At 46.2% G+C, this 72,089-nt stretch overlaps 2 long non-coding RNA genes across 2 annotated transcripts; both read right to left on the reverse strand.

Moving 5' to 3' along the window:
• Positions 1–15,324: 15,324 nt before the first annotated feature.
• Positions 15,325–21,046, reverse strand: LOC119143637. Its single transcript, XR_005102759.1, has 3 exons — positions 20,804–21,046; positions 19,427–19,513; positions 15,325–16,921 (listed from the first exon to the last, which is right to left on the reverse strand). It is a non-coding gene; the product is annotated as an uncharacterized LOC119143637 (long non-coding RNA).
• Positions 21,047–27,202: 6,156 nt separating this feature from the next.
• LOC119142661 lies at positions 27,203–38,338 on the reverse strand. The gene is made up of 3 exons (XR_005102383.1): positions 38,170–38,338; positions 29,700–29,940; positions 27,203–27,286 (listed from the first exon to the last, which is right to left on the reverse strand). It is a non-coding gene; the product is annotated as an uncharacterized LOC119142661 (long non-coding RNA).
• Positions 38,339–72,089: the final 33,751 nt, after the last annotated feature.

Here is a 72,089-nt window from a genome sequence, read left to right on the forward strand (position 1 = left end):
CAGGTAACTGCAAGGCATCTTCACTCCCATTGTTAAAGGCTGTATTTATCATGATCTGTGGCAAGTTCAGAAAGACATCCCCATACAAGATGGATACTTACAGCTGGATTGCCTTTACGTTACCAAGTTTCAGCAAACGCGCTGATGTGTAAAGGCACCCAGTAGCTGACTGGTTGTCAACGTACTGTTTAGGCAGTGCTGCTGTTTCCTCCCAGTTACCAGTTGCACATTTGCTTCATAGGGTTTTCACTGCTTGTATGACCGCTAAAACTATATATTCAGGGTAATGAGCTTTCTGCTGGTTTTGAAATGCTATTTAAATGCTGATTTCAGAAGTACTGTTTGTAACCTCTGTTAGGTCGGCAGAGAAAGCACAATTTCCAAGAGGTTTATATCAGTGGAAATCTATGGAGCTTTGTTGAAGCACTGCATGCAGAGCAAAAATTTGCCACCCATTTGACTAGGTAACCACAAACCACTGCCCTAGCTAAAAAATAACCTGCACCACAATAAACTGACAGACACACAAATGTATCTCGGTTAAATGTGAATCCTAAGTCCATTTAAGGTTCTTTTTTTCTTGTTTCCCATCATTGCCCTTTGGAGAAAATTTTCCACAGCCAGTTTGTATTCAACCCAACTCAAGAGTACTTCTGCAAATGGTGTTTGCTACTCAGTAAGCCTGCTCCTGCATGGTGGTGGGGGAAATGGATGATTCTTTGCTTCTGGTTTTCTAAAAAGCCAAGGTCCATAGCCAGGTCTGTGGCTGGGTTGCGGGATGACATCATGTAAGTCAATCCATCTTTCTCTGCTTCAGATTCTCACCAGCTTAGAAACCAGCTGACAAAAACACTTGAAAATTTCTGTAATTGAATTCAAAATAATTGAAAATCCTTGAAACAGCTGGGTCTTATTTCTGTAAGAAGAAACATAGCCCTGTGTATATGCAAGGTGAAGCGCTGCAGGTCCTGCCCCGGCTCTGACACTGCCTTCCTCCATGGCACACATCACCGCTCCACCTTCATCTCCTGCTCTGGGGTGGCACTCGCCGTGTGCTTGGTGTTTAGGCCTGAGGCACCTCCTACCAGGATATTGTGCTAAATCCTGCTGACTACCGTGTAAGAAAGGCTCAGAGTCACAGAAAGGTTGAGGTCAGAAGGGACTTCTGGAGGTCATCTGGTCTACCCGCCCTGCTCAAGCAGGGCCACCTACAGCTGGTGGCCCAGGTCCATGGCCAGATGGCTTTTCAGTACCTCCAGGGATGGAGACTCCACCACCTCTCTGGGCAACCTGTGCCAGGGCTCGGTCACCCTCACAGGAAAAAGTGTTTCCTGATGTTCGGAGGGAACCTCTTGTGCCCGTCACCTCTGGTCCTGTGATGGGACACCATGAAAAGACCCTGGCTCCGTTCTCTTTGCTCCCTCCCTTCAGGCATTTGTACACATTGATGAGATCCCCTGAGCCTTCTCTTCTCCGGGCTGAACAGTCCCGGCTCGCTCAGCCTTTCCTCGCAGGAGAGGTGCTCCAGCACCTTCATTATTTTTGTGGCCCTTTGCTGGACTTTCTCCAGTGCCTCCATCTCTCTCTTGTGCTGGGGAGCCTGGAGCTGGATGAACATCTATGAATAACGGAGAAAAAGCCATAATAATCATAAAAGATGAAATAACTTCCTTTTGAGTTAGAGACTTCAGGATTCTACTGGTTAGTTTACCAAGGAGAAAGTTCAGGGTGAAGCTAGATCAGCATTTTCAGGGACCATGACAGGAAACACAACATTACTGAAGTGCTTGCCAATTTGTCAGACAAAAGCGTAACAAGACCAAATGACCCAGTTTGAAAGGGGACAGAAGAGAAATGAGGAGCAGTGCCATTATTTTGTTTAGTTTAACAATGCCAGCAATTAGCTGCTGGAAAATTTACAAAGTGTTCTGGTTGATTCACTGTAGCTGGTGATTATATCAAGATCTGATTTTTTGTCTTCTTTGAAGTCTTGTTCCAGTTTATATAAAAAGTCCTAGGGCCTGTGTCAGGCAGTAAGTCAGACGAAGTGATCACAACACTCCCTTCTGGCTCCATCATCTATTCTTTTATATGAGATGACCTGCACTGTTCTGATGATTAGGCAATTAACATTTCAAAATACCTAAAATTCAGCAGTGCTGAATGCCTTGAGTTAGTCTGTGGCTGAATCTCAGAACAAAACTCTAAACACAAAACCATCACTGTACCTGTCTCTAAAACAAAGCAGAAACAAGACAAAGAAGAATTTGGCAGCTTAAATGACAGCTTGGTGTATCCAGCCTATCTCACTTGTGTGCTAATCAGCAGCAGTACACGTATGCCGAACACAGGCTGATAAATCTCCATACTGCTGACCATGATCAAGCCTGGCAAGCAGGTTTGATTATAAGAAACCGAAGAGTCTCTAAAGGAAAAGTCTTATGGGGTTCTTTATCTTAGCACAACTGCTTAGAGTGAAGAGGTTTCCATTTATTCTGGAGAGGATTCCTTTAAAAAACATTCTTTGAATATAGCTAGGAGCTGGAATAAATTGACTAGCAGAGGTCAAGTTGCTGCAGCTACAATGTGTTTGGCTTCTAGAGACAGTCTACCAGACACACCAAGCAAGAGCAACTTTTCTGAAATAGCCTTGATAATAGGTTTCTGAGGGAGACGTCCTCTTGAAAGCAAAGTGTTCTGATGCCATTTACCAAGGTACGCCACAGAAGGACAGGAAGGCGTTAGAAAAGAAAACACAGCATATGTTAATCATCTGCAATTCAATCACTTTTCTGTACAGCTAGGAAATGAATAATTTTGTGTAATGTTAAGCACAAGGCTGTGACTCTTTGTAGACAGTCCTTGAACTGAAACAATAAAGAAAGCAGCGTGCTGTTTATCGTTCTATTACAGCCCTTGTGAGAGCCAAAATAAGGTTTAGGAAAGTTCATGTCTAATTCTCAGACCTGGCTGCTATCAAGAGATCGAGGACCCTGAAGAATTTCCCTACTGGTGAGTCACCTTTAGTACCTTAGTGTTATTTACCAGATCAGACTGACTGTCCAGCCCAGACCCAGAGCCCCAGCGCCGTGGGAAGGTTTGGATGGCACACAACTGTGGATGGAGACCTGCTCATCATGAATATGCCGCCTAAGCTGATACCAACATAAGCAGTTTCAGAGAGAACATGGATTTATTTTGCAAACATGGGGTATAACGTTCCGAAAGCCCATGTATAAAGTCTGTGCCTTTCCCACTGCAGTGTGACAGAAAGAAGTGGGAGCCAAACGTCTGCTCCTGCTTGCAGCCCATCTCCTCACACTCACAGCTGATACAGATACACGCTCCTGTGGCTGCTCAGGAACCGTGGCCTCTGGAGATTTCAAAGTGAGTCAGGATACTTTGGAAACTCGTGAACAGATTTTTTTTTGTTTGTTTACTTTGGTGCATCTCACCATTCACCATGGGCAGTGGCACAGGTACAAATGAGCAGTGCCAAGGACAGCTCTCACCTCGCTTAGAAATGGTTCCTCCACAGCTCCACACCCAGCAGCACAGGCCAGCAGCGAGCTCATTCCCCCCTCAGCCACTCGCAGAAGCCCCTGCTCTTCATTTCTTCAGCAAAAACACAGATCCATACTGAAGATTACTTGGGCCCTAAATACATCAAGGTAAGACGTGCAGTGCCTCAGCAGGACCAGCTCATCCCCAACTCAGCCAAGGCTGCAGCTGAATCCCGATGATGACAGGCATTATTTTAGCTCATTTACTACAGCTGACTGACTTTAAAAATTACATAACAGGGTGAGAAAAGATCCTGGAACTAAAATTTAAACTGTGTTTGTTTATAAGCCGAGGAAATGGCAGAATTACTTACTGTGTTCCAAAAGCCCTGCTAATCAGCACACAGACAGCTATGTCTGAGTCCTTTCACCTCACACACATCATCAACTCTTCTCTCTCTTGCTCTTGGCATCACTTGTTTTGCCTGCTGCGTTATACCTGCTGGAAGTTTTTAAAAGGAAAGATTGAAAAAAGTTGAAATCGGAGGAAAAAAAGTTTCCCTGCTATAACATGTTCAGTCAATAGAAGAAAGTCAGGCAGTGAGTGAAGCTCACGTGCACATACCTCCTAAAAATGTAAACAGAATAGGCTCTTAGTATGGCAGAAATTAGTGAGTCTGCATATGAATGCAGTTTTGGGAGCAGCCCAGTGTGGGTGCACACACAGACACCAGCTGAAGAGTATCAGCTGTGCCTGCCTGAGCTCCCAGAGTGTGGCTGCCCCTCGGTGCACCGGCACCATGCGGGTGCCCCAGCACAGCATCCCTCCCAGCAGGGCATCCCTCCCAGGAGGGAACCTGCATGTGCTGGAGAACCCCCACTTCCATGCAAACAGGAGGAATGCCCTGACAGGGGGAAGGATACAGTAGTAGGGACATATGGGCAAAGTACGCCAGGTAGGCAGGAGCACATCATCAGAGCAGGAGCTGCGGGGTGGCAGCTCAGCAGAGCATGGGCTGGGGCTCACGCCGCTCACAAGCAGGGCATGAGTCCATGATGCCTGGCTGGCACGAGAAAGGTGCACATGATACAAAGGTATATAAGCACAGTGACATAGTTTTTCCTCTTTTCAACTTATGCCAGACTCCTGCACGCACTGTTGTGCACCACTGGCCTGAAGGCAAACGCAGAGCAAGTGGGCACAGCACAGGGGAGCACCACGAGTGGTCGAGAAAACGTCCCCCCCGACGGCAGGCTGCCGGCTCGGTCAGCTGGGGCTGCTTCCCCAGCAGAGGAGAACCCGTGGTGGCAGGAGGGGTGGATGACATCAGACTTCACGTTCATGAAGGCAGCAAAGAGAAAGGGAACAGTCTGTTCTCTGTGTCCGCAGTAGATCAGACAACATGAAATGGATTTAAATCACGGAAGGAAAATAGCTAGATAAGCAATTGGAAAACTCTGAGAGGAAGTTTTTAAGACAAACACCCCTGAAGTATGTCCCATCCTGGGGCTGGCTACAGTATATTTCAGCAATTGCAACAGTCAGAAAGCACAGACAACATAAAACGCACATACATACACACAGCATATACAAATAGATGTAGGTATATGATAGGTGTGTAAAGCGTCAACAGCTGTCTGAAAAAGGCACTTAGCCTAAAATCTCAATTGCAGCATTATTTTTGTGAGGGCCAAAGGTCAACTTTACAAGGTACAAAGGTCATTCAGCTGAATGTGGCTCATTTTCAGGGGGAATGGCATGCAAAACTCTTCTCACTTAAAATCTCACACCCTCTCTCCCTCTGATTTTCCTTTTCCCCTCTAACAGGTTTTGCCTATGAACACTGAAAGTGTAGAGACAGTACCTAATATAACCTGAGGTGCACATGCTGCTACTAGATACAGGTAGATGAGGGTGTCAGTACATTTGCAGAAAGCTTGTCACACGTTAGGGAACAGAGGTGTCACACCAGGCCCTTCACTCCGTTTCTGTGTGGAACGCTGGCTCACATCCAGTTCAGACAGAGTAGCTGAAAGTCATTTCTCTCTGATGTTGTTTAAAAGCCTAAATGCAATGAAATACTAGTCCGAGTCCATTTCACAGTGAGCAAAAAGTGTCAAAAAGCTGCCATCAGAGCTGGATCTAATTGGCAGCCCCATCAGGGGAGTGAGGAGGCGGAGGGGCAGCCGCAGTACCCTGCCCTGCGGTACTTGTCACAAAACTTCCTGCAGCAGTGGCTCCAGCTGCTGGGGCACGGGACTGCGTTTGCTCCCCCCCTCCAGTATGGTTAGCCAGAGGTTAACCAGACATTTCACCGAGACGTTCTGCCTCTTTCTCCCCCCTTGGCTTTTGCTGCCAACGAAGTGTGGCCACTGTATGAAAAATCACACCATGGATCTATATTCTCAACTGATTGTATGTAACTTCAAATGCTTGACCCCATGCCAGACTCACGGCCGTGCTGGCCTCAAGTCTGCCATGGCTGCATTTCAACATATTTATCCTTTTCACTATATACAGAGGCATACGACTCAATTGAGCACAGAGTTACAGGGTCAAAGAGCATCAATTCTGCAGCTGAAGCCTTGCCTCCCAAGTCGCTCCCTATTTGCAGTGAAACGAGCACAAAATCAAACCCAAAGCCCTGGAAGACTGGCTTGATAACATAACCATAAAATCAGATTATTCTAGCCCAACCAGGCTTGCTCAAGAGCTTTGTGTGAATTTTTGGCATACATAACCCTGGAGAATTCAGGTCAGGCTAGCCCAAAGGCACAGCCCCGTGGCCCAGCTGCCAGCCCGGGGAGGGGGCTTTGGGCAGCTGCTGCGCCACAGAGTGCCACTGGGAAGGTGGGCACATCCCGCTGGGTGCCAGCAGGTAAGCATCTCACTGTTCTCTCTTTCTTTCCAGGCTTTGCTTTGCAGAATTACCCATTCCAGGCTTTTCAGATTGCAAATCTGTTTAAAAAAAAAGTGCTCGGATACAAGACTGACAAGGGAGGATGATTAGGTACCACCAGCAGCTAGAGAAGGCATTACTTTATTTCCAGTGGTTATTTACAGCTCTCCATTACTGTAACTGCCTGGTATATCTGTGCTAAAACAAGTGGTGCTCTTTCTCTTCAAGAGCTTACAGGAAGAAACAGCTTATTTGACAGCATCCATCATTAGAAGGTTTCTGGAGCCTTCCCAGGAGTAGTAACAAAAAAATTACAACAGGCTCATTTTCTTCACTAATTTTCCACCCAAGGCATTCAGAAGTATTCTTCTGCTGGTCTGCACCGCTGAGTTTATTTCCTCATCCCCCTTTCCTCTTCCCTCTCTTCCCTGTCCCCTTCACTTATTTATATTTCCTCACCTCCTTTATATTTTTTTCCTCTTTTTCTCCTCCTGCTCTGTAATTCATTGTGATCTGCAGGGAAACTAAGTCAAAGCAGTAAATTTTATGTTTCAACCTGAGCACAAGATTTGCCGCTCTCAGCTCCTCTGAAAATGAGTTTGAAAAGTTCGGTCTTGCTGCCCAAACTGTCCTGTGCATGAGAAGAAGTTTAAAGCAGAACAGCAGCACGAGGTGGCCAAGAGCAAACATCAGAGGCAGCTCCTGGGCTCCAACGCTGGCTCACCCACCACCCCGAGCGGGGAGAGGACACCGCGTTTGGTATAGACAAAGTTTATGTGTAGCGTTTGGCCAAATAAAACCCCCAGACCTTCCACACTGTCAAACATACCCTTTGACACATCCTTTCCCTGCGAAAAGACACACCGCACTGACGGGGCCACTCTGGCAAGGGAAAGGGTGGCAAGCTTGGCCAAGAACGTGCTCGGGGAGGTTTGCCCAGGAAGGGTCTGGGCGGCCACTGCAGACACCCATCTCCTTAAAGGAGATGTCAAACCTCCCGTCAAAGAGGGGAAACAGCGGTGGGCCACTTCATAGGCAAGCCCAGGCCAAAAGCAGGAGGGTGGCTGGACAGGGACAAGACCAGACAGATAGCTCCTGGGCAGCTCAGGAACAGAAATGAATCCTCAAATCCCGCTCGGACAGTTGTGGGTCAACACATTTCAGTAAGTACTCTTCGTACAGATAATTAACAAACTACACAAAAGTCAAACACAGGCTTTCTGTAAATTCTGTTACTATCCTATGCAATGCCATCAATACTCTGCACTGTACATTAAGTTCTGCACAAAAAGGGGGAAATAATATAGGCTGCCCTCAGATTCCTCCTGATTCCCCCTCGGTTTTCTGTAGTACACTATTAGAAAATAATGTCCCTTTTTGCCATGTAAAGGAATTCTTATTTTGCTTTTCTAGTTCTTTGGCATTACTGCAGACAGCAATGACTGCTGATGTGCAATACAGCAGCTGGTTCCAAAACTCTGATTTCTCTGTTTACATCCCTGACTTTAAAGTCCCACAGCAACTGAAAAAAACAATACAATAGCCAACTAAGTTGCCGTACTGAAATCTTCCACATAATCCTATTTATACAGAAAAGCTTCTCTTACAGCATTTTTCAAAGTTCCTTCCCAGCTGCTAATATTTCAATAAAATACCTTTATTATCATGGAGTGTGATGGGAATTAGACCTGGAACTTCCCTAACTGCAGGTTAGCAGGGTGCAATAAATATGCCAGTAAGAACTTTTACAGCTCAGCTCTTTTTTACTATTCCTTTCCCTTTCAAAATGTTTCGGTTAATTTCAAGTCATGCACCTGCTTTGATTACCCATTTTACTGATTCTATTTTCTTCACCCCAGCCAGAGTGGAGGCCTGCTTTGCTTTACGCTCCTCCTCAGCGACATTGCTTCCATCAAGAATGCTTTAAGAGGTGAGCACTTTCCTTGGCAGCAAAGCAGCAAACCATGACATGTCTCACACCGAAAGCTGCCTCAAAAATAAATAAATAAAAGAACTCACCTCATATTTTATCCAACATCTTCTGAGTCTCATCAGAGGAAATTAAAAAAGAAATTGGCTTCTTGAGAGGGTAGATCAGACACCGTAAGGAACAGCTGCAATTTGTGTTTCTGAGAAATGAAAATTGAAAAGCAGACTAAAGTGGATATTGGGTGATTTATAAACCACCTTTCTCCATTCTTTCTGAGCGCCAGTACATTTGGTAGATCATTGATAGAACTCTCTTTAACATATGATTTTCAAAATGAAATTAAACAGGCAACTCCCTACCCTGCTGCTTTCCCACCTCATGCAGCACCCAAGGGTGTTCGGAGGACCCTGCAGCACCTGTTTGCACAGTGACAGCCGCGGGCCCTGCAAACGTGCTCTGCAAACCTTGCAGCCCCGCTGCGGTGCAACAGCTGCAGCTATTAGTGCTGCTTGTGCCAAACGCCTGAGAGCCTTCACGAGCTTGTCCGAACGCACAAGGCTCGTTCATGAGCAAAAATATTAAATGTTACTCCTTGACATTTTGTTGTTTTAGTAATCTAACCCCTTGGAAACTATATCAAGATCTATAAAGCCATTCAGCTCTTAATCGTAGCAGATATGAATCACTGTGTCAGTTAGCACTAGGTGCATAAATCGCTGGCAATGTGGATTTATGGCACCGGGATGTAATTCACCAGTATCAGCTCTTAAATTTGATTAGAAATATGGGATTTGAGAAGAACAGACCTGCATTGCTGGTTGCAATTTGAGTTGTGACCTTAATGAAAAAGTCGGGGACCGGGACTCACAATCTGCCAATGTGCTTAAGTAACAGTTTCATGTTCACCCTGCCCAGATTAATTGCTTCTCTAATCTGTGAACGCTGACACACATGCACAGCTCTGCACACTAATAGGGAGGATGGCAGCCGAGGCTCTATCAAGTTTCATTATATCCTGCATGCTTAATTGTCTTCATCACTGGAAACCATCATTTTACCTAACAGTTTAAATACAGCAGAAACGCCATAGTCACATTTAAGTATCAGAGACTTGTATAAGCAAACAGAAATGGTTTTAAGAGGAACAAATGTAACATAGCCGCACGGATCTGGTTGCCTGATGCAGGTAGAAGGTTTTTCTACTCATCCTCTGTGTCTGTAGCCAAAGCAGGGTCAGAATCTGTGACAAAAAGTTTTTTGATTCATTCAGCTTAGCCTGGTGACAACAGCACACTGGGTCAAGTGCGCTGTAGCTGACTGTAATTGCAGATATTAATGAAGCTTTGAAAGGGATTCAAAAATTACTCTAAATGCCCACGCTGGCCAGAAACTCATTTTGTTCTCATATAAACATGCCAGATCATCCAAAAAATAATTCAGCTACTCAGGTCAAGACGCACAGATAACACTCGAGCTCTTTTATAGTTTATACCCATGCCAGGCTTCTCTCTCCTTGGCTCATTATCTTGTTCCCCCCCCCTCATTTGACAGGGGACCCTACTGAATATCAGAGCATAGCACCCACACGCTGATGCTGCCACACTCGCTGTTACAACACTCGGTGTGCAGAAGCACACTACAGCTAGTAGTGCTGGGGGGGCAATAACTGTTCCCCACTGAAGCCCTTGAAACTGAGGCATTTGGTCCCAGCCTTGGAGACACACCAGCCTTGGATACCCTCCCCTCACAACCCTCCTGAGTGGTTGGGTTTTGCCTGTTGGAGATCTACAGGGTGTTAAAGCAGAGGAGCCTTTGCCTCCCCCCAAGCACCCCTCCACTCTGCTGCTGCCCGTGGCCATGCTCTGATCACTGGCCTCGGTGACCCCGTGGCTCCCAGCCTTCTGCCCAAGTCCCCTTTCAAGATGCTGCATTTCTGGATGAAAGAGGTAAACCCAGCACTCACAGACCATCCCAACAGCAGGTGCTGAGGGGTCTGGGCTAAACTGCAGCTCCTGGAGGACACCTCATGGGCTTAAAGCGTCTCTTTAACCTGCCAGAATATCCTTGTGGGCTTCGTCATTGGAGCAGCAGCCCAGCTCCCACAAGGAGGGGGAATGGAGGGGCAGCCTGGACTTGGGAATCTTCTCCCACTCTGGCTCTGCCAGCCACCAGCTACACACATACGAACCGCAGAAACTTACACCACCTAAAATCTTTCTTCAAGTCAAGAGGGCTTCTAGCAGAGCCCCAAAATTCCGCTTGTCAGCAGGAAAGTGTGTCCTTTTCTAAAGAAGCCATGGGAGGTGCTCAGCAAATGCTCTGCAGAAAGTCCCCGAGGCACCGTGGTGCCATGTCAGCCATCTGCCGCCTCTTCCTGGCGCCAGCCCTTCTCTGCGCAAGGAGCTGAGAATGGAGCTGTTCTCCTTCTCCCCGCTGTTAGACAAACTTCGAAGCACCCGACCGATACTAGTCTATCAGCCTTACAGTTATTTAAAGAGAGTCTGTCAGTTTATTATTAATAGCAGCAATTACATTATAGCAGCTAAAAGACACAAGTGAGATTGGGAACGTACTGCAGGCAGGGTTAGAGATCTGCTCAGGCTTGCTCTGTGCTAGAAGAGGCTTCCAAGTGTGATTATATGGGCAAACCCTTCTAGCCGAGACCCCCGATACATCTTCCCAGGGTGTGTGGCGTAGATAGGAGCTCGCTCTGCCAGCTGCCCATCCATAAGCCGAACGGCCGCAGCGGCAGACTGCAGCTAGGACACCCTGCCCCCAGCAGTATCTCTTGCCTCAGGTTTAGCGAGGCACTCATCTATCCACGTCACTTCTGGCCATTGCAGAGCTGAGGCAGAGCACGCTGACATTCGCTTTTGGCACATAGAGTCCCTCACTCCCACAGGAAAAAAACACCACTTCCCAAAAAGAATATAGACAACCAGCAGAACACCGCACTTTTTTTTGCTCATATAGCTGCATCTAAACTGGGGCTTTACATCAGCGCAAAAGCATTATTAAAACAGCTCATCTAACCAACGTTATTTCACCGTCAGCAACTCCAAATGTAGGTCTGAGCCACTGGCAGAGCACCAGCTTCCTAAACAGGCACTAAAGAGTTCATGCTTTAAACGCTTTCTCAGAGAAGGGAAACTGAGGCAGAAAGCAATTGAAAGCCTCTCCCAAGGTCTTGCAATACATTTATGCAAAGCATGACCCCACACCTGCATTTCAGTCCGTGGCACAGATGCCACGGAGGTAGCAATTTAATAAGCTACCAGCCCCATCTGTTCATTATTGTCTCAACTGGAGATTGCCGTCCCAAAGCTGAGCCACATTAATTGATTATATGAATGCTTCTGTTTTGCCCCAATGCAAAAGCAGTCAATTTAATTTAAAACCTTGTTGGAGGAGATTTCAATTTGCTGGATGACTTTATGCCGAAGCAGACAAGGAGCATCACACAAGTTTCATAACCAGCTCCCACTACGTCTGACAGAGCGCATCTGTCCACCTCCTACCTTTCTGGCAATTTTTAAATCAAAATGAATAAAAAAGGAAATAAGCAAAAAGGAGACTTTTCTTGTGGTGCTACCCAGAGCTTTGAGCATAACAGAATCCCAGCTAGCAGAATTTCCCAAATCTAATAGCATTTGTTCAGTCAGAAGTTTTCCCTGTTCTGAAGTTTCCCTGGTTTGCTTTCCAGCAGCATGTATTTTCGCTTTCCCTCCATATTTTAGTCTGGGTAAAGAAAACAGAACACAGTTCGTATTTTTGTTACGACTACCAGCACCAGGCAGCAGAGTTAGGGTCACAGAAGCTGGGAGGGGCAGGGGGGGGTATGCCACATCCACTCTTTTTGACATTTTAAGTCATGAAAATTCCACTAGTGGTGTGAGAGGCTGCTGGATTTTTCTCTCTTACCCTTTTCTTTCATTTTTATTAGTGGCTGGATTTTGATTTCGTTATACCTGACAAAGACCAGCTGCCTCCACAAGTAACTGCGTTATCATCAGAGGCAGCCACAAATGAAAGCGCTACGTATGTCAGAGGATTGCAACATTTACTGCTTCTTTTTTTTTTTCTATAAACTGCATGAGAAACCAATCCACCTTCTAGTGCTAAAGTAATAGACTTGCAAGTCTTCCCTGTGAGCTTTGCTCCCAGTGGAAAACCTACCTCCGTCAAACGATCCACTTGCCCTCCAAAACCACCATTTCTCTCTGCTGTCCAGAAAACCAAGATCCCTTTTCACACATCAGCTCTGGGCACTAAAGAAAGAGTGTTTTTTCAGTTAAAAGCCAGTGTTGTTTTTTAGCTCTTTGTCCTAGCAGTTATAGTCCTGCTTTGTTTACATTGGGGATATTTTTCTTTTATTCTTGGGAAAAGTGAGCAAAAAAGATCCAAACTCCCTCCCACAAACAAAAAGACAGGAGCACAGACACTTAAGGGGCTTTGCTCAACCGCAGTGACATTACTGAGAAGTGCAACAGTAAATAAAGCAAGCAGATGTTTGCAGGCAGCTGAACAAGGTGGTTTGAAGGTACCCAAATTACTGCAAACAGCCCATTTCTCTTTCTCTTCCACCTTCTACCCTGTCACTTGACCATAATGACACTCATGCTGTTCATCACACTCTCTCCCCATCAATTTTCATTGCCCTCCACAGCTTCTTTATCACTTTTGTTGCCAAACCTACACCTACCTTTAGTTCAGATGTTTACCACAAATCCTGGCAATAGACAACTAATCCGTGAAGAATGGAAATAAATTGCCTAGTTTTAAGAGGCACTAGGCGATAATGTATTTTTTCATATCCACAGATATAGCTAAATATCTTCGCATCTCTGTTGGAGAACTGACACTGCACTAATGCCCTTCCCCTGACTGTTGGTCTGTCCCCTCTGTGCTATTTTAAGAAGCGAACACGTTCTGGTGCAGTAAATAAGGACCAAACCACCACGTGACTTAAAACAGTCACCAGCAAAGAAGAATTTCCAGCCATTCCCTTTGCACAGGCCCTGCAGGCTGTTTTCCTACAAACTGCCATTAAAAAAAAAAAAAAAAAGGTTTGATTTTAACTCCAAGCTCTGCTAAAAGGCATTGAATGCTCCTGGGTTTAATGCTCATGAACAGAACTATTATCATTTTCAAAGATTAAAAAAGATTTTTAGCTTCCAGAAAAAGAAATGTCAAAACCATTGCCTCCTTTTTCTTACAATTTTGTGGTGGGGCTTTTTGGTTGGTTCTTTTTTTTATTATTTTCTTTTTTACACTGATGTAACAGCATTGACTTTAGTGGGATGTGAGGTTTACTCTGGTGCAAATAATAGAGAAAAATCAATCTCTTCCTGCAGATACATCTGTTCCTCAAGCCGAAACGTGTGACCAGGAGCAGGCTCCAGCACAGAACACCCTGCGAGCCACATACCCTTTCACCACGGCGCCGCAGCAGAGCCAGGCTGGTGGCTCGTTCCCAGCCCTGCTTCACCTACCCAGACTGAGAAAATAAACCCTAGGTCCACACCCTGTGGAAAACAGGATGGGTGAGGAGAAAGTCTGGCCTCACGAGAGGCTGCCAGATCCATGCTTAGCTGACAGACCCAGGAAATGTCAGCTCTCTTTCCCACTAGCTGAAATTCTGGATGTTTTGGGGCAAAACGTCTGTTTTGGTTAACAGCCCCACAGCCCTGCTGTCCTCATCATCAGCAAGGCATGGTGCTGTTCCCCGTACTCTGGACCACACAGTCCTGAGCTGGCAGTGCAGCCTCAGCTGGCAATAAGGAGACAAATCTCTGTCTGCTGACAAACCTGAAGAAGCACAGCCCAAGAAACTCTCGGAGGCCAAATAAAAAGCTTTTTAAAAAAATATTTCAGCCACCATTTACTTTGCTTGGAGGGGGGCAGGGAAGAAAGGGAAGAAGGGAGGGGAGTGCTCAGCTCATTTTCCGGCACTATGATCTCCTAGAACATGGAAAAACAAACTCTGAAAGATGCACCAGCTGAAGGACGGGGAGCAGCAGGCACAGTGTGCACAGAGATCCCTTCTTCTGCTCCTCACTGACCAGAGTGAAGGGGTAAGGCAACCCCTGGCTGCTGGGGACCTCCCCCCTTCTTGCCATGTTCCTAGCGGGGCAGGAGCCCTGCCAGAGCCATGGCCATGTCCCTCACAGCTTTCCTAGCCCCTGTCCCACAGCACGACCAGCGCCACCAACCTCTGCGAAGCGAGGGGCAGTCGCGCCAGGCCATCGCTGCTGCCCCAGAGGCGTGTGACAGAGCCTCAGCCAGGACAAGCAGGCTTGCCACATCCGGAACCACGAGGGAACGCAGCCTTGGAAGCAGGCACTGCAGTTGCCATTGCCACCCCGAGGCCACCTCACGGGCAGGGGCTGAGGCACACTGGCAGCCAGCCACGCACAGCCAGCGTGTTTAAGAAGATGCATACATTTGCACTGCTTACATTCGCTACTTGCTAAATTTGCACATTTAGCAAGTAGCCCAGCACTGCTGCTGCAACCCCCCAGGTGTTATTGGCAGGTCAGCACCTGGCTTGCTACCACTCCCCTCCACCCAGGCAAGGACGCAGCGAGGCTGTGCCCCACATGGTCACCACCATCTCAGATCACGATGACCTGCAAGTATAAACCGAGGCTGCCGCTGTTACCACGGTGATGTACATGGGGTCTCTCCCTCCCTGCTTCCCTTCCTACCTGAAAATGTTATTTAATGTTATTTCCCTTCATTGCAGTTCCTTAGGCACACCTATGATACAGGGTTTGGGAAAAGTTAAAAAAAAAAAAAAGACAAGATGTCAAATCAGGAAAACAAGAACAGAAGATGGAATGGAAATAGTCAGGCATTAGTAGGCTGTGATGCACAAATGGAAAACATATCCATTATTGGGAAATGGTGTTTAATATTTGCAATTTGCATTTACACTTGAGAGTTCCAAATGGAAACATCGTTCAGCCTCTTAGAGGTACTGTCTCTCGCCATCATTCCTGCTCGCTCCCCATACTGCTTTCATACTGAGTTCAGCAGCCTCCAGCACACACCACGATACTTGCCCTGAGCACAGGGTGCTGCCAAGCCAAGCCCCTGCACCCCCACCCGGTTACCCAGTCTCGAGGGGACCCCCAGCCTTGCAAACCTCCCAGAGGAGAGGGCCACAGTGGATCAGTGGCACCCAGCGGCCATCTCAGAGCCTGTTCAGGACAGCCAGGGAGGTCACCTTCCATCACACTCTCCATCTTGCTCGGGTAAACATTACATTTTAGGCATCCCACAGCTTTTACGTTCCTGGTGGCACAGGTTAGCAGCCACCCCGTTGCCTCCACACAAGCCTCTGCTTTCTGCTTCATTATCAGGTGCCTGCCTGATTTAGAGATTGCCTGGTGCCAGCTGCATCTTTAATGCAGTCACTGGTGGTGAAATGTGATGCCACAAGCACTGGATTGCAGCATCCCTGAAGGAACTGGGGTGATAAAGGGAGAAGACCACTTGTATTTACACGCAGATGTCTTCATAATCATCAGGGCCAGCAAAGGAGAGAATCATAGAATCATTTAGGTTGAAAAAGACATTTGAGATCATCAAGTCCAGCCATTAACCCAGGACTGCCAAGTCCATCACTAAACCATGTCACTAAGCATTAGAATTAAGAAGAATTAGGCAGGAAAATAGAATTAGCATTATTTGGATGCTAATGTGTTTTGGATGCTAACTGGAAGAAACGTGATGCTTTTAAAGCGAGTGCGTGTGGTGCTTCCTGGAAAAGGATGTTGCACGCTGACACAGCGCTGGAGCAAAGCAAGCAAAGCAAGCTGAGGAGAGGCTCAGGCTTCGGAGGGGGGAATACAGGTAGAGAGAACATTGCTTTCTGCACAAAGACTTTCATTTCGAGGAGAAGTGAGGAAAATGGGAAGTATCTCAACAGACCAAGGTGAATGAATTTTGTTTATTCCAGAGAGGGCTGAAACTCGAGGCTCCACAGAGCAGGTCTGCAAGAGCTTCTTCCCTCCCCGCAGACCTCATGGAAGGGACACCAGCCTGGGGAGCTGTGCCCAAACTGCATTTTCTGCCACCTACCCTTTCCCCTTCCACCTCTTGCCTTCACCCTTCACAGCAGGACACCCACAAGACAGAGGTGATGACTTCACGCTGTCAGGCACCTGCTACTGTCACACAGGCACCACTAAGAGGCATTCCCACTGGCATATTTTTTTAATCCACATCCAAGCAGTGTCCATCATTCACAGCTCTCTGCTTCCTCCCTCACACCCCTCGCCAGCTCTCGCAGCGCTGCCGCTGCTGATCACAGGATCTTTGCTTTTGAAGGCAGCCTGGGGTGGGCTACCTCCTTCGAGCTCTCAGGGAATACAAAATAATGACATAGGTTTTTTACTTTTGTGAACAGGAACCACTCAAAAGACACAGTGCTCCTGGCAGCTCCTGGAGAAATGATGCCCCAGTGACAGGCTTCTTTTCTTCTTTATGAAGCCTGGGCTCCTCCTGATGCCCATCTATGGTCCTTAGCATCATTAGGAGCTGTTTACAGCCATTGCAGGGACGGCAAGCTCCAGGCTTTCGGTCTGCAGAAGAAACACAACTTTGCATTGAGCACTATCTTCTGTTCAGGCTGTGCAATTTGATTACAGAAAATAATAAAGATACTATCTGATGGAGAAAAATTTTCCAGGAGTGTGGAGGTGCTTTTGAACAGCAGCTTCATGATCCCTAGCCTCAGGGCTGCCACAGCACTAGCTAGAGGCAGTAGCTTTCAGAGGACCACCTAGCATTAGACTCTAGGCTAAATATTTAGACGTAGCTGTGCTAACAGTTATGTTTACACATTTCTCTACATAGCCAGTGGCATGCAGGGTTTAGGGGTTCTGCTGCCTTCTTTCCTGTCCTGCTGTGAACTCCCTGTGCTACTTGAGAAGGCCGGTTTATTTGCATGGAGCTTATTTTCTTTTAGAGGTGGAAATAGTACCTTTCTGCCTCACAGACACTGATGTGGCAGCTGTGAAGCTGCTGGTTAGAAAGTGCCGTAGCAGTAATAAACTACCATTACCAGGTTCACAGACACTCTAGGAGTCCTTATCTACAGCCTCCCAGCCTAATTTTGCCTTTTGATTTGTACAATTGATTGCTGAACTGTCCAACCTGAAACGGCCTAAAGGCAGCTGGTTTGCAGCAAGAGGCATTTCTCGTCCCTCCCCCTGCTGAAACCAAAGGTGCTGCACAGAATCATAGGTGCTCAGCACTGCCCACGGGCAGCAGCATCCTCCCGCAGCCACAGGTCACTTGGGAAGCCGAAACCTTTTTCTGGTCATCTGAGCAACCCCCTTCAACCACGTCCCCCTGGCCCCGCTGTTTGCAGCCCCAGGAGCTCTGCCGTAAGGGGCACCTGAGGTGCACTGCACTGGGGGCAGGGGCTGTGCAGGATGAGCACCCTGCTTCCCTCGCACACCCAGCGAGTGCACAGCACAGCCTGGCAGGGCTTTGCCACGGGGGAAAACACAGCCCAACGTGGAAAAGTGCAGCCAGTCAGCTGGGCACCACGGTGTCCCCTTGTGCTGCCAGCCCCGCTCCCCTCCCTGCCACTTCCAGGTGAAGGCCCCGGTGCAGAGCCAGGTTCGGGGTGCCCAGCCCCTGGGCAGAGGATGCCCAGGCCCCCCGGCATCCAGGGCAGGATTTGCACACCGCCGGAGCAGGGCTCTTCCTGGCACTTTGGTGGGAAAGTGGCGAGGGAGGGAGGAAAGGGAGAGGGGAAAGAAGCAGGGGCTAGGAGGGAAAGGCGAGCAGGGAGAAGCTGCGGAGAGCAAGGTGGAGGCAGGCATGGGCTGCACCATCACCCAGCAGCAGCACCCGCCCCAGCCCAGAGGCAGGGGTCTCCAGCCCCCCCGGGGGCCCCCAGCACTCCCAAGCCATGGCAGCCCCTTCCAAGACACTGGGGGAGCTGCGAGTTCCTAATAACCTTTTAAGGGAGGAAAAAAATAACCAAAGAAACAAAGAAACCACCCAGAAAACAAAACAACCCAACAAATCCAGCCCTGGCACAGGTCCCGTGCAGCCCTTGGGGAAGCTTGTGGCACGCCATGTGTGCGACGGCTCTGGGGGAAGGACACACGTGTGCCACCCTTCACAGCATGTGGGCCTTCTGGGGGAAGGACACACGCGTGTCACCCTTCTTACTGCGCCAGGCCTCACAGCGCGGTATTGTCACTGGAGGCGAAGGAGAAATCAAGCCTTACCAGTGGAAACCCAGCACCTGTAGATGCACCCACTAAAAGAAACATTTTCAGATTCATGTACCTGTTTTTCAAAAGGCTGAGAATAAATCTGTCTTTTTTGCAAGATAAGAAACATTTCACATTTCGTTTCAAAGAGACAAAGTTTAATAGTTCTGTACAACAAGGGCAATGTTTCAATCAGAGCCCCAGTAATAGATGCTCTATGCTGAATAGTCTTATGTAGCAATGACAATATAATCAATTGATGGATGAGTTAAAATCTTTCAGGACTCACTCAAAACCCACTCTATATAGCAGCATAAGCATGTCCATTTTCCAGATAGGCTGCATCCATCAGTAATACCAAGGGAAGGGATAGGGAAAGGCTTCTGAAATGATGAAAGATATTTTGAATGTATCAAGCTTTGCTTTGCTTTTCTACTGTGCTTAATCTTTCCCACCCAATCCAGTACAGGCATTTGCCTTACAGAAGTATTTTGTGATATGGAGAAATTACGTAGGAAGAAACAGGAGTATGGGAATTAGATTATACCCATAGCCCAGATCCATCTGGAACTGGCTGGTTTATGAAGCCAGAAGAGATCATACAATTTCCTTACCTTCCTGCTATGATCTTTCCAACTTATCTTAAAATTCTTTGTCGCACTTGAAACCCATCCAGGACTGGAAATGAGAGGGCTATACTAACACAGAGACTATCTATTCTGGCTAAAAACAGAAGTCATTCATTCTAGCAGTACCCTGATACGTTTGGCAGGCTTGTAAATTTGGGAATTAGACAATACAAGCTCTGAACCTCATTTTTTTCCATATCAAATTAAACATCTGAGTTTTACCCACCACTGCCCAGTGCTGTAGTTCGCTTCATAATTGCCTCTTCCTAATGAGCTGAAGCTCTGCACATCTTGTCATTTGTATGGGTTTGTGCTGTGGATACAAGGATTAGCAAGTATTTAGGATTCATATCTCATCTGAAACATGAATAACTTACTGCGTGTCCTCTACCAGTGGGACAGTTAAGCCAAGTGCCGTGCGCTGGTGCCCTGTGGGCTCCCATCACCAGGGGAGGTCTGGAGAACAAGCAGGTTTTACCACTTGACCATAAAATCATTGTATCTAGAGCTGGCGAAGAGGACTGAGGTGAACCCCAGAGTTTAGGAGGCTACACCATGAAAAGTCCCCAGCACTGCATGCTGAGGGAGGGACCAGTGTGGAGTTGGGATGTCCCTGGAGGCAGCAGGAAGCCTCCCATGTCCAGTGGGAGCAGCCCCTCCTGTGCTCTCTCCCCTCAGATGTTATGGCAGGAGCGAGGAAAACTCCCTGTTGAGCTTCCGTCAACTTCATCCAGCTTGAAAGTTAGCTGCAACACCCCCACAAAACCTCCAGCTGGGAGAGTGATACAAGAAGAGAGATGACTGCTCAAAGGGGCTAAGCCTTCAGCCACCAGCGCTCTCCCACACATTCAAACTCCCTTCTCCCCACTTATTTTCTCATTCCTCTCCCAAGCACCATGACAAGCCAGCTCTCTGTTCTTAGTGCTTTGGTTACACCCTCACAGCACTTGAACTGCTGAGCCCTCCCAACAAAATCAGGATAATGAATAATGTTCATCATCTGCTTCGGTGTATCTGTTTCCGCCCCCTGGACTTGCAACATAACTGGTGAGGCACAAGCCCCAGCAGCTGAATGAATCCCACACCACCAGGGTGGACAGGCACAGCAGTGTGCCCTGGCAGCCTCCTCAAACCCTGCAGCCTGCTTCTCCAAGCTCAAGGCTCCTCTTCCCAGCTGGCAACTTGCCGTGGAGGACCCGGCCCCACTTCAAAAGCAAGATGGCAAGGGAGCCCTGAGGTACTGGGGTGTCCAGCACAGCAAAAAGGGATGCCCCCCCTCCTTGGTCCTCCCCAGAAGTGCTGCTCCCCACACCGCCCACATTAAGAGCCACCTCCAGACAGGGTGCCAAGGCACAGAAGGGGGAAGGATCAGACCTTTTCAACCTGGGCTGCCTTTAGCAACATTAGGAGCCAGGATCAATGGCCAGCTAGCTTCTCTCCGTCTAGGCTTGAACTGGACTGTTTCTTATCAAAAAATCGAGAAGCACAGAAATACGCATAGCATTGCATATAATATAGAACTTAATTGCCTTTACTCATTCCTGCAAAAGCCTATTTCTCGAGCAGAAGTCGCTGTCATTACTGACTCCCCAATCGCGCATACCTGCAGCCGGGAGGCATCACTCACTCGGCCGTCGATACCCTCACAACGGAGCTTTACAGCGGTGGAAATTGTCGCTCAATTAATCGCTGGGTAGTTCCTGCCAAATTGCCTGCAATAGTTCTTCCTTTGGCACGGAAGGAAAGGATACGGCCCTTTAAAGTGCTCTGAGGTCACATTAGCCCCGCACATGCTCCATTAGCCGTGACCTTGTCTCTCCAGCACAAGTGGGAAGCACGTCCCGGCTCTTTGCTCCGTGCCCCCTCTGCCCGTGCCCAGGCAGCAGGTGTGAGGGCAGGGGGTCCCTGCCAGGGGACAGGGGATGTGGGGCAGCCAGAAGCACAGCCCTGGGGGGCTGGGAATGCTGCCCCCGAGCTGCCCGGCCGCCTGGAGGGACAGAGGCGAGCGGCTCCGAGGGGAGGGTGCACAGGCTGGGGGGAGCCGGGGCGCCCTTGGGAGGGGAGGGGGGTGCCAGGCACCAGGAGGGAACTCCCACAACTCCCTGCCCCCGCACATGGAGGGTGGGACCAACGAGAAAAAAAGTGTTTTGCTTTACCTGCTGCCATGGGCCCATGGAGGCTGCCCCTCGCGAGAGCTGCAGGAGGATCAGCAGGAGACACGGTGTATTTTCCGTGGGAAACACATGGGAGCTTTCCTTCCCTTTTATCAGCTAGGAATATCAGCGGTGTTGAAAAGCCCACAGAAACCCACCAATTTCTTGCTGCTCCAACAGCAGAGGAAGGTGAGGGTGCTTTCCAGCCGGGGGGTGAGAAGCGCCCACTCTCCTGGCACAGGGGTGATGGAGCAGCGCAGCCACGTGCCCTGGGTGCACCCCAGTGCGTCCCCCCCAGGGACAGGGCTGCGGCGGGACTGCTCTGTGGCTCACCCAGGACTGCACCACAGGAGCAAGCTAAGCAAGAAATTCATTAAGTGTGCAAAGAATATGAGGAACCTTGGTTGAAAAATATCACAAAATACACTGGCTGTCATCATGGGTTACAGCAGATTTTGGGTAGAGAGCTGCCCTGCTGTACCCTTGTCCTGTCTGTGAAAGCTTTTCACCAGTAACTTGCCTTGCAGGAAAATTCAGAACTGAACACAGCAAAACATTCTGTGAAGCTATGAACTTTGCAAAATTTTCATTAAAAATGTTTAAAACCAATGACATTTTTCATGGAACATTTCAGTCTTGAGTTTGGAATGGCTTTCAGCTTTGAAATTAAATTTCCCTTCTAAAAATGAAAAAAATGAGCATTGAAAAGAAATCTTTTGATACTTTTACAACCCAATGTGACAAATGAGCCATTTTTCACAATGCCGATTTGTTGAAAATACTTTTAACAGGTCATTCCAAACAGGCTTTTTTTTCCAAAATATTGACAATTTAAACAACTCTCATAGGTTGTTTGGCCTTGGGTTTGTTGGCTTTGGATTTTTTTGCCTAGCTCTAGGACTACATATTTAGTGGTGGTGGTTTTTGGGGTTTTTTGGATGCAGTTTACCACAGATTCCAGTCATCCGGATACTCGTGATTTTTAATTAATTGCTTTACCACTCCTGGCTGTAAAAATTGTCAGAAATATAAATGAAATATCAACAAATATACTGCATTCTACTTGTATTCTGCGGGGTGAGGGAAAAAGAAAAAAAAAAAAAAAGAAAACTGGAATTGTGAGTTGCAAACTTGGCCTTCCTCTGAGTGAGTTGTTGGTACATTTGAGACTCTACACAGGATATGTTCTCATTTCTTCTAAGAGTTATTCCACTCTTCAACATTTAGCAGGACTATCTGAATGCTGTGATTGTCACACCCTTCCTAAAAAGCTCTTTTACTCCTTTTTCAGGTACAATATTACCTCTGTTGTTTCAATTGCAGATACCCAAACTTCCCTCCTACCGTAACACTTACGGCATTTTCCACCGGTGGTATCTGGGGCGGAGGGGGAGGGACGATGGGGGAGGGGGAAGAAAAAAGATGGAGTGCAAAATGGGGTGGAACAGAATAAATTTAATTCAGTATAAAATCATACAATGCAAAGAGGTTCTACTCTGAGTAACTATTGTAAGTTACCGAATAAAATTCTCTACTGTTGCTAATGTAAGTGCTGCTTTATTTAATGTATTATGTTACCGCTATTTCTAGCGTGGCCCACCGACATGAGGAAGGGACCACCACACCGATCCATCTAAACATAGTGCCTCGGAGCTGGCAGTGACAGGGACCAGGTGCCTCTGATTAAACTGCAAGGAGGCGGCAAAGGATGAAACCGTGAATCCTTCTGGAAATGTGAGCGGGGTCCTGCTGCCGTGGGTTCGAATGGAACTGGATGGCCTTGGGGTGGTAATGCCGTGCTCCCAGCCCCCCGGGACCTTACCCTCCAAAGCACAAAGCAGGAGCCAGGGCAGCACAGTGCTGGCTGCTGCAGCCTCCCCAGAGCCTGTCGATAGCTCGCAGAGTGGCAAGAAATTGACTTTACCATCCTGAAACAGTGGCTCTCACAGCTATTTACAACAACTTAGAAAGTCAGCACAGCGTTCAATTATTTCCCTGCTCCTTCAGAAAGTTAAAGAGGTAAGACAGAAGGTGAGAAACACATAAAGACAAAACATTACCAGGATCTGCACAATCTGCTGGGAGCAAAGCATCGCTATATGGCCCCATTCACAGTAGCATTATCTGTCTTTCCCTCCCAGCTCACCCACTGACTCGGAGCAATTTCAGTTTTAATGAATGCTTAAATTCAAATATCATCACAAAACTATCCAAGACTCTGCATACAAATATTTGTTTTATTCCTTTTGTGCAAGGTGGCATCCTTTTCAGCCTGACTGGAAAGAAGCCCAGCCAGAACCTCAATGGGTATCAGCAGAGCCTGCATTACCCTATTTTAAACATCTGCACAACGCACACTGGCATCACAGGTAGTTTTGGTGCCTCAGTTAAGCAAAGCTCTGCTGGAGATGGAGCTTACAGGCAGCCAGCCCTTTCCTTGCTGGTGGTGGACTGAGGCATCCAGCAAGCTCCAAAGGCCAACTGGAAATTCCAATGTGTTTTCAGTTTCAGTGCCCCTGCTTGCTTTTCTCCTACAAGAGAAAAAATAGCCCTCAGTCAGCTTTTTTTTTTTTTTTAATTTTGTATTTGTTACTTTACCCTCTTCCCCAGCCAGCCTTAATAATCTCCTCTAAAAAACTGAATTCTCTCAAAGCCAGTCGCACAGAAGATTTTCTGTGCCTTTGAATATTTCCCCATCCCGTGGAAACCCCTGGCATGCTGCAGAGCGTTGGCCCAGCTCATCACAAAGCAGAGGTATAACTCATGCTGCTTGAAGACAAGGAGAAAGAGCACAGGAATTACATTGATGGATTCACTCACTAATTATTCATTAAGATAATGAGAACAAGCTATCAGAAGGATTTCTGAAAGAAGCGTGTTTGAAGGAAGGACCCCAGAGGTAGAGTGAGCAGACCTGAAAGCAAAAAATTTGGAGGTGATGGGAAGAGGTGGCACAGGAGAGTGCTCGGAGGGCCACAAAGGCAGGGAGGGAGACGAGCCACCCTCCTGGCGATGGGGAGAGAAGCCTCCAGGGAAGCCATTTCTCATCGCTTTTTTATGAGAAGACCCTGGGGAGACCTGTCCCCCGGATCAGGCACCACACACCGTGGCTATGAGCACTCCTCACAAGTGGTAGGGCGGGCGCTGCACAAAGGAGGATGAAGGAGCTGCCTTTTTCCTCCTCCCCTACGTGAGCAATCTGTAATATGTGCTCTCGCTTGGGGGCCTTGCTCAGAGAGCCAGGAGGAGTTTGTACAGGTGCTGATGCGCTCACTAACAAATTTTGCAAGAGCAGAGCTCTGCCAGCGGGGAGCCCGAGAGGTGAGGAGGTGAGAGCTGAGCACCACCACCCCATGCGGTGTTCCATTATATACCTGCCTGACCGCACAGGGATGCGGAGCAGGGGGGAGCCCCCTCCCCAGTTCCCCCAGGGATGCCAGGAGGGTAAGGGCAGAGAGGGCAGCTTGCTGCTGAGAGGTGCTTCTGGCTGAAAGACGGGGCATTTGGGAAAGGTGGGGGAGCACAGGTGGGGTGAGAGTTGTGGTGGTCTGTTGACTGCAGGTACAGGCACCTGCTGGAAGGAAGTGCAAGCACGTGTTGGGCTCGGGGCAAGTTTCTGCGCTCCCTGGGCAGAGCGGGCGCCCCTCTCTGTAGCAGCACCCAAGCTCTGCTTGGTGTCTGCAGCTGCTGCCTTGATTTACCCCTGCTGAAGTCCCATCAAGCAGCGCGGTTTTAATTGAGTGAGGGCGAGGGGCAGCGGGAGGAAGCTGTGGGGGGGAGGACAGAGGTACTTCCCCAGCACAGACCTTTACTCCCTCCCAGCTGCCTTCCCAGCTCCTCCTGCTGCCAAGGCTACCCTCGCTCAGACACCTGCGCCCGTGCCCATGTGCCCCCCTCTCTCCCCCCTCCTCTTGCCCATGCACCGATGGGGGTCCTGCAAGGACAAGCTTGATTCAAGCCCCCTCTGCAGAGCACCCACCGAGCCTGGCTGAGGTACTTGGTTACCTGTATGCAGCAGCCCCGTGCTGAGCCCCTGGACACCAGCCGAAGCAGCAGCACACCGTGCAGTGATCTGTTGCAGCAGCACGGCTGCTCACCACCAGTATCCCACATAGGGACGAGTGAGGAACCAGCACCTGATGTGCTCTCGCACTATCAGCCCTACCAAGTTCTAGTGCATCTCTCTGGCTGGGTTTGAGCTAAAAACTTCTCCAGGGGCTTTTGAAAATCCAGGCTCAATCTTCATGGCTAAGACATGGAGGTGGTGGTCACGTTCACCCCCTCACCTACCCTGCATAACACAGCAAAGGGTTTGATGCTTTGGCCGCAGTCCAGCAATATTGCTCTTTGAAACTAGTCTCACCTGCAGTAAACCCTAAGGAACAACAGCACCTTCAAATTCTTCTGGAAATGAAGCACTGAAGGAGGCTCTGGGATATTCATGTGAAGTTTCCAGTAAAGGAAACTGGAAGAAAAAGTGCTGTAGGTGGGATGATGAAGGGACCTGAGACTGAAAGGAGCAAAAAAAGGACAAAGCATGTCAAGAGGGTAGTGTGAATTTTGGTAAGAACAGGAGGAGCAAGGAAAAGGAGAGATGAGAGAAAGGAGCAGAAGAGCACTAAGACAAGGAAAGCCCCAGAGCAAGTCGAAGTAACCTCTGTAAAAGAAAAGGACACCGATCAACAAATACATGTTGTAACACACATAGCAAAGGAAGCGGACAAGAAAATGAGTAAAAAAAGCACAATGTAAAGGTGATGGGAGGGAAAATACAGGGAAGGGAAGCGAGGCAAACGCAAGCCAAAACACATGAGGCAGGAGGAAAAGATGAGGCAAAAGGAGGTCGGGTTTCCACTAAAAGCAGGACCTTCAGGGCAAGGGGGGAGCCTATTTCACTGCAAAGCCAGGTGTAAGCAGCGCGGAGCTCTTCCTTGGGGTTTGCCCTTTCCCTCGAGTGCAGGGGGCAGTGGACCGGGGCTGCTGACCCCACCAGCCAAGGGCACAGCATGGCAGCTGGCGGGCAGGACGCCAGGGCTCTGCCACTGGGCCAGGCACGCACAAACCTGCCGGAGATACCGAGCCAGCAGCCCGCAAGGCAAGGGGGAAACCATTCTGGCCCTCACTTGAAACTCCCGTTTTTCAATTTTGAGGCTACAGGCTCACTTCTTACTGATGACCTACATTTCCCCAATAAAGCCAGATAATTACCAGCGCCTATGCTAAAGCCATTTCAGACGTAATCCTGCATTATGTCGAGGCTTATTATGTCTGCATTATGGCAAGCCTGAAACACTTCCCTGGTCCTTTTTCCACATCTGCGGGAAAAGAACAGAAAATTTTTCAAGCATTTTCTAAAAAAATCGCTTGCTGTCAACAACACTGTATCTTTTCGAGGATCTCCACAGCGAAATTCAGCTAGTTTACTGCAACACCCATGTACTAGTCCTCAGCTCTCCTTGGTGACTTCCACCAGCTGGAGGAAACATCCAAGACTGGTGTGAGAAGTTCCCTTACCAAAACCCATCAGCTGGGGAGGAGGTAACCTCCTGCTTTTCTTCTGGTCATCTGGATAGTCTAAAGACCAGACGAAGACAAGACCCCACCACCCGTGCCTGACATCCTCGTCACACCGAGGAGGAGTCACCTCTGATTCCTACTGTGTCGGCAAAGGTACCCCTCATGTAAGGGCCAGCTGAAAACCTCAGCTGTGAGAGAAAAGCGCCATTTCTTTCCCATCCCAGACAAAAAGAATAACCCTGCCTGACCAAGAAATCCTTTCAGAAGTAAGTACGTTCCACACCACAAAAGAAAGGAATGAGGAAAGGGAATGGTCACCTGCAAAAGAGAGATGCTGGTGAGCTGGAGGTGCCTGAAGGTAAAAGGGCAGTTTGAAGGACTCCAGGAAATAATTAAAAGGGAAGAGAAGCACACACCTGGTGGAAAACACGGGAGAGCAGATGTTGTCAGATGCAAAGAGTATCCACATCTGTAGCCAAGATTAATTGTGAGAGTAATGGGTTATTTGCCCATCTAGAATGCAGAAGTGAAGTGTTGTGTAGAAATGCCATTAATCTCCCTTGATGGGTACATTATTTCCACTGAATTCTACCTGACATTTCAAGTTGCTTTCAATATATTTTGTTGTATATTTTTTCACATTTTCAGTGCTCTATTGCCAAAGATTCTGGATCATCAAAATTAATCAGCAGCCTGGAACAGAGCCAGATACAACAAATAAAGAACCAGGCGCTTTTGATATTCTCCCAATCCTAGACGGATGTATAACTCACATTTATTGGTATGGGAAGGTCTGGGACTGCTCAGAGAAGGGAAAAAAAAAAAAAGTTAAAGAAAAAATAACAACACCCATGTGCATTGTTGGGAGAAACTGATAGGCACTGCCGATGAACAAATGGCTACTACTTCTGCTTCGAAGCATTTGTTTGACTCATCATTTGGAGATCAGCAGAGAGAGAGGAGAGCCCAGGACTCACTCCTCGTGCCTGGTAAAACACCAGTAACTGCGTCAGACGCAATGGTGTTACACCAGTGTAACTGAGCGAGGTCTCTGAAGATGACTGCAAGTATCTGGGCTCCACACATAAAACCAACCCTGAAGGCCTGAATGCAAATTCAAAGATACTCCTCTAAGGGAGGAAAATATATTTGCTTAATTACCCCTGAAGGACAGTTACAATGGAAAAAAGCTTCCATGTAACAGAAGTAAATGACAGCCCCTGCGCCGGCTGCCTGCCATGGGGTGCTGTTACCCACACCCCAACACCGGCTGTGCCAGGGGTGCCCTGCGAAGCGCCGGCTCCCAGCCCATGGGCACGGCAGCAAGCAGCCGGCACAGGTGGGAAGGAGAAGACCTGAAGCAGAGGCACAGCAGTTCCCACAGGCCATGAGACAGCCAGGCGAGAAGCTTCAGTGGAAGAAGCAGCAGTTTTGGAAAGCCGGTGTGCTTTCCTCCTCATTGCAACTCGCCTTCCTCCCAACAAGTGAACCCTTCTTGAGGAGCCCGTGGTGGCTGCAGCTGAGCTAGCCTGGGGGCTGAGCCGGGCCCCCCTCCCCATGCAGGCAGCGGCGGGGCTCCTCGCCCGCAGCCCTCTGCATGGAGCCAAAATTAAAAATTCTGTTGAGAGGAAATCTCCTGCCAGCCAGTATCCCTGAGCTCAGAGAAATGCTGCAATAACAAATGCTGTGACAGGAATTTCATGCTGAGCCCCAGCACCAAGAGGACACTATCATTTTCCCATGCTATTTTGAAGTGATGCAAAGATGTCAGCATCAAGGGGACTTAAAGGACCCATTACGCAAAGCTCTTTGACAAATAAATAAAACATGAAAGTAGTTCCCTTTGCAGGGAGAGCAGGGGAGAAGAAGGATAAGGGGAGCGCTAGGAGCGGGAACACCATTTTTGTTATGGATTTTGCATGTTTAAAACCTGCCTCTGAAGGCAGCTTAGTAATTAGCAGCAGCTTACATTTACAAGGGTATTTTCCCACAGCTCCATCGCACTGGCTAATTGATGGACTTTCTGCTTTGCCAGTGAGGGAAGCAGGAATGGCCTTGCCTGCTGACACTCCTCGGTGCCCTGGCTACTACAGAGCCATCTCCGTTCACACACACACATCTCCACATACATAGATAGATACATACTTACACAGCAAGTGTATTTACAAACACTGCAAATATTTGGCATCTTAGAAAAGCTCTGATAGAGGCTTCTGTTTTCTCAAGGTATTTAGCATAAATGTACTAGCTAGGAAGCAGAACTGAATAAAACTGTTTGCCCTAAAAATAACTGAAACTGTGGCAGAATAAAGTTACTCTGAGAGATGCGCTTGCTTCACATATAGTTCGCGACTGTTATCTACACTACCTGTTGCAGGGCTGGACAAATTAAAAGATGATGAGATCTTGCTACTGTGCTGTATTTACCGCTATGGGCCCATTTAAATAAGGCACTTCTGAAAGCGATTGCTCCCAAAACCAAAAGTGAAAAGCATGAATCTTGTTGTTTGTTAGCTGAGTGCAGCAGCGTGCTGGTGCATACCGTGCTCCTCATCTCCACAACTTTTCCCACTGACTTCTGAGAAGGAGCAGACAACGGGCTGCCGTTGGGTTTTTTTCAAAAGGGAAGCCAGGAGGAGTCAGTGCAATTATTTTTGGCTCCTGCACACGGGGTATGGTGCCAGATAAGAATGCAATTGTTTGTGTTCTTTAGAAAAATCTTTCTAAAAAAAAAGATGGTTCTGAAGAATTCCTATCAGAATGCACGACCTTTATCAGTAACTAATGCAAGCTGAGTGCCTGAAATACAGGAAGAAGTCTTGGGTTTACCTTTTTCCCCGCTGGGAGGAACATTTCCGCATCATGGGTGAGACACCCGCAGACACCCTCCACGCCCGGTAGCAGCACCCACGGAGGCTGCGGGTCCCCTCCAGGGCTGGGGACCGTCCCGCTGCCTCGGGGGGGTGCGGGATCAGCCCTCCCCCTGGTGCGGGGCAGGGAACACCCGGGCACCTGCACTCAGCTTCAAGCCCGGGGGGTGAGGTGTGCTGCAGGGATCCGGTCAGGGAATCTGCAAAAGAAAGTGAAAGCGTTCCTGGAACGAGGGAGACCAAGCAGCCCCCTTTCCTGTGTGATGACTGCTTCAAACACCACATGCCCGCCCCCCCTCACCCCCCCATCCCAGCAGGCAATGCAATACTGTGCATAGATTGCAATATGCAGATATCGGTTTGTCCAGTGGTTTTCCTGAATGGAATGTGCTCTCTCCCCCCTTCCAGCTGGGTCCCACCAGAAGGTGGCCGGCTCCTCGCACCAGCGAGCGCTGACCTCCCGAAGCAGATGGGTGCCACATTTCCCAGGCTGGCACCCACAACCCTGCACGCTCCGAGACACCGCCAGCCCTCACATGGCTCCGTGCAGCTGGCAGGCAACAGCTCCACTGGCCAGGGGAAATTTCAGGGAGGACAGACGCTTTGCACGGTGCCGTCCGAGCCCGATGCTGTTATGTGCATGGGATGAACTGCAAGGGGAGAGAGGCTGCGTTAGGCTTTTCCTCAATTCTTCACCTGCAATATATATCCTCCTACAACCAGCCATCATTCCAACACACCTGCCAGCCAGCCCGGCCCATGACCGGAAGGGCTGCAGAGGGACTGTTAGGTCAAATATTCACACACACACTGATTTCCACAGAGGATGCAGTTCTCTTGGAGGGAGGTGGCCTTTGCTGGAGTATATTTTACTTAGCAATTAATTTTGGCAAAAAGCCTTCCCTCAAAAGCTGCATTCAAACAGAAATGCATGTTTTCCATAGAAAGAAAACCCTCCCCTTGAAGAAAACCATGGTAGACTGCAAAGCTTAGGCTTTAGTAACCCACTTCAATAACTGGAAAATTGTTAGATCTATCATTTTCAGCCTTTGCGCAAGTTTCCAGTAGTCTGAGAACCAGTACCAGCAATGACTTTCCCTTTGCAGCAACCACTGAGAACTAAAAATGCTGTCAGCTTGACTTTGTGTTTCTTATTGATCTTTCAGGGCCCGCAGTGATCTGATCTGGCTTTGAGGCTGCCCTGCTTGGAGCCAGAGGTTGAACCAGGCCAGCTGAAATTATTCTGCAACCGTCCGATGCAGATGGAGAGAAACCACTGCAGCCACAGGAGACCCCCTGGGCTGGGGTTGCTCCCTCAGCAGCCGATGCAAGGAAAGGGGAGCAGCCTAACACCAAACTGCTTGAAAGTTAAAGGGTGTGGAATGGGATGGCAGAAAATGGACAAGTTCCAAAATCCAAAATTTTGCATGCAACCCATCACAGTGCCAGGATGTTTTGCTGTCTCGGTTTGGCTGCATAGGAAGCAGCGGCACAGCTCCACCATGTATCACAACCCCCTGCCCCGACAGCCGGTAGGAGAGGGGTGCACCCCCCCTCCCACTGAAGCTCAGCAGGACGGCTTGCACCCCCGTACAAGCACACGCTTAAATGCTTTGCTGAGTGCAACTCCAGGCAACCGTCCCATCCCATCGGCAGCTATGAGCCATCTTCCCACAAGCATTCATGCTCCACTACATCATATAGGAAGGTTCAAAAGCATGTAAAAAAAAGTTACCATTTTCTATTAAAACTCTGTAGTGCTTTTCTATAAGGCTAGTAAATTCAGTTTATTGAGCAGTATGAATGCCTGAGCATTTTTGGTGTGCTATAATGCATAAGAGATATTGTATTATCCAGTACATTTCAATTTTTGAAAAGGTTTAAAAACTGAAATGCTTTCAATTTAATTTTAGGAATGTATTAGCACATATACTATAGAGAAAATACATTCATATTCAGCCAGCATTATAACAATTTCTGTTATCGCAAAGAAATCTACTCTACTGGCATTAAAAACGCACATGAAGATGGACTGTATTCACTACAATTATCATTACTGTTAAGTGTTTAGAAAGCCTGAGCCCATTACAATTTGATGACAGTTAACAAGAGAAGAAATTTTGTGATTAAAATCCTAAAGATTAGAAGAAAAAGTCCAGTATGACATTATTTGCAGAGAAACATGAGATTCAGAGCTCTAAAACAGGATTTAAAATAATTTTAAATCCTATATTTCTTTGATGAATCAACAGTGTGTGCCTGAGTAGACTTTTTAGCATTCAGTGGAGGATCACCACTGGAAGGCCAAGAGTTTGTGTATGACAAGGTTGTTCACTTAGCATTGGAACCAATGTTTAAGGGCTCTGATGTAATATTTGAATGGGTACCAACACACAATTGGTCTGCAAAGAGAATGCTGATAGTTTAGGAGAGGGAACTATCAGGCAGCCAAAGACTGAGATCGATAATGAGTGATGCAGTAGCTTTCATACCGGGAGGGTGAATTAGGCTGCCTGCTGTAAGACGAACAGCGTTTGGACCAGCTGTCATAAACTCAGAATTTGCAACAGCAAACCTGACAGCCTGTTCAGAAAGTTAAATTAATATGGAAGAACAGATATGGGGGTCTTATCAGGCATGGTGACGTTACCACAGGCTGGTCTTCCGTTGTATGTAGACTGTATAAGATTGAGGAAAGTATGACTGCATCTCCAACGTGGAAAACTTCAGCCATTTCTGGGTATATTGTGGTAGGTTTTGCTTGCAATGACATAGTAAATAGCAGGATTAAAGAAATACATATTAAACCTACCAGCAATGGAAAGAACAGTGATATTTGTGCAGTGTGTCAGCACACAACAGCATCTTCCAGCACCGAGGAAAGTCCTTGACAGATAAGGTTTGACACACCAAGATGATTTTATCAAAATTCGAAAGCTCTGCTGCAGGCTGAAGATGCCCAGGCTTCTAGCAATGCTGAGCAAATCAGTGGGTAGCCGAACACAGCAAGACAAAAGAAGAAAGGGTAATTTAGCAGTTTGGTTCCAGCTTCAGAAGCCAGTCTCTTTGTTATCGCATCCACCTGCAGCTGGCAGAGCTGCCGCCAGCTGTGGAAGACTCAGCTTTGCAACCATGGCACAAGTGGCATTTTAGGAGCATTTTGTCTGAGGGCTCAGAGAGGCACACAGAGTAACATTATGCCTCTGCGCATGAACTAATCTCTCAAGTAGAAGTGTAGTACCCGTGTGAACCAGTCAGCCAAAAATTCTCCTGAAAAGCAAGGTCTTTTCTAGTTGGAGGTCTGTTCCATGAGGAGTTCCTCTTAATCTTGAATGATTGCAGTGGGGCTGGGTGAGTGCCGCCAGTGCATCACTGGCCCCACATGCTTTTCCTTCCCCCGTGCTTCATAGTTTCTGCGCTGCATTTTCCCTCCACTGCGGAATAAACCTAGCAGCACCTGTTCACCAAAGGCGACTGTGGTCTAGGGATGAGAATCTCTATGTGCTCTCTGTAATCATGGAAAAGCAGAGTCCTCCCCTGGGATGATTTGGAGAAGGGCCCCAGCACAAGTGATCAGTAACCCCTGGAAGAATTAAAATACTTCACTGGCATAGAATAGACCCTCTTCCTAAAATTGCCTTTTGTCAGGCTCCCATGTCTATTTTCAACCACAACTGCCCAAACATGGGACGGAACAGTCCCTTGGGCAGTGCAGAGTATTTTAACTGCAGCTGCTCATGGGGAGGCTTTATCCCCTCCACTGCCCCTCTCCAGCGCTCAAACACTCCGGCTGGGGACTGAAGGTCACTCCAGGCGCACACGGATGAAAATCGTATGGAATGTTAGCGTGAGTTCAGCCAGAGGAAGGTCTTCACAAAAACTCCCCTGAGGGCTCAGGTAACCCCCATCACATTCATGAGGAGTTTCTTGCACACCAGTGTTAAGAGATAAGCAGTCCAGACCAGTCGAAACGTCACCTTTTCCTTTGGTTTCATTTTCTGTGTATTTTGATTTTATTTTTTGTATGCATGGAGATTATAGGCAACATGAATAATGTCAGGGAAGAGGTGATTCATTTTTATGACACTTTTTTCAGCAGTGGCATGTGAGATATGAGCAATATTGTGTCAGCTGCTTTGGCTCACATTTGCATCCAATCTCACAGCTGCCAACATTCAATTTCTGAGGCTCTCAGGATTTTCATCACACATCCACAACAGACAGAAAGTAACTCCCAGATGAGTTTTGCTTTAAAGTTACAACATTATATCTATTTTTAAGGACAAAAAGATAGAACCAGGATTACTTCCAGTAAGTCACTGATACTGCATGCTATATGCCATTATACAATTATATTGAACATACTTAATAAAAAAGTTTACGTTTGTGCCAAAAATGCCAGGTAAACACATTTATTCACTGTGTATCAGTCTAAATTGATTGCAGTTAACATGGCAGTCTTTCCTCTGAAAGCATCTCGGGATGGACTGCCAAGCTGTACTGACAGATACATCTTAGAAGCCTTCTAATACTCATGCCTCAAAGCAGAGCAGATCAGCCGCTAGGAGGAAGTTTCCTGCTTATACGTGATTTAAGAGTTCTCATTCAACAGATCTCAGGTAGCCATTTCAGCTGATAGGTGAGCTTAAGGTAAACAAAGCTCTCAAGGTGTTGATGCATCTAGCCTTTCAGGTTTCAGCCACTGTCCTCTCTTTCTCAACCCACTACGTGCATTCCAGAGCCTCTCAAACCGCTCGCTTGGGCAAGGCTGGGCACAAGGTGCCTGGTCCACACCTCAGGGAAGTCAAAAGCATTTGCAGTGACTTGAATGGAGTTGGACCCAGAACCGTGGAGGTGCCGTATATTCTGTGTCTGCATTAGCAAGGTCCGCGAGCAGCGGGTCTGTAGAGAGCAAGCTGTGCTAACACTTCCTACCTGTGGGGCAGAAGGTTTAGTGCCAGCTCTTCCCAGTCTGCCCCCGTGGGCTGAATGCCCACAGCTCCTGCAGTCCTGCAGGAGCAACGCTGCTGGGGTTTGTTCACTTGGAAGGTGCCTGCTTTGTGCAACCCAAGACTGCTCTCCTGGGCTGATCAAAGCATGGGAAGCGAGGACGGGCAGCTTTGCTCCAGCAGCAAACTTCTCATCCAGCCTAAAATCCTTCACGAGGCATGGCCACACTTACCAGTGTAATTATGTTTCTTGATATTTTGTTACGCGCGGAAGCAGTAGCTGCAGTCCCACAGCCTTGAACATGAAAGTGTTTAGTCATGAGATCATGAGGCATCTCTGGCATTGTCATTATTTGGCTTATTAAGTAGCAGGCTTTTTTAGATTAAAGATTCTGAATTATATTGAGATAGACAGACTGAGTCAAAAGTCCACCTAATACAGACTTTTTACCTGTTCAGCAGCTGACATCAGGAGCTCCTGAATCATCCTTTAAATTACCCTGACCAAAAGTGTGTAGCGGTGATTTATCTCAGTTAGACCTCCATGTTCAGGTGACAGCAGCTGCACAGTTCAAGCCCCTTGCCATAGCTGCCTTCATAGCAGAGTGCTAAACAATCAAACAACTAACGAAGCACAGCTTTGTTGCCAGAGATAGTGGGTGCAGACCTTCTCAGGAGTCAGAAGACCCGCAGTCTTGAGGGCAGCCTTTTTGGCCACTAGGCATGAAAACTGCAAATTGCTGAGCAGCATGTTTGGGAGCCTACCTCCTGCAGGTACTGCCCCTGGAGCAGACTCCAAACGCAAAAGAAAGCTATGACTATTCTTTCCTGGAATTAAGAAGATAATGGTAATCTCCTGTGTAACATGCTTTCCGTTATCAGTGCTTAAGGCATGTTTTCAAGCACATGGCAGTCTGCCATGCCACCAATTACATATACACATATGTAAAATATAAAAGATATTTGTCAATCCCAGCTTAAAAAGAAAACAAAGGTGAGTCTACGCTCTTCTCCTCAAAGTTTATCATGTTACATGAAAAACTCTCCCCATCAGCAACATCTCTTCAAAGGATTTTGAAAGTTTTACAAGCACATCTCCCAGGGAGTTTTGTTGGAGCCTCACTGACAATCCCACATTGCTACAACGCTGTGCCTCACAGCCGAGCTCTGACCCCCGAGCTTACCGGCAGAGCGCCTGCCAGCACACTGAACGAGCACGCATCTCTATCGCATTCGTTCATGCCACTTGGTCCACACTACCCTGGTCATGTACCAAGTGTCAGCTGAGAGGAGAAATGCCCCAAACCTGGGTAGCAAAAGTACAACCCTGCCATAAGCCACTGCGCTTTCCCAATTTTCCGGTTCCCTTCTGTCAAACAGTGCAGGGCAAGCCATCTTCACAGGTCCCCTTAAACACAGCCCTGAGCAGGGCAGAGGAGGAGCACAGCCCCCGACCTCTTTGCCTTTGCCTCAGAAGGGGGTTCCCAGAGGGACCTCCAGACAGGGAGCAGTTGGGAGAGCGGCCGCCTCTCACCTGCTGGCCACCTCTGCCAAGGGGAAACTGCAGCGACTGCCTGCGGGGGGGCACCTCCACTCCCCAGGTCACCAGTGCAGAGCTTTGGGCTGCTGCTTCACATCTGGTTGATCTGAAGATGCTTGCTCAGGCGTGGGACCAGCATCCTGCCTCTCTTAGTTTACTCCACCGCATGGCGCTTAACTGCCTTGAGGTCCCAGCGAAGCGCCTGCACAGACCTCCTTTCACCCACCCACAAGGGCATGTTTTCAACTCCCACATTGCAAATTTCTTCGTGAGCCCAATGACCATGATGGGCAGCCTAAAAAGTCTCCCACTAACAAGTGCCATCAAAGCAAAGAGGTGCAGAGGGAGAAGCAGCGTGCGGTTCGCTTCCTACCAGCTGCAGTTCCTCTCCTGCAGCACCGTCACGTCTGTGTCCACGCAGCTGGACGTTGAATCCATTGAACTTCACCTCGCTCAGAGAACCTGTGCTTGGTGCAAAGCCCTCCCAAAGGGTCTCCGCTCCACCCTGTCAGGATGGTATTCTGTGGAAGCTATTTTTGCTTTTTATTTCACAGAAGAAGTATGGTATGGTTTTGTTTTACTGGAAAGACACTGATACAGATACTCTCAGCCTGAAATTCTGTACCCTAAAAGCCCTGAGTACTTTCAGGTACAAGTCTATCCCCTGCCAATATTTTTGGTTTTACAGTCACCTTCTACTTTGTTCCCTTTTTGTTTTGCAATAAATTATCTTCCCCACTGCTGAGCTAAAGGTCTGCACAAACATTACGGGAAGCTGCCTTTACATAAATTGTTGTCAAACAAACAAAAGACAAACGACGCTTGCCTCTGCTCTAAGGTACCACGGGACACAGAACAGGCAAATAAAACCGCAGCCTTGAGCACGAGGTTGTACACCAACCCCGTCTCTTCCATCCCTGCCATGAAGGTGCCCTTCATCTGGCACAGCAGGAGCTGCTGATAGAGCACTGGTCTCCGTTTCACCTTCACCTCCCAGAGCCTGGGATTCACCCTGCACCATGCTGCAATGTATGATCCAGGACAGGTACATCCGCAGGGACCTTGCCCGCATCAGGTAGCTGCATAAACCCCTGCCAGGTCCAGGGGTCAGCACTGCTGCATCAAAGCCTGGCTCTCCACCTGCCTCAGAGAAACCTCCCTCAAGATGAAAATAAAACAGTTTGGGGGGTGGTGTGGTGTGTCTCCTCCACGTTTTAGCCATTCTCAGAACCTTGCCCTTTGCCTCTCCGAATAGAAATGAGAGCTCATCTGATAGTAATTGTCATAAATGTGAGCCGGTGGCATTATGAACTATTGAATACGTTAAGAAATATTTAGGCTTTGTCACTGTGAGCACTGCATAGTGTCAAAGGTGACAGCTGCTGTGGAGGGGGTCTAGCTTAAGGTGCTAGTTGACATTTATTGAGTAATGTTTGTGACTTCAATCTATAGAGTTTGATCTCTGACTTGTGTTTCAGACAACTTCGCTGTGTCAGTTAAAATATGTAAATACCCCCTCAACATTAATACATCTCAGATGCCCTTGTATTATAGAGTTATCCTTTTAATCACTTCTGACCAAGTCTTTGGAGGCAATTATATTCTTATCAAAGAATTTTTATGTGTTCATGGAAATTAAATATTTATATGGGAAGAAAAATAACGGGAATGGTTTGTAAAGAAAAGTTCATATACTTCCTAAAGGCTTGAATCTTTTGAACCTAGTGTTTTGGAAAGGATAGAGATTCAGAAAAAGCTTGCTACACTGTGAAAAAAAGAAAAAACTCAAGTAAAGACTCAACACACTTCACTAATAAATCTTGGCTGTCTACATGCTTGTCTTTGTTAATTCATGTGCAAAGTATTCCAACAGAACTCAAATGATATACTGAATCAAAGTTTTAGTAGTGCTTAGACCAAGCAAGGACACAATCACGTACCTGGTTTTATGGCTCTGTGCAATCTGCAGTTTTTCATTAATTCTTCAACTTTTCGCTCATCTCAGACCCAAGGCAGCCCGCAGCAAACAGTGGCTTCTGTCTGTGTTCTCCAGCCTTGGAACAACATCCATTTCTTATCCATTTCATCCACGTTCTGGTTCTTCTTTAACTGAAGGTACCCCACTGCAAAGATAAGTAACATATTACCAGCATCGGGTTCCCCTCACGGCATCGCGCCGCTGTAGGCAGTGCTGTGGTGGGAAAGAAACAGTTCTGGTGCCTGGAGCAGGCGAGCAGGAGGTGTGTGTGAAACATCTTGCAAAATTACACAGACCTGAAAAACATCGTAACGCGGGTAAGAGACGAGCAGGAGAGCATAGCAAAGCAGAATAGCAGTGCCAAATAGTTTCTGGTGTGGGTACGAAGTAGCACGACGAAGACACGTAAAAGCTAGCAGGAGGGCGTGCATCTGTCATTAAGAGCCTGCCAGCCACATAGCTCTTAACTAGAAGAGCGGTGGCCTTTGCTCATGTATTTTATTGTGTTGTGATGGGCTCGGGCAACCCCTGTGCTGGCACAGATGGATCATTAGCACTATGAACGTACAGATACTGCAAATGCACGAGGAAATGTAGTTGTCAAGACCCCCTGAAGAAGACACCCCTAAAAGAGAGAAAAATGTTTACCTGGAAGAGAGGCATCATGAAGGGAATAGAGGAGGGGAGCAAAGCCATAAGAGGAGCAGACCCATGCACAGATATCCTAGCTAAGGAAAAAAGCACACAGAGGGAGCCTGGAAAAAACACAGGATTCAACCAGGACTACACCAGTACTTCTACAGGAAAGAAGTAGCAGGTTATTGAGTGCTGCTTAATAATGCCAGGGGAAAGCTTCGATCGTACTGCTCCAAAAGGAGAGTGATTTTAAAGGGGATGTTGCTTGAGAGGGAGACATAACACTGATAATCGTTACTGTAAAGGACACAAAGAATTTTCTTCTCCAGGCTTTCTTACTGCAGGGTTTTAAGAATGAGCGTAACTGAGCACAGAGCAATTACTGGCAGGGATGGCGAAAAGGAAAGATACTGCTGTACCCAGCAAAAAATAGCAGGCAGTGAATGGTGCCAATGGCATCGGTGCAAAACCTACTGTCCAAATGAGAGAGGAAGGCTTGCCCGTTTCTTGCCTTTTACATTCCAGTCTCTTTATTCCACAGACTGTGTAGTTATGGGTATGTCAGGGACCAATTCTCACTTCTTTCTACAGTCATTCAATCCCATACTGAAGGTTGGAGTCCCCAGGCTGCATCATTTGCTCTGTATCGCTTCAAGCAGGAAAACAACTTTCCCTGCAGGGAAATACTGATCATCTGAAAAACCCACTTTAACAGCAATAAAAAAATCATAACCATCATTAATGTTATTTTTTTTCCCCTCAAATTTGATTCTCCATGCCGATTTCTGAGATGGCAGAAGACACATTACTTACAATGGCTGAACAGAAAGTTTCGTATATGAAAGTTGAACTTTCTTAAATGTTTCTACCCACTTTTGACATACCTATAATTAATCCACCACGAGAAATCTTTCAGGGTACTTTTAAAAATGAAGCTCCATGATCCTAACCAACAGTTTTCTGGAAAAAGTGAAGACCAAAACAAAGAGATAACAAAATCAAAAAGCTGCACTATCTGAGAAACAGAAACTTGAAAACTCAGAGCCCCGAGTTGGAGACGTTGGCTGGCTGAGATGGAGAGGAAAAGGCAGCGCTGGAGAGAAGCTTTGCCTCTAGTCTTGTCTGGAAAAAGAGGTGATCTAAAGCTGTTGGTAAAGTTTGTTATCTGCATTACTTGGAAGCTTCCACCTGCAGTACAGCAAGGAGCTGGGCTCTTGCAGTAAAAGGGCTCATAGTTCATACCTTTGTTACTAGGAACCCCTAAAAACATTTCAACTGGATGGTCACAACCTCCACTAAACCTGCTTTTTAATACCTGCAATCTAGGGCAGTAGCAAAAAAACTTACTTCCAAGAGCACATGGAAATGCCAAATAATTCTTATCATTCTGCAATTACACTCATTCATGGTTTAACTTTCTGAAAGCATCATTATAGTAAGATTAACAACACTGGCACCTACTGAACAGAAAATGCTGAAGTCCTGCTACAGTACATGTGCTGACCTACAGGAGAACGTTACTTTGCTGCAGTTCAAACTTATTTTAAGTATTTAGCACTTGTTCCTCTTTGGTTTATCATTTAAAGTTCTGACGCAACCTCGGAGGAGGTTGCCCTTTGGGTGGTTTTTTGCTGGCTAAGATACTACTCTGTCTGAACTTTTTATTTTGAAGAATCAGAAACTGGAACATAAAAGGAAAAGACACTGACAACTCTGCGCTGCAGATTAGATCACACAGTACCTGATGCCTACAGCTCCTCTCTCTGTGATGGTAATGTGTGGTGATGACCTTTGTCTGTGGCAACAAGTTGGCGGGCTTTAATACGTTTGGAAAATTTCTCTATGAAATGAGGGTGCATTTAGGCTCTACTTTTGATTGTGCACCAATAACAATAAACAGTGGCCTCTCCCATCCCATCAGCTGCTTTGCTTAGGAACATACGGCTGGAGCAGACTTTGAGAAATGGTGTGGCATCTGCCATTGCAGGCAGCCTACCATCATGGCACTCAGAAACGTGACAAGATCCATCTAACGAACCAGCAGCCACCTTGCCTTTGCTATTTCCTTGGGAAGGCTTGCTCCCTGGTCCCCTGTTACTGCACGCCACACTAGGGCATCACATCATTCCCCTTGGTCATGCCAGTGGCCTTTCTTCACACGTGCTCCAGCCTGAGTTACTCTTTCAAACAAGAGGCACCGGGGTGTGAGGTGTCCATAGATACTCCTGAGGGCTCATACTGTAGCATCGACCTCTGTCCATCTACCATGGAAGTCCTCCCTCTCTCTTCTGACACACCACAGGACTGCATTGGCCTTTCCCACCACGCCACACGTCACAGGCATCCTCTACCATTTTAATCCTTGTCACTTCTAGCTGATGAGCCCCCAGTTTATAGCCAAAAATCTTATTATTTAGTCTCAAGTGCCAAATGTCTTCTCCATCGCACTACTAAACCTTACCCCACCTTTGTTGCCCCAGATCACCAAGATCATTCAGGTTTTACATATCTAAATTTCATTGGCTTTAAAGGCATACCCCAACTTTTTTAATCAGGGGCCTAGTGAAAAGATTAAAATGTCTCTGTTCCAAGACAATTCATTAAAAGGGAAGCGTTGGGAGTAGAGGAAATGTAATCCAAACCACCATGGTTTCCCCTCAATTAGCTCCTTACATGCCATATGGTTCTTGGAGTAAGCCATGTCCCTCCAAATACAGATGGCTTTTTTTTTCCCCAAAAATGAACAGTAACAAACATTTTTCGATGTTCAAGAGACTAGATCTATCATAGTCTTTCTATTTATTTTCTGGACATCTTAACAGAAATGCCAGATTAATCAACTGGAGTGATCTGCTAGTGAGTGAACCCCGGCTGACTTTTCCCCCTGTCTCCCCTCCCCGCCTTTTCCCACTGAATTTTCTTCCAAACATGGTCTAAAACTTTTCCAAGTCAGTGTAAAAAGTCTTTCCTATGTTTGAGGTCATGCTACAGGATGAAGAGCTGTTCAGATTCCTTTTAATGCTTTTTTAAATAGAGGTATCACACATTCTGCAGAGCCATAACCTTGCTCTTGCTCTGTTCTTTCAGGGCCAGGGCAAAAAGTTTACCTGAGACCAGGAACTGTTGCCTTTTGCCCTTACACCCTAACATTACCCTTCCTTAAAAATGCAGCAATGTATCTGGGGAGGAAAGGAGAAGGGCACTTCTGATATTTTCTTTAAAGTCTGTTTCATCCCAGTATTTCATGGGGGATACGTGATACACCGTGGCCATTTCTTTCTCTCACGCCTCGGGGTTTTTTTCTTCTTCCTTTTTTCTTTTTTTTTCCTCTTTTTTAAGTGGTTGAAGAATGCTTCCTGGGTTTTAGCCTGTGAGAGCACCACTTGAGCCCGTCACTTCTCAAGGCAGTCCTGCACTTCTCACCGATCAACAAGTTTTTCCATTCCTTATGGACTTCCTGCATATCCCAGATATCTCCACTGCAGCACTCACTCATTCAGTTAGATCTGGAGCTCGTTCCAGCAAGAGTTTTCCCTTTGCTCAAGAAACAACTTCTATCTGACATGGTTTTGTATCTTTGCTTTGAAATTCCCAGCCTCTTACACTATCATTTAATAAAGCCTTTATATTTCAAATGAAAACTCTGATTAGCTTTAGCCATGAGTTTGGTCATTTTTTCAGCAATTTTAAACTGCAGTAACATGGGCTAAAGCTGTTTTCCACATGCAGCTTCATCTGTGGGCTACTGCCTGTCTAAGCCCTGCTGTGCTTGTTTTTCCCTCCTATTGCCTATACAGGCCATAGGCACCCACAATACAGTTCTCAGTAGAATTTCTACTCTAACGCGTTGTCTCTAAGTACAACTCCTTTTGCTGTTGTTGTTTCTTGGCTCTAACCACTAACATGACATCAAAATTACTTTTTCTTTTTTGTTTTTTTGTTATTTCTTTCCAAGACCTGACAGAAAACTGTTTATCTTCAGAAAGACTGACTAGGGAAAGGTAGGAGAATAATGTCTTAGCTGCAGAACTAAGGTGACATAGTACTTAACTCCGTTACTTTGCTCAAGACTCTGTTCATACAAAAAAACCCTTCCATTTCAAGGTGTAGTGGTTTTGATTTACGTGGTGTTGCTACGTATCAGCTAAAGCTCTACAGCTGCTCTGTAAAGAGACTCTGCCTCCAGTACTATAGCAGACAGCTGTGCCCTTTCCAGATGTGCCCGAAGGCACGACTGGCTCTGTAGGGTGCCTCAGAACATTTGGCTGGAGCTATCCTCAGCCCTTCTAAAGCCCTTCTATACCTTGTGCACCCACTGCTCAGCAATAAGGCTTGAGCTATAAGGAGGTACAGAGGTGCTTGTGCACCTTCTGAGTTTATTTCTTCAGAACAACCAGCCCGTCCTGTATAGTCTCTGCCCTTGAATCCCATTTCTACCACACATACATTAACTACATTAACGTTGAGCAAAACCTGCTTTTTTCAGCATACTATCATCACACATCTTAGAATGAAAAACCTGAGGAGAAAAACCATCCTCCAGTGTTAACCAGGGCTGTCAAAGTGGAAGATGCTGCCGAGGGGCCCAATCTTCCTTGCTAATCCAATCTGCAGTCAACCTTTGCAGCAAAAAAGGGCTTTGTAGCCACTTAGAAAGTCTACAGATAAGGACAAGGAGATGCAAAAGCACTGCCTGGAGATTATAAAAGGACTAACAACCTTGCTCCCGACTTGACAGAGTGCAACAAAATCTTTCAGCTGTTGTTCTGGCCCTTTGAATATTCTTAATGATTATTACTAATGCCCTTGAGAAGAATAGCTTTGAGCTCTTTGTTGAGTTTTTCAACTCAAAATAAGAACTGCTTTTCTAGTCTGCAAGATAAACAAAATTAAAAAAAAATATGACGGCAATAGGCAGCTATAAAATTATCAGCTCAGTGTCTCATCCTGAAATTTTGAATATTTGTGTAACTGCCAGTAGCCTTGCATTTTGGTTCCATTTATAGTTTTTACATCATTTTTCACTGACATTTTAACCTGTTTTAAAAAATAATTAAAGCAATAATAAGTGATAATAATGGATACTCCTAGCCAATTGTATGTATTTGAAGATACATAATAAATGTCTACCATTTTCATGTCTTGGGAGGTTGTATTTGGTTTTTTTTTAAAGTATGAAGATTATACTTCTAGATTTAAGAGACTAGATAAAGGAAATAGAACAGCAATGATATGAGAGTTCCCTGCTTCTCAGTTGTTTAAGGAATATTCATTAAAAATTCATAAAAGAAAAACATCAGTCACTGTCCTTCGGAACAGGCCTACAAATAGCATCTGAACCAGAACCAAGAACAAGTGGCTGTTGCTGGCTCCTGGCATCTTTTGATACCCAAACCAAAACCACAATAGTTCCACAGCCAAATACTCACACGGCTGGTGCTGAGATTTGATTTTAAGTGTTAAACAGGGGCTAAAACAAACTTGAGGTAAGACTAATCACTTCCTTAACTCACCATTGTACTTGAGAGATGTATGTAATATAATATGCTGTCTGATATGTTATAAAATTGAAAAGTGCAAGCAAAACCAAATTATAGGTGTTTGGCTTCAAACACTGAGTTAATGCAGCTCTACAATAAATCAAAATGTACCAAGGTCACGCAATCCCTGTCACTGTCCTAGCATCTTTCATGAAATGCTTTGCAAACATGTACATTTTCCATACTTCAGGTAAATAATACAGACATTTAAAAATATTACTAAACTCCAGAAACGGAAGGTGGGTGATAAAGACAAACCCATATTGCATTATAGGGGACAGACTCAGATATGTCCAGTCAAGAAAGAGAGATGCCAATTCACCTCGGAATATGTCTCCACCGTATCACCTAGCAGAAAGAGGAGGGCTGGACACGGTAATCTAAGAGGTTCCTTTCAGTCTTGTCACCTACAATTTTATGGCCTGATTCTTTCTTGACTGGATAAGCATTGCATACAAACACCAGAAAACGCAGAAGTCTGGAAAGGCTATAAACCCTCCGGTACCGGAGCATAAACCACCTCCTAACTGGCGCAGGAGGGAACCCTTCTCGCCAGCACGTCAGTCTTTGAGCACCCAGATCTTGCCTCTCGTAGGGGAACATCTGGCACCAAAAAGAGGATAATTCCTTTTTCCTCTAGTTAAAGCTCGCACACCTGGGGGGGGGGGGGGGGGGGGGGCGTGCAGGGAAAGCAAGTGCTGAACACAGATGGCAGCTCACATTTTTCTCTTGGGAAAGTATGAAGTTGTGAGGATTATGGAGTTAAGCCCACCTACCTGTGCTGCTTGCTTTGGCCAAAAAAATGGCCGGGGTAATCCAGCAGCAGAAATCCAAATAACATTAATAATAATTATAAGATAATCATCTTTTGCTCTGACCGCGGTCGAGGGCCACTCCCACTGCTCCAGGACTGCCTTCTCCACGTTGGCCATGACGGTCAGCAGGGCACTGGCCGTGGGGCAGATGTGCTGCTGGAGTGCTCCAGAGCCTGCCTGCCCCTTTGGAACCTCTGGCCTTGGCAGCTTCTCCCTCCACCCACGCACCACCCGTATCCATTCGCTATGACACCGAAGAAACAACAGTATTTATCAGTTTTCACCAAATTAAAATATATATGTGTGTGTGTAGGAGAAGGAGATCCAGGGATTTAAACTCAAAAGAAAAAAAATCATTTACACTTGCAGCTGAATTCTTGAGCTCATTTCTTCTATCATTAAATGAAGAAAATCATCACAAGAATTTATAACTTTTTCGAGTGCTTCTTCCACTTCTTTTTCACATGACCTGAATATGACCCAAACTTGCAAAGCAATGTTTATCACTCCAAGACTGCATTTTTAATGTAGGCTTCAATTCAATAAATTCACTAAGAAAAAAAATACTCTTTTTTATCTATAACTACCTGACTCCCACATAGTATTTTCGCTAGTCTTATCCTAGTGTGATAGCAAAACATGATTTATCAATATTCAGTGATTCTGCCCATTGAGCTATGAATCTACATTTCTTTTCCATGTCTGCTTCTCCACAAAAACATGTATAAAACCATCTTTAAAAGAAACACTTTCCACCTTATCAGTTGGGTTGTTAGATTCCTCCAGGTAATTCTTTCTGATCTGTGTATCTATTTTTATTATTATTTATTCCATTTCAAAAATTAATCTAGGGCACAGGCTGAAATCTGAAACCAGACCAGTTTCCATGATGGAAGCCCCACCAACTTCAGTGGAGCCGGAATTCCCCCCACGGCTCAAAGCCCCTGGCAAGGAGTTCTCTGACAGAGGCCACTGAAACTGGTGGGGGTTGGGGGCGGGGGAGGGCTGCAATGTTCTGTCCATCCCAAAAATATTCCTCCCATCTCATTTGATTTATTAGATTCCCTTACTCTATAATTTCTTTCTCTCCTGAAAAACTTTCCCTGCCTTGCCCACATGAGAAAAAACAATATTTCCTGGTCATGAGGAGTGCTGTACTTGTCCTTTGATATTTCTTCTTTAATCTCTGTTTCTATACAGCATATAATCAGATTTGTGGAAGAAAAGGGTCACCTTTGTTCTTATTACACTAAAAAAGGTTAGAGACATGTTCTCAAAACTGACTTCAGGGAAATTAGAAAAAGAAACAGGAAAAAACACAAAGAAACATGATGACCAAAGTGCTAAGGCATGAAAGAGAGAGGATGCGTTCCAAATATTATGTCCATCCAGCAAAACGCTTCTGTTCACGTTTGCACCCAGAGGCTGGAGTAAAAATAGGAATGCTTTTCCCACGCCTGTGTGGCTAGCTGCCGTGTAAGCATGCACAAACATATCTCACAAGTCCTAAACGGCCACAGCACAAGACCTCCTCAATGGTTTGTTGTTGAACACATGCAGCACTTACTTATACACAACAGCAGTATTTTGGAAGTACAGCTAATGTAAAAACCAATGTCCCTTTATAATGAGTGAATTTGTAAATGAGATTATCAGAACTGCCTATTAAAATATGGTCTGTAATAAAAAGATACTGCACGATCTGCAGACGGGAAGACAGAAATACAGTATGACGGCTGTCATTTGGTGGTTTGCTGACACTGCTGTCTTTCTCCCAAATTGTTCTCCGCATCACGCAGACATTTTCAGAAATAAGGCCAATATTATTTTCAATTCCTCTACTTTTTCTTGAATATTTTTTTTATGGCAACAGAAATTACCATACGATGAGTAAAACTACCAATCATATTAACTGAAATGCATGACATAAAATTCAGCTGGCAGGAAGAGTAATAAAAATGAAGAGGAGATAAAGCAGGGGAAGATAAACAGCCAGGAGGTAGGGAGGGAGAGGGATCGCTGAGGGGAGTCACAGCACGGTCCCACAGGGTATCCAAGTACCCTTGCAGGTAGCGCCAGATTAAAATTATTTGCTTGGGTCTAATGCACGCCCCCGGCGAGGGACTGTGAAAGCAACCGGGTGTCCGTCAGAACAGTCGTGTCACATGTGGGTTCAGGTGGAGCCATGTGAGATGCCAGCAGCTGGCACTTATGCTGGTGACTGGGTTTCACGTAGGTGCTCTCTGCTCATGGAGAGCGTTTCTAACCCTGCCAAAAGGGGCCATGGCACTCCGCCAAAAAGGGTTCTGGTGGATTCAACACAGTGACTGTGCAGGGTCCCAAACTGCTCTGTTCTCCCCCCCATCCCTCCCCATATCAATTGCTTCCTGCACTCCAGCCCACGTTTCTCCTCCAGATGTACAAGAAGCATACACTCATTGTTTTCTGCAAGACTTCTGGGACTTTCTGTGCCAGTTCTCCTGCAGCAGAGGTGGACAAGTGGTAGGTATGTGCAGCTTAACCAAGCTGAAAATTCCCGGCTGCCTCCAACCATGGCAAATGTCCCAGAGGAGATAAGTTATCAGCATTCAACATGCCCTATAAATGCTGGTAAGATACGAGTTCTCCTGTCTGCACTGCCACATGGACGACCCTAAAAAATAATGATTTAGCAATCAAGACACCTGCCCCCAGGATAGTGGGCATATAGTGCAACATAAGGGTACTATAAGGCTCCTAAATTTCCTTAATTAATCCCCAAGATCTTGAAAGGTTAATTTCAAAAAAAGAAAGAGGGAGGGAACAGAAACTGGTAATGTACTCAAGTTGGAAAGAAGGCTGGGTAATATATTCATTCTAATTGTATTAACCTTCCCCCATAATGAGAGGGGGGAAGCCTACCATCTGTTTAAGTCATTAGTCAGTTCCATAATTAAAGGATTAAGATTAGCTCTAACAATTTCATTACTTTTCCTAGGAAACTGAACATCCAAATATTTAAAACTAGTCTACTGCCATTGAAAGGGGCTATCGATTCCTTTTCTCTCTCTCATACTTTGGGAGATTGCCATCACCTCAGATTTAGTCCAATTGATTTTATACCAGGAATATTTCCCAAAGTTGACTACCATGTCCAATATATTAGGAAAAGTTTTTTGTCAATCTGATATAGGCAAAAAAGTATATTGTCAGCATAAAGTAATGGTTTAACTTCACATGCTCCTGACTTCATACATTACAGTTTATGATTAGCCCTAATTTGCATTTCCAACCATTCCAGGACAGTGTTAAATAACAGGTGTGTAAGGAGATGCCCTATTCTTTTGCACTGCTTTTAAGAATTAAGCAAGTACCCTCCTTTTAAGTCAAAGTGATTGTGGACTATAATAAAGCAACAAAATCCAGGTGAGAAATGATCAAATCAACAAAATCTACATACAGTACCAAGTCAACTTAATCGCATCAAAGGCCTTTTCTGTACCAGGCCAGCATTGCGGCAAGGATTTATCTGAGTATTGACAGACACTCATTAATTTGGCCAGTAATCTTGTACTATCCATGCCCGATCATTAGTTATTAAATTAATGTAATTAGGATGGTAGATATTATCTACTATTTTATTTGATCTTGTACCCAGCATTTCAAGGTGATATTTAAGTTGGCAGAACCTAAAGCACTGTTGCAGGTCTTTGCCTGGTTAAGCATACTGAGGAGCCTCAGGAGAACGCTCTCCTCCAATACCTGCAGCTGCTTACATAATCCACAGCTCTAGGGACTAACGGGTACGTGAAAAGCATTGCTAAGGTGCGGGCATCTCTGTTCATGGTGCTTTTATTCAAATCCTTCATCATATTTGCCATATCTCTTAGCAAAACAGGAGAGAAACCCTGAAGTTACCACCTGCTACCCACCACCAAGGTCTCAACACCATCCACCAGGTGGGTTCTCTGTCACTCGACACATCCAGAAACAACCTGGAAAACGGGAAGTGTAACGGTGTTGATATTTGCCAGTGACAACAAGTAATTCCTATTTGTAATCTCAAAACCATCAGTAAGGAGCTGCAGAAGAATCTTACAATACTGCAGGTAACCCAGAAATAAGGTGGTAGGTGAAGCTCAGGGTTCTGAGAAGCAGAGTAATATACTACATTAGAAAAAAAAGCTGCCTGAACTGTATGTAGGTAATGCACGGGTTTGCATTAGCTATAAGCAAAAAGAAAGTCATAATGGACACTTTTCAGATAATACCAACAGAGTTGTCTGAGGAGTCAGAAGGAAAATGGAATATCAGCACTCTCTGTAAAAGGGCTTGAGAGGAAAAAGCATTTTGCCATTGCCCCAAGCCACAACATGTTCATCCCACACGCAGCATGCAGCCACAATCGGACCACGCCAAATGGAAGACTGGAAGAAACTAAAAACTGCACAGAGAAGGATGACAGATAATCTAAGATGCGCAGAGATTAAACTTTAGCATGGAAAAGGCACACTTGTTACAGGAAATGTGACAGAAGGCAAGAAAAAAGTGGTAGAGACTGGTACCCAAAACAAGGTATGAGGAACAATTGTTCTCCACAGTACCCAAGTTTTCCCAAGAGTGTCGGGCGACCAGTTTAAAACAAATGGATTTGTTAATTTGGGGGGATAACGCATCACTGTATGGTGGAACTCAAAGCACTAGGATGCTGGGGTGGTTAAATGGATTCATGGAGATGACCCAGGTTCACAAAGGATAAGTCATTAAGTGACTATTTCTAATTTTTCTAATGCAGGCTCTGGTTCAAAGATACGTTAAGCCACTGACTGTCAGAAGCTGGGACAAAACACCAGGGAAAATGGTCATTAATACTTTGTCAGGATGTAAATGGCTAGCCTTGCTCATCTCAATTATCATGGGTTTGATGTTTGAACCTCCATTTTTATCTAAAACCACAATGATTTTTCCTTCCTCTCCCGATCCCTCAAAGCTGTTGTTTTAGCCTCAATATCCCAAGCAGGTATCACATCTTAAACACATTTTTTGTTGTTATTAACCTTTCAGTCAGACAATGCAACAGACATTTTTATGCTGAGCAAGCCCACACACACTCAGGCTCCGTTCAGCAGACACAGACACCCAGCAGACAGCTGGCGGAGCAGCTCTCTAGGCTCACTGACCTGATTCTTCACCAGCTATAACAGAGGCTTAAACAACTCCCTTACACCCGGACACCGATGCATAAGTGTAATCATGTACGAGCTGAATCCCTACCCTAGTACAGCGTCCATCTGATCAGACGTGTTTATGTTCAAATGTAGGACAGCCAGCACGGACATCCTTTGTAGACAAGGGAGATAGTGGCTGCCCACTTCAACTTCAGATGTATGAACAAATCCGAGCAAACAGACCTTGTCCTAAAGCCCCTGCTTCCCAGCCACCCCACCGGCACGGGGGCAACAGAGCGTGAGCTCAGGGGCAGACATCCACACCGTGAGGTTTAAACATTGATGTTGGCCAAATGCGACCTTCAGTCACATCCACACGATTCAGAACTGGCAAGGCATTTCGGACTCCCCCAGGTGTAAGGTACACAGGACACCCCTAAACCGACGTTCAGCCGGGCAAACACATGAGCGTGCACATCACATACCGACTCCTGCAGCCTGGGATTTTATCTTCTACTTTGCCAGGAAATTGGAACATAACTCAATGCAATTCTAACATTAGTTTACTATAAATCCCTAGTCTTTAAGCTAATGGTGAAATAATGCTCCCCTCATTAGTTTAATGATCATATCATGCCTAATACAAGCTTCTCCTCCCGCTCCCCCCGCCCCCCCCCCCCCCCCCCCCCCTTTTTTCCTCTTTCATTAACTCTGTCTAATAGTTGCGGGAAATTTGCTTTCACTATGAAGCTGTCGATCGTTTTGTTGCATGTAGCATGTCAGTCTGTTATACACAGAGTCAAGGCAATGCATTTATCAGACTAAAACCTCTTTTCATTTGGTGACTCAAAAATTATTCTGAGCAATCTATGATAAATCATGTTAATGGAGCACATTTTAAGAAGCAAACATTTAGATCATTTACAGGTTTTCTTTTTTAATTATGACTTGTCAGTGTTTGATGCAGAATAAACTAGCTGTCCCTTGGAATAGCGGGAAGGCAGGTGAGACTGATGCAGAGAAATGTCCCTCAGCTCAGACTGAGCTGGCTGCTCCCCTGAGGCACCCAAACAAAAGACTGGCTCGTAGCAGTCTGCAGCAGTACAGAGCAACAGCAACATTCCCTTCCCTCATAACTGTGCAGCCTTTCCTCAGGAGCATGAAAAGGAGGAAGAAAATAGGCATTTTGATATGCTAGATTTTAGAAGCAAAAGTGGCTATTGTATCAGAAGGGGTGAGGGAAAGGACAAAGTGATAATGGAGGATGCGTCCGGAGCTGTCGTGTGAGACTCTTTAGATGCTTAAGAACTCTTATTCTTAATAAGAACTCTTAAAAATTAAGAACATTATAGAAGATACTTAAGGTGTTATTTGGCTTGACTAGAAATTTGGAGATGCTTTATTCTAGGCATGTGATGTGTTCAGCCTTTCTGTTGGGATCTCCTACACACAGGAGTGCCGCATCATCTAAGCTGACATCTGCTTGCTAGGGAAGGACAGCCCTGCCCTTCCATCTACACTCCAAGTTTGCATTTCAGTCCATCCATACCCCAGATGCATCACTTGCAGCTTTCTGTCTCTTGTTGGTGTTTATCCCAGCTCCTTCAGAGTTCACACTGCTTTAAAATAGCAGAAATTTATCTTTGTCCACAGTCCTGCCTCTGGTTGGTTGCAGCAGAATTTCCAGAAAAGCTGCTGGTTTTTTCTTCAGTTCCATACAAGAAAAGACTTTATCAAACAAAAACCAGCAGCTGGTGAAAAAAAAAAAAAAACAAACCAAAAAAAACCCACAAACAAAAACACAAGAAACCCAGCATTGCTTTGGCTGCAGGGAAATGTGAGGGATTGCTGTGCTTACCCTTTGTTCCTGATTACCGCTCCTCTCAGAGGCTGCCATTCCCATCCGGATTTGTTTCTTCCCCGTTTCCATGAAAGCTTACGTTAAGACCACCCCATTTTAACTTCCCCATTTAACGTATGAGGAACACTCCTAAGTGTCCATATCTCAAGCAACCATTCCAGGGATACCCGATCAAACACTTTTCAGTCAATGCAGCAGTAATTTTATTACAGTTTGGCCTTTAAAAATGAGGTACTTACAAATCTCTCACTTGTTCCAAACTTTTTTTAGAGCTAAACCAGACTATTAAGCAAACCAAGAAATGTAAATCTTGCCATTCTGGGCTGAAGTCAGCAGTCGCCAGCTTTTTGAAACAGGCGGCACTCTTGATCCCAAAAATACATGCTGAGGGCCAACACAACACTTTTCAGGGCTGTAGGAATGTGGCAAGGGAGACATTAAACCGAGCAAATATCTCAAACTACAGCTGCTCTGTTGCCTACCTCAGGAAAGGGAGCTGGGCTTGAAGCCACAGTGACCTGAGCACAGCACAGGGCAGTGCTGATCCTGGCATCAGCCTTCGTGCTGAGAACGGTACAGTGGGATTTGGGATGACAGAGCATCCACTGGCGCTACCATTAATCTCTTAGGCCAGCTTGGCAAGCCGATGCTCTTAGGGGAAAAGACACAGGGAATAATCTAGTTATTCGTCCACAAAGGAACCATGCACATTCATGAGATGGGCAAAGGGGAGAAGGCTCAGGTGCCTTGGTCACACTAAGCAAGCCCTGTGAGCCTGCCACGAGCTCCCTGCGGTCCCCAGAGCAGAGCATGCCTTTCCCTTCAGTTCACGCGGGTGGTGTCGGTACATTTAGGGCTGTGACTAGAGCCTCTGCTACATGTCAGATGCTCAGTGCCCTAAAAACACACAAGCAAACCACCAGCCATGGCCAAACACCTCAGGCTGGAGGGGGATCAGAAACGAAGACCAGCCGCTACCAATAACTGCATCACGCAAAGTGCACTGAACCAAACCAGTCGTATCTACCTGTCCCCTTGCAGATGCCGTGTGGGGGCTTTGTCCCCTTTCACCAGAGCACACCCACACTCCCTCCCGCACAAGCTGCTCTGTGTAGCTGAAGGAAGATCAGACTATTCTCTCACGCACTGTTTCAACCAGACTGATTCTGAAATTTTCATGGGGCATTCAAGGACAAAGAAGGAGGGGAAATAAAAAAAATGACTACTGGCTAGCAAGCTGAAAAGCTCTTCCAAGACATATCTCCCTCACTGCTCCCTAAGGTAGAGCTGCAGTGGCTATAGCAAGATCCCAGAGCCCCTGTGATGAACTAACCCTCATCCTTGCCCTTCCCTCTGGATCCCAGCCATTCCTTTATCTCCTCTCTCCTGTAAAAATATGAGCGTTTTGGAGGGAAGTGATCCGTTTTCTAATTCTTTAATTTTAATTTGATCTCCCAGTGTCATTCACATGGAGACTGTAGTTTCCAGCCAGGTCTGAAGTCCCATTCCTCGTCTCTAAATCTGCATGCCCCCCCCCCCCCCCCCCCCTCCTTTTTCCCAGGCTTTGGCAGCCGCACAGGATTCCCACTGAAGCCCGCCAAGTCATTATTAGCCCGTGATGACCCGGGGGCCAGCAGTGTCACAGCCTGGCTCTGGGCTTGGCGTGCTGCCCCTGCGCCTCCCGCAGCACCTGCAGGGAGGGCAGCGCCCCGGCGCACCCTGACGCCATCCTACCCCCCAGGTCAGGGGAGCCCCAAACCCACCCCCAGCTCCCACGGTGCCACCTCTCCAAACCAGCCCACCGCTGCACGGGGGGCACAGCAGCTTCTCCCAGCCGGGTTTCAGCCCCTGCTCAGCGCCACGGTACAACCCCTCTCAGCATACTTCACCTGTGCCGACGGTGGCTAGCAGGGGAGCATTGGGCTAGAGGTCACTTCAGGCACACAGCTGCGACCCAAACATGCAACAGCTGCTGCATGGCTCCCCCCATTGCACTCAGAACCAGATAAAACTGCTTTTTCAGGCACCCAGTGCAATTCATGCTGCCCCAGGCACTGGCATTCAAAGGTGAAAAATACCAATTTGAGGGCTACAAACTTGAAAATACCACCTTTTTTTTTTTTTTTTTTTCTTGCACACATCCCATATTTCTTTTTCAGCCTGCCTTTTACACTGCAATTCAGCCACATGCCTCTCTTCCTAAAGCGCACACCTCTGGTCTTCCTCAAATGGCTAAATTTATATATATATTTACTGTAGCAAGTCAACATGTGTCAGTGGCGTTGCCTGTCCCAGCTGACTCTTTCTCCTTTCTGAAGAGGAGAATGTGGTGCCCTGAAAGAAGGCATGCAGATGGGCAGATTGTGCTGCAGTCTATATGGTTTTCTTTGAGATGGAGAGGGACAATAAATGCATGTCTGCTCCTGGTGTGGGGAGTCAGCAGCAGGTCAGTGAAGGAGGCCGATGTATCTCAGCAGCTTCCAAACTCACGGTGCATGTTCCCAAAGCAGCTGCACCCTGACGAGTGCTGTCAGAGTAACTGGCACTGAATTAAGAGGTAAGTTAGATGTCTATATTTTCAGAAGGGTTCTCTTAGGAAAGTAGATGCTGAAGCCATTCAGAAGGACTCGCTCCTGGATTCATACTGATTTGTTCTACTACAAATTAATGTTACTCAGGTATTATTGAAAAGAAGGCTGAGGATGAATCAAAGAAGCTGCTTTTCATCACAGTGCTGGTGCAATATAGCCTGGAGCAGAGCAGACTTGAAAGTGTGTGGTATGTTTGGTGAAACACTAAAAGGAAGCCCTGTGTGATTTTAGCATTTCCTCCTCCTTTTATGTATGTGTAACTCTCTCGGAGGCTTGAGGAAGAATGTGAATTTCCCTGGATATACACAAGTCTGCAAAACGTTACAGGTGGTTTGTGACCCTTCTGGACAGAGCTGCCCTCCTGGCATGGGGGTACCAAGTGGGCCAGCGCGGGGGGGCTGGGGAGCAGGGCTGTGGTCCCTCATGCGCACAGAGGGCTGCCACAGCACGGTACCTGGGCTCTTCATCGCTGTCCTGAGCGGTGAAACATCAGCGTCACACAGAGGCTCTTCACTGCCAGTAATGGGTTAGGAGCTCAGCTTCTGGCGGTGGGTGAAAGCTCCGAGGGGACACGAAAGAGAACATTTACAAGATGCTTTTTCCTGAACGTGGAAGCAAATACTCTGCTCCTTCTAAAAACCCCTTTTCTCAACATTTCCACTGAGGCTCAGCAGCCATGGAGCTGCATGTAACTGCTTAAATCAAGGTTGAGGAAGCCTCCGATTTTCTTCTTGGAGACAGTTCTTGATGCCAGGTGCCCAGGTTAAGCTGACCTCTCTCTCTCCCAGTGCCTTCAGACTGGTCTGCCTCCCCCATGTATGCTGCTGGAGGGCAAGTCCGTGGCCCAGCTCTGCCCTGCAGTGGACTGAGAGGGTCAGCCACAGAGAAATGGGCTTCTCACCCCACTCTCTAAAGCAAAGGAGGAGATCCCCAGGCCTGAGGCACTGAATGGTTGCCATTTGACAGAAAAAGAAAAAGGGCTAGGAGATGTCCAGGTCCATTTGATATTTCTTATCAAGCACTAAAACACTAAGATGCCTGAAGATGCTGTTTGCAAGGAATGCTGTATGCTCGATCTGAAAGCAGCGCTGCACCACCTGGGTAAGGTGACATCCCTGCCATGCCTGGCACAGCCCGGCAGGAGAAGATCTTGGGTGTGGAGCAGCTTGGTCTAGGAAGGACAACTCAGGCTGTCAAGCCATGGAGACAGAAAAGAAGAAACTTCAGCAAAAGCTCTGCACGGCAAAGCCTAGAAAGCAGAGGAAGAGATTCACACCAGTTTTTTGAGCAGCATTAACAAATGGCTCATTGCCTTCACGTAGTAGATTGCAGTACTTTAGAGACGACTTCATCTCTGCTGAGAAAATGCTGAGAGTCCTTAACAAGAGCTGGTTTGTAAGCCTTTTAAAAACTGCTGGCCCTTAGAAACTCAGAGTGGATATTCCCTGCCTCTGTAAAATGCTTTACCAATCACCCCACGCTCTGCAATGGTTTTTTTCACCACTTCATGCTTAAAGCAACCTAATGACCTTAGCTGCAGGACAAATTTCTTTAATACAAGTGCTAGAGGTCAGCGCTCGCGACAAGCAGTGGGAGAGCCAACGTGAAGCTGGCAGGTCACTTGGCACATGGACTGGAGGCATGTGCAGCCTGAGCTGAAGCAGCAGGGAGGAGAAAAACTGCTAGAGGAGGCTCTAGGAGAAAATCAGAACTGTAATTTCTCTCCTCTTGTATGTACCAAGGGACAGAGTTTCGCGAGTTGCCTTTCTCTGATCCACCAGCATGGCTGCTTTGGGGAAAAACACGTATTTAACAAGTGTTCTCCAAATCACATCTTTTAAGCCCTTTTTAGCTGGCAGTCGTTTACTCCCTCCCCACTGCCAGTTCTCAGCCAGGTTTTTAACAGCTGTCTTGAAACTTTTGGTGCTTCAGGTTTCTCTGCCAGATGTGATCAAGTTGTGTCTGTATCTTTCACTCATAGCACCTGATCTGCTGCTCTAGTCCAAGTTATGGACAGTGCTCGTCCCCGCGGCATTCCTGCATGTGTACTGGATGTTGTCCAAAAGCCTCTGCGGGAAAGAGATACCACATACACAAAAAAGTGTAATCAGAGAGTGCTTAACATACAGCAGCTATATCCCTTTGTCTAGCCATCGCACAGCACTTCCTTAACCATCTGGTCTCTTTGACTGTGTCCACTCTACCAGATGAGCTGAATTAATTTAAATTACCTTTTTAGAAGAAGCTTTAAAATATTACACATTGATTGAATTCCACAGGCCAACGAGCACAGCTAGGAGAACTATTTGCAGTTCATAACTTACCTCATTTTGTTCCTGTTCATAAATTATCCACAAAGGACTTTGATTTTTACTAATCTGCTCATTATTCAAGGCTGTTCAGCAAAAAAATTAATGCAAACATATTTCAACATATGGATTCTGCCTGTGGGCTAGTCACTTCTGCTGCTTCCTTGACTACCTATTATTTATGGCTTGCAAATGGTCAATTACACAACATGACATTCCCCACACCTTGGCTGGATGTTTGGACCAAACCATGGAGGCTCTTTCTCACACGGAAATGCTGTTCAGCTTTGGCCAACACATCCCATTGAACCAGCTTCAGGTTTGAAGCATCAGTTGTGAGAAACGTGGCAAAACCAGAGTAGCAGAAAGCAGGGGCCACTGACGTCACCCCCTTCATGACTTGAGCTTAACTTAATTCCCTGCCTTAGCCGTGTGCACAGGCTGGAGGTATTTCCTGCGGCTTCCCAGATGGCTTGTTCCATAACTTACAGGTCAGTAACACAAATTATGTGTAGAGGACGACCTGACTAAGCAAAGCTGTATTCCTTTTTACCCTACTGTACTCTTTTTCTGCCCTACCTCACCTTGTTTAGGGCTAGCTGGGGTACCTCCACATTAACGATGCAGCTACATCTACAGTTTATTCTAAAAATAGGAAGAAGACAGGTGGGATGTTTTTTTCCCCTACAACAGAACAGGCAGTGTACTTACCCGAGTGAAACGAAGCCCCCAGGGACAGCTTCCCAGTGCACAGCACCACGCTGGTTTCGGTAGATGTCCTCTGCAACACCCCCATCCAGCCTTCCCTCGGGATGGCCAGCACTGCTGGCTCAGGCTCTGGCAGTGTTCGATGAAGCCTCCTCAGTCCTCATGCTTCCGAGTGCCTTTGGTCCAAATAGGGTTTCACATCAAAACTAAAACATCTGTCCCTTCATGAAGTTATGATTTCTAAGAGGCTTTGAAGCAAGGCAACAGGTATACCCACCAGTTTCCAGGGAAGTTTTACTTCTTACTTATCAAATTAGACAAGTCACAGAGGCAGCCAAAGGGCTTTTATACCTTTTTACAGAGCAGTGATAAAAGCCACCAAAATCATAATAGCTGCCAACTTCTTCTTTAAAATGCTCTTGCTTGGCTTTAGAAAAGAGAAAACAACTCTTTAGTGTCATTTTGATCAGCAGTGCCACCATCTGCACACGGCTTAACTCATACAGCAGGGATTTGCAGACAAGGCAGCACCAACCGTGTGTTTTCAGAGCTGACAAAGAATAAGGAATTAAACAAAGTGATTCACTGAAGAGCTGAATAGGCTGACCCACGTTGCCAATCCATCGCTGCAAAGTCTTTCACAGAAAAGCCTGATAGGAAGGAGGAAAGGAAAAAAAAACAAAACCCAAACATAAATGAGAAAAAAGTTTCCCCAACACAATCAGATCTGCTCAGTGCGAAAGAAAGGGACAGGGAAAGCATATATGTTTATCTAGTGCATTGTTGAGCTGTAGCTCTTCTTCCAGACTCAATCGATACATTTTCTCTTTAAATTCCCCTGTCCACTGTACAGAAGGCAGCTAGGTTTGTTTACCAGCAGATAACCATCTTAATTAGACTACTGTATTGAAGCCTTGTTCTCAAGCACAGAAATGGTTTTGTTTCCTCTGGCATTGTTTTCCTTGGAGGTGTCTCTTGCTAAATGGAATCTTTCTGTTTAATGAAACAGAGTAATGTAAATGTTATCCTGTGGTCTTTGTGCCCATGTCACTCCCACTCAAGTGAAACTAGACAGGACCCAGCTAATTAGTACAAGCCATTAAAACCAAAGAAAAAAACAGCATTAAGAGCCAGTTTATTTATTTCCAAGCATCTCATTTCCACAGCATCAAAAACAATTGGAATCGAGTAAAATGGTACCCAATTTCTCACGTTTGGTGGATGGAGCCTGTGCACACTGCAGGCAGATTCTTGCAGAAGCCATAGTAACTTGGCGAGCAAGTCCTGAGGGATCAAGCAAGCTTTTCCAAGACCAGCACATCCGCTATGCGGAAGCCTTCACAGCACAGACCCCTGTGCCACGTGCTGCTACGAGAGGGCTAAATCGCCATGCCACAAGGGTTACTGCAGCCTCCTGGCTAGCCAAGGCCAATTCCCAACATCAACAGTGCTCATCAACCCCTTCAGTAAAGAGGTGCCTGTAAGAGAAGGCAAAACCCGACCCCACGCTGTCATATCCAACTGAAGAGCTATTACTTTTCATACACATGCTCCTTTCTTCTGATCCTCAACACCTCCCACATGCCAATCATGTAACAGGGACCTGTAAGGGCACGTCTTGGGGCACAGCAACACTAGACTTTGCCTGCAGTTCACCTTATACAAATTCCTGGTATTTTAATAATATATAAGGAAACTTACTTTTCCTGGGACAAGTTTTCCATGGTCGTAGGGCTAGCACCCTTCTCTGTTCTTTCCTCCTTTCTTCTCAAGAGGGCTATCAATAGAAGAGTTTTTCAGAAAAAAAAAAACAAAACACCAAACAAACAACACTGGATCCCTCCCTCACCCCCTTTCTGGACAAAACAACCAAAAGTGCAGGGCCACATTCCTCCTCCAATTTCTTCCATCTGCACATGAAAGCCAGAAGGAAGGTCCTTCCTCAGCAAGGAGCCCAAGCACGAGGACGGGCTGTTTCAGTTCCCTCCCTCTCCAGCAATAAGGAGCAACAAGCAGCAGTGCCAGAGAAAGAACCACGCCAAGACACCCACCAAAGGAAAAACACTTTCCAAAGTCAGTGACTGCGTGAAGCGATCAAGGTGGTAACGGGGGTTAGGCTGACAGTGTCAAGTACAGGACTATGCCCAAGTCATGCCTTCTAAATCTGGGCTTTCTGTGTTGAAAAAAGGAGCCACAAAAGCTAGCAGAGTATTTCTCTTCAGAGCATGCTTTGACGGCTGCCATTTTTCCCCCTCAATATCATGCTTTTGCCACCTAAGAAACTGCAGGCTTTCAGCACAAGTTAAAAAAGATTGGCAGAAATTCTTACTCTGTCACTGGCTTTTCTTGAAAATTGACTCCAGCAAACTGCTAGCTTTTTCAGTCACAACCTAAAAATAATGTGAAGCAGATTAAGGAAGACAGCATAACCAGTTCTGCAGAGCCATAGTCAAAGACCCAGGTTAAACAGCTGTTCTAGTGTACACTCTCCATCACTGCTCACCCCAGCAGACACAAATATTAAGAGCTGGGTAACACTTTTCCACATAGTTTCAGCATCAACCAAAGCAGGTGATGATGGCAGAAGAGCACAGGTTTTGGAGCAGGCACATTCCACAGGATCTGCACGTTGCTTCTAACCCAGGGCTCCCACCTCACCCCTCCCCAGACCTCATGCACTGCACGCATCGCTGGGCGGAGGGACCCAGCCGCCCTTCGGTCGGGGACCCTCCTGCCCTGGGTGCTGGTGCCAGGCTGAGCGTGGGCACGTCGCAGGGACGCTGCCCACAGCCAATGGAAAACGGAGAGAGGAGGGCAGCTCAGTGAACTAAAAGGTCGCTCTCAGATACTCAGGTTATAGCACATGGTCATTGCAGGGATATTTTGGACCTGATCTAGTAGCCTTATCATTGTTAAGCAATATAATAACAGTTAATAATAAATAATTCAGGCTATTGTGTGCTAAATAGCAGGAGGAATAATAAAGGCATCTTTAAAAAAAAAAAAGTTAGATTTCATTTTCTCTGCAACCTTGAAGTTGTACAATGACTGTTTGCCAATTCAAACACAACATTTACTCATCTGTCCTTTACTGCAAGCAGTTATGATCATAGAAATAGTTGGATATTCTTCAGCTGCTCCCCACTCCAATTTGCTTTTTAATTAGTAATGAATCCAGAAGATTAGGTGGTTAGATTTTTCAATACTGTATGCTTTTATATGCTGTGGTATTATACAGTGACATGATCAACAAACGTCCCTTTCTGGCCCTGGAATGCTGCACCCGTGCCTGTCCTGCTTGCTTTCCATCCGTGGTCCCATGAAAGCGATTAGAAAATGAGTATGCCCATGGACACAGATCCGGTATGGAACGTTATGACACAGCTTAAATGAGACCATACATGACTCCCAGTATCTTGGTCAAAAGTTGAATAAAGTTACCTTTGCTCTCAGACACCACCAAGCTAACGAAGTTCATTCCCACTTACAGATGCGTGCAGATGGCATGTTTGCGTTGTTACCCTCCTCCCCCCTCACATCTGCTAAAGAATCCCCCAGGTCTCCAAAGCCCTTTTTAATTGTGCCTAGGCTTTAATATGGTGAAAGCCAAGTGAATTCTACAGATTTCATCTGGGCTTTACTTTAATCCCATAGCATTTTCAATCATTTCATTTTTTTTTAAAAAAAAATGTCATTTCTCTCTATTTCTCCCTCTTTCTTCTGCATGTGTTAAGATGACTGCACATCAGTCTAGAAATTAGTGTTCAAGAGCTGGGGAAGCCCTAGAGATCAGATGCCACTCACAGCCACCCAGCTCTCTCTGGACCACCAGTACAGAGAGCACTGCCAGGGCATCTGGCCCAGCTCCATCGGCGTGAGGGTCCGATAAGCTTGCTAACTCCCCACTGCTGCACCGACTCGTATGGCATCGGTTACACGGCCCAGTAACCCAGGACATGACAGTGCACAACATGCAGACCTTTCAGAATTTCAATAGCTCTTTAGCTAGGAATAATAATTCCTTTTGAATGACAATGCACATCGAGATCATGAGGATTTATTAAGTATAACCTACTGTAGTCTATCTATCAAAGTGACACTCGGTCGCTTACAAAGTTCCTGCGCTTACTGTACTTAATGAACACTTCACAGGTTCCCGCAGTATTATTTTTGCCTAACAGGAAAAACTCTCATGTGATTCTTAGGAAGGCAGAGGAACTTCCCTGAGGAGCAAAGAGGTCTGCCCAAACCCCTAGTAATCATGCACAGGCTGATGTTTCATCGATGCTGCTCATGTATCATCATTTCCCACAACACAGCACATACTTTAAAATGAATATTTTCATGGCTGTTTTACAATGCAATCTCATGACCTGCCCCAGAGCAGCAGGGGAGCGCAGCCCTCCTGTGCTTCTGACCGCCAGCATCCCTTGAGTGGCCAGCAGAAGCACAACTCCTTTGAAACGTGAGTGACTGCAATGGTGGTTTCCTTTCTTTCTAGGGGGAGAAATTCAGAGTTTTCTCATTTCCAGTGTTCTCTCTATCAAGAGCCCTACAAATGAACAGTAAGTAAAATTCACCCTGAAGTCAAAGAACTAAACCTAAGAAACTGCTCATCTTCCCTTAAGCTGTTACTGCATACCCTTGAAGACATTTCTCATCTTCCCTTCATCGTTCTTCAAGTTCTCCCATCCTTGCCTCCAGTTTTATTCTGGATAAACGATTCTGTGACCTCCTGTTCTCCCTCTTACTTCTGCCATAAAGCAGAGGGCAACTCCTCCACACTCCCTAACTCTTACACTGGCCACCTCCCATTTTATGTTATTAGCAAGACAACTTCCAGGCCAAGTCAAAAATCCTTCTACCTACAAGTCCTGGAGGGCAACCAAAATGTCCACCCTGCTTTTCCTCAGACTTATGATCAACATGCAGATACGACCTCTGGGGCAACCAGCCAGCTTCAACAGCTCCTCCCCACACACCCCCACCCCCCATCTGAAACCTGTAGCAATCCTCCAGCAGAAACCCCAGCAGGGGACAGTGACCCTGGAAGAGCACGGATGCTGGCATAGTTTGGAGACAAACTTCAATGAGAAGTTCCCGTTTCATGTGAACAAGCACATACACCCCTGCTACACGTCCCCAGGCACCCAGACGAGGACAGTCACTGGAGAGTTCCCGACACCGCTGCACAGCCAAGGGCAGACAGGCTCCGTCCCCCGCCCCTGGCAGCCCACCCAAGCCCTCCCACCACAGGAAAGTGCCATTCTCCTGAGGAAGGGAATAACAAGCCTCTCGAATCGAAAAGCTTCAGCTCTTTTCCAAATGTTTAGCAAAATGCAACGGTTTCCCTGCCGGTTTAATAAGACAAAGACCTCAGCTGCCCAGATTGCCTGAGAGAAGGGCCCATGTGGCTGGGTAACTGAGACTCGCTGGGCACATCTCAGCAGCTTCTCTCGCTCAGCGCAGACCACAGGCCATCAGAAAGGTGTCCCAGCGACCAGCCTAATTGCTGCTCAGATTCCTCTGGTGCCTGTGCAGCAGAACAGCTGCCACAGGGACACTTCTCCCAGACAGCCCTACAGCCCCTGGCCTAACGAGGCAATGCGCTTCGACCATCCCTCTGCTGTGTCCCCGAGCGTCTCTGCCTACGCTACCACACGGGGTGCACACTGCTGCTGCTATTGTGCTTCTCCGAATGGCATCTCTCTCCTAAGATATTCTCTTTTTCTTAATATGGATTCTTGTGTTTGGCGAACATAACCCAAGTTTGTGCCTAGCTTCTAGACAACCCTACTGGTGTTTCTCATTTAAAACCTACCACAAAATAATTTGTCGGAGCATCTTCCAAATCCTCTCCATAGTCAACAGGGGAGGTAGCCCCTTTGTCTGCAGAGAAAGATGTAGGCCACTCCAGTCGCCTAAAAGATGCCAGCTAGAATAAGAATGTGCATGTCCTGAAAATATTTGTATGTAGGTCAGAGAGTCTAAATATGCACTGAAACATATTAATGTCACTGACCTGTCAGATCGGAAGTGCAGCTGCTGCCTCAAACCATCTCAAAATTGTTTCTTCTGAGAGCAAGTACCTGCTGCTCTTCAAAACCTTCTTTCATCTGCAGAGGGGTGGGAGGAAATGATTTACAATCAGATGTTCAGCTATATTTACTGGTTTTAATAAAAAAAGAAACTTTAAGAAGGACGCTTGGTTTCCATTTAATGGCCCCCAAACGTTTATCACTAGAGACACTTGGCACCAGTGCTGAGGGGAAGTTGGTATTGCTGCTGTTCAGCTGCGCTTTGCCTCAGGTTAACTCATCCTTCGTGTGCTGGTGCAGCTAATCTTCTGGTTTTCCATGAGCACAAAATACTTGTTTTCCTTGGAGGAAAAAAAAATAAAGACAAAAAAATAACAAAAAAGCCCCATATGTCCAGAGACAGCAAAGATTACTTGTAACTGCCATCATTTAAGGGCAAAAAGAATCCTCTTATCTCACCTGCAGAGTGGATTTAAAAAATGAGAGCAGGAAGAGAAATGACTTGCTGAAAGGAAGTTTTGGAGGACGTTATTAGGGTACAAATATGGATTTATATGGTCTCCATGCAGTGCTCTGCTATCTTGCATGCACTTTGGCTTAGACAGATGCTGAAAAGGACCTGGAGTGGCTACAAGTTCATCATGGACACACAGTCAGCCCTGGCATCTCTGGTACATGTTTATTCAGTGCCCGGTAATATGGTAAGTTCTCTCCCCATTAGAGTCCTAAATGTACAGAGAAATGGCTAGGAAATTATTTCTATAAATATTTGGGGTGGGGAGGAGGTGCACATGTGTCTATTCCCAAGTATACACTACACCTGTGTGGGTAGAAATTGTGCTGCAAAGGAGAAAGCCCATTTCTTCCCCATTCCTAGCCTCATCAGTCATTTGCTTCTGTGAAAAATGAGCAAAAGTACACTAGTTTATTAACAGTGGTGCTTTATGCAGAGCTATTCACACAAGTATAACCAGGTATTATTGACTGGGAGTTAAACTCATTCTTGGCGGCACCAACTGACCCGCACCAATGTCAATGTGTCAGTTCGGTGGCATTGCTAGTAGTGCAGCAGTATTCTGCACATGTTCTTTCATGAAGAGCTCACAAGAACAAAACTATACCACCTCCACTATGTAAAGAACTTCTGCTAGTTAAATATGTGCTCATACACACACACACATGTGTGTGGCCTGTGGCTCAACAGAACAATTTTACCTCTGAGCATCCCCAGAAGGGTTAAGCAAAACAACCTTCATGCATGGACAAGCCGTAAATAAGGAACACCTCTTCAGGAAGGTTACAATACTGGTAAGCAATTAAGGAAGGTGGTAATCCTGCTTGTATAACTGTGCAATTAGGATAATGTCACTTTCTATTTCCACTTTGTAAAAAACTTTGAGAACCTCAGATGAAAGCTCTGTACCAGTGTGAAGCATTTATACCTTCGTCAATGAAGCAGATGGCATGTGGTATGCTTGTTTGTGTGTGAAGTACTCATCACTGTTATAATTAGTTAAGAGTCATCTCCTGCTCCGCTGCAAGCTCTGCTGTTCAACAGCGTTTGCTAGGAGCTACCATTTCCACATGAGCAAGTGTATCTTGGTGTACTTACACTGCTTCCATCGCCGTTGGAGCTGCGCAGTGACGTGTTAAAAGTATTGCGTGTGTACGGCTGAAACACAACGCGGCAGAGGTGTACACCGACTGACGAAGAGCAGGGGCGACTGGGAGGCCATCTGGTCCATTGCTCCACACTGAGCAGGGTCAAGGACTTGTAAGCGTTTCCCAACCAGTTATTCCAACCCGTTTTAAAGACTTCCAGTGAGAGAAGCCCATGTCTTCCTCAAGAAATATTATTTTGTACTAAATATGCATTTTTCTAATATCCAGTCTCCATTTCCCTTAGTGAAATGTATGCCTATTATTTCTAGTCGTCTTTCATAAAGAACTTTTTCCATCCAAGGCCTCTTTGCAGCTATCTTTGTGTACTTGAAGATTATTGTATCAGGTATATTGTATTCTTTTTCATTTCACTGAGAAATACGCAGAGCGCTATGTACCTTTAAGCTCCCTCCATCCTTCTGCTGCAAGTCCATGGCTGAATAAAAGGAACACTGGAAAAGAAAAATGAAAATTTTTTAAAAATCAGGCATAGGACCTATCTTTCAAAGTAATTTCTGTTCAGCAGACCAAGGCTGGAAAACAAGCATAAATGTGTTCTAATTATATCAGCCCGAGTTGCGTTTTGGGTTTATTCACATGAATGGGAATCATAGTGCTTCTGCCTTTGCCAACAGGAACAAAGCACCTTGAACCAAACACGGGTATATCTAGCCAAATAAGAGTAAACATATTAGTGATACTGACTGTGTGTCAATCCACAAATAAGCACAAAAAGAAAATCTGAAACAAATTTGAGTAACCCACATGAGCAATATCATTGCACGCAAGGACAAGGAAGAGGCTCAGCTGCACTTCCCTCGCAGCACGATGCATGCATGCAAACGCTCAGGACCCCTTTGGCATCTTTGAGCACCTGTACCCTGTAATTAATTTCTAAATTATGGAGATTCTGTACATTTAAGTTGTTCTTAGACAATAAGTCGTTCACTCACAGAACCATTACCTGTATTTGTAATTCAAGTTTTCCAGTTGCAATTATTCCTATTCTCCGAGAAGAAAAGCAGCAATGCCTAAGACAAAAGAAAAGTGGCAGGACTTTGCTCTACTCAGCGGTTTACTGGGTAATAATTCCTACTGAGGAAATTAATTGCTGGGCTGAATCAGGCAAAGTCTGTCATGCCCATATCTCGTCTCTGACAGGTACCAACCCCAGGTGCTTCACGTCCTCACAGGCAGGCGCACAGTAATGTCCCCGTAGAGGATGCTTCTTCTAAAACCGAGGCACTTCAGATTGCTTAATGCCTTGAAGCAGAAGGGCTCAAATCTTTAATATTTACTTTATCCCAGCTAGTGCAGCTACAGGCATTCACCCAAGTGGAATCCTCTCCAGTCAAACTTAGTAGCTCAGTATTAGTGTCTAGAAGCAGTGAGTTCCACAGGTTAAAGAGAGACAGTGGAAAAAAATAAATAAATATGGATTTCCATATACATTTTCATAATTTCCTCCTTTACTTTACCAGCTTGTCTTCATTTCTAAAATAACAATAAAGGTCCAAATTATCCCTTTAGATGTTTCCTTCCTTTATATACTTTTATTTTTCATTACAATCTATTTGATCAAGTCCTAACATTTCTACTGCTTTCCTAACGTGTTTTGCATCTTAAATGCAAAGCTGTGTAAAGAGCTACCCTTGGCATCTTGTGGGTAATTTCCTTGAACGATTTAACTAAGCATCAAGACCTCAGGAAGTTCTCTAATCTATTTTCTAGCACCGAGCACGGATCAACTTAACAAAAATCATTCCTTATTTGTTCTTAAAATCTTTAGGAAACAGAATTTAATAAGTCTATAGATAGACAACTCCAGTGCGTAACTACTGGAAAGCTCGTCTCAATGTTTAGCCTACGTTTCCGCCACTGCCATTTAAACCCATCAGGATTTGCCCTGTTCGTATGTCATTACACACGTGTAATGCAAACAACTCCTCTCAAAGCAGATTGCCTCCCGCACCCTTGCCCTAAGTGCTTCGGCCGCTGAGCAGTTCCAAACGGCCATTGAAAGCACAGCGAGGGGGCAGAGTGATTCCTGCCCACACCGCTGCAGCGTCTGCAGTGCCAGCAGTGATGCGATGGCTGCAGTGAAATCCCGCACCATGGCCTGACTGCTCTCCAAGCTCAACTCTGTGCACCAGATCCATCCCTTGGGGTGACCTCCGGAGATCCACACCCTCTGGGCACTGTATTTGTGAGGGCCCAGGATCTTCAGTGCTATTCGGTAGAAAGCCGGACTCAGTCACTGACCGGAGCAGGGAAACAGAAAATTCAGGTTGTACCTCTGTTCCCTGCCATGACCAAGCACACCCTGCCTGCCGCGGCTCTTCTCAGTGTATGGAGTGTATCTAATGCAGAGAGCACAACTGTTGGGGCAAAACCAATCTCAGCTTAAGGCAAAAATTGCTCATTCAGGATGATGTCAAAAAGGTTCATTTCTATTTTAATTTTTCTGTCTCTTCAACTCCTTCTTATTTTTTAAATGAATAGATCAAAGTGTCAGAAAAGAAGTTGCTTGGGATTAGGAAAAGATAACATCTTATTTCAAGGAACAACATGTTCCATAGAGAACATCAAAAGAAAGCATTTTTGACTTTCTGAGAAAGTTTTGTTCAGAAATAAAAAGGAATAAGAAAATGGCCATAAAAAACATAGAAGATCCTTTGTCACCAAACATACTTAGGCACAGCATCTGACAGAAGCCTTGGCACGAGAAAGTCGCCTGCCTAGCCCCCACCCTGTGGGTCGGGGTACCTGCCCGTGCTGAGCAGAAGTGACACTGCTCCCCAAGACGCAGCTCACTGTGCCGCCAGAGCAGAACACAAAGGAATGAAGCCCCTCACCAGCCACAGCCACTCTTGTTCTGGAGCTGCAGGGCTACTGCCCACGGGCATCCCACCGTTGAGGGGGCACTTCTGCCTTGGCCTTCCAGCCCTGCGGGGTCAAGGGGTCTCACACCAGCTCTCCGCGCTTTAGATTGTCCTGCATGGAGTAGGTATTCCCTAAGAAGCTTTATGCCACCATCCAAAGCAAGGCAAGGGCTGGCGGCTACCCCAACGCAAGCATGTCTTCAAGCAGGCTGTTATTATTTACATACGTACATATGTATTTACATACGTACATATGTACATAACCTTAGCAACAACCCGTAAGTACATGGGACAGACCAGCACAGATCAGAGCAGGAAAACCCATGAGGCCAGGCTGTCCTCCTGGGAAACTCTGGTTGTCTTTAAAAGTAGTTATATCAAACCATAATATTATTAATTTTTCAACATATTCCAAGAAGAAGTGAGACACTGTTGAGCACCTGATAAGGCCTTAACAATTACAAAGCTCCTTAAATATTGATGTGAACTTAATGGGTCATTTTGTTTTTTGGTTTAGCAATACTTTACCTTTTATTACTTTGAAAGTATGCAAATATGGAAACGGGAGCAGGGTGTACTGTTATATGGGTAAACCGCCAGAGAGAGCAATATGAAGAATAAATTGAAATCCAAATCTCATACACAAATTATTATTAACACTAATTTCCACATATTACAAAGCGGCTTCTTTGCATGTATGACATTGCCTTTTGCACCCAAACATGACTTTAATTAAGATCTAACTTATTCATGACTATAATTCAGATCTAACTGCTAGTCTAGTCGAATGAGTGTAATTAGTCCCAGCGGGCATATCTAAGAGAACTAGGTTTCCCTTTTCATCTCTACGTTTAGGCAAACACAATAGATGCTAGAAGATCAGTCTGAGAACCTGGAAACGTAAAGGGCTTTACAGAGCTGGTGGGGAAATTCTAAGCAAAAATATTGTTAAAGAGAAGACTTTCATAAAGGCTCATTTAGTTTAATTTATTCTTGCAGACTACACAATAGGAGTGAAACAATGGAGATGATTAACCAACACAAAGCTGATAAACTTTTCATAATTATTTCCTTGTTTATTAAGAAATAGAACTGCACAAGCATGTTTAGCCCATCCTTACATTACTCAAAAGGGATTAATGAGGTGGGTATTCATTTTTGTTCCCACCCTGCAGAGACTACAGACAAACCAACCTCCTGCGTAGCCTGACATTGGCATAACCGAGTCAGGAGAAAGTCCCACCAAACGCTCTGTATGTACATCAAGCGTTCAGTTACCCTGGTGTGCCGACCCATAGCATGCCCTGCCCAGAAGGCAAAATAATGAAGACAAATCTCTCCCTGTGACTGGTCCTTCCTCCCAGTGCATCATGCAGCCCCTGCAGCTGCTGTTTCTCACCCAGCTCCTCCTCCCCACCCACCTGCAGCGGTTTCCCCCTTATCCACAGGCACTAACCTCACCTCCCCTGCCAAACCGCCCCCACCCCACCCCTCCCTGCCCAAGGGATGCTCGCGGGAACTGGTCTGCAGGGACCACCTCATTCCCCAGCTGCTCCATTCCTGAAGCAGACTCCAAGGCAGATTGCAAGGAATTGCTGGGCGCAGCTTAAACCTTCATGGTGCTGCGCTTAGTGACCCAGCGGCTCAGAAGCCAGCTCACACGTCCACGGTTGTGCCCTCAAACCATCCTCTGGGTTGGCCACCAGTGAGGTCTGACCTGCGAGGTGAAGCCTGAGCTTGCACACGCTGAGCCTGGTGGCTGGGACTCCTCCGGCTGTCCACCTGCCTGCAGCAGGGACTCAGCACCATCTCCACGCTGTGCTTGAGAAAAGCCAAACTCAACAGAGTTTCAGGTGGAGGAGACCACCACATGCCCACCCCAACTCACCCTCTGGTCCAGCCAGAAGACTGGGAGCTACAGCACTGGGTATCTTACTGGTCTTACCAGAGACACAGCAACTCCGTGCAGGCGCTGTCACGTGCAGTCAGCCAACTTCAGTCTTCAGAGTGATGTAGCCCTGGGCATCACCATGTAGATAACAGCAACTATTTTTCTTTTTATATTCAGTGCAGAAGAAACTTCACATTTCCCAAGAATAAATCCACCAACTCACTTCCCAAAGTTCAATGACAGACAAGCGCTGCTTTTTAGAAACACACACATGTTCTTAATACTTGCTTGAGGTAAACAGGGCTCGGTACGCACCTAGCTTCAAGCACATGGTAACTGCCTTCCTGAACTAAGACTCCTCTTAGTATCTGTAAGTACAACTTGTTTTGAAAGGATTTCCAGAGAGAAGGAAAAGAAAAGCAAATACAGTCAGTTTTACGAGGGAAGAGGAAAGCTGAACCCACAGGGTCACGGCAGCAGCTAATGCCCAAGGCTCCTACGGCCACCCTCAACCGATACCATGCCATTATGGGGGGAATTATTAAATGGCAGTTGTGCAAACTTGGATTGCTTTTGACAAAAGTTAGACAGGTTCTTTTAAAATTTTATTTCAGGATACATACATACAAAAAAAATAAGATTTTGTAAGCCAATGTTATGTGGTGAACTCAGTTAACCAGGTGACAAAAATCAGGGTTTGATTCTCCTTTCAGCATGCTTTTCCACCTGCGTGCTTCCATCACCGTCACTGCTTTTCACCTTTGTGTGCAAAAAGACAATCAAAGTTTCAAGAAAGTAATAATTCCTTTAATTGTTTGCCATTTGTCACAAGGTCTCTGTTAAGAACAAGCATGACAGGTATTCAGTCAGTCATGAACACAAGATGGTTATTTTGATCTTAGTCCCAACCCAGAGAAGAGCACTCAGGTTCTAACGGGGAGGTGTAAGGCTTGCTTAATTTCCAGAGACATTACTGAATTTTTACATCCCACACAACCCCACCAAGAAAAGACAAAGGCAGTTCAGGAGGAGGTAACTGGATTGTGCTTACTAAATTGCTTTTGACTCACCCAGGTTTTAAGGTGATGTACTGCCTTAAATGACAGAAACATTTTTTTCCAAGAAATATACTGCGCAAAGAATATATGTGGCTCTTCACAGTAATTGACTCTACGTGGTGCTACAGAAAATCTAAATCTGAAACAGGACTAAGGCTGAGAGATCAAAAATGTCATTTACATTGCCACTTGCGACAAGTTGGGGCAACTCTACCAGGGGCTGTAGGAGGGACGCAGTGCCCAGCAGACCCCCATGCACGCAGCAGCAGCAGGATGCTGCTTGATCTGCCAACTTGAACGGCTTGTGCATGCTGCATAATGAAAGACAATGGAGAGTAAAAAATATCTGAGAAGAAATATAAACCTATTAGATTATCTGTTTCATCCCCTTACCACTATAAGATTTCACTCTATAATAATTTCATATCATTTATTCTAGTCTAGTTTTAAAATGCCTGGGGTGAAGAAGCTTCCCTTGGGATATTATTCACAGCTTGATGGATCTCAGTGTGAGGAAGCGTTTTCTAATACACAACACTCATGTTTCCCTTTGAAATTTCATCCCATTACTCCTGGGCGCCCATCCTAAATCAATGTTTCTTTTCCTTCCGTTATTTGTCACCTTCAGGTTTCAGCAGCCCACCCCTCCCGCTCCCAGCTACGCATGCAGCTCTGATCCCTGCTGGCAGCACACACCGGCTTCCTCCGTACCCCTGTCCTCGTGCCTTCCCCCGGCATTGTTCG

Source organism: Falco rusticolus, chromosome 2 (assembly GCF_015220075.1).
Source record: "Falco rusticolus isolate bFalRus1 chromosome 2, bFalRus1.pri, whole genome shotgun sequence".
In the NCBI taxonomy this organism is placed as follows: domain Eukaryota; kingdom Metazoa; phylum Chordata; class Aves; order Falconiformes; family Falconidae; genus Falco; species Falco rusticolus.